The sequence below is a fragment of the Hippocampus bargibanti genome, linkage group LG05 (assembly GCF_051943395.1).
Source record: "Hippocampus bargibanti isolate YZ-2025 linkage group LG05, ASM5194339v1, whole genome shotgun sequence".
Classification (NCBI taxonomy): Eukaryota; Metazoa; Chordata; class Actinopteri; order Syngnathiformes; family Syngnathidae; genus Hippocampus; species Hippocampus bargibanti.
In genome coordinates, this window is record NC_142738.1 from 19,695,873 (window position 1) to 19,767,961 (window position 72,089).

Below are 72,089 nucleotides of genomic sequence, written 5' to 3' on the forward strand. Positions count from 1 at the left end.
GAAGGGCCTTTTAATTTCCTTCCTTGACAGAATGCAGTGGCAGCCTGAAGAAGGGTCAGGACACCAGTTGGCATGAATAGACACATTTTTGTGTCGTCTCCAACTTTCTCTGCTGTGCGCCTTCACGAACCATAACACCCCCCTGCCACCCCCAAGCTGGAAATACTCAGAAATAGCCATTCTTTTGTTACTGGAAGGCGGGCAGAGAGCTCCTTGTCTCTTCACTCATAGATGAACAGAAAACACTGATCCAATGTGTGCTTTGGGAACACAGAGTAGTTTTGGAGTGCATATAAAATTCTGACAATGACAATCCGGATGGCCACGGTCATTTGCGTGGGATTCATTTTTTCGTCTGTTTCATCACTAGGTGCATTCATCCATCCAAGATAGACTGAAGCAGAAGCCTTTAATAAAGTCAGCAGGCCTGAAAATATATGAATAAAATGACATCCACTGTCTTGGATGGATCAAATTGACTTATCCTGTAATAGCCCAAGGACAATGCGTGCATGCGCGCAAGCAGCGAGTGTGTATCAGAGTGGAGGATAACAGAGGGGAAAAATAAGATGAATATAGTGGAAAGACAAAGGTAGGAAAGAGAAGAAAATCAGAGAAATAAAACAATGTCTGCCCGAGGGGACAGCACTCAATGAAAAGCCGGAGCTGGACTTTGAATCTCATTTGTATTGGTGAAAGCATTGATAGGGAGCAGGGAGAAAAACAAAGCCATTAAAGAGAAAAGATTACACAAAGAAGAGTGACAAACCGGATCCTAACAAAGTTATAGGGCTGCTTGATGTGAAATATCAAAATTATGGGTCCAATCGCTCCAATTCTGCAATTGCCACAGAGGACAAACCAAGTCAACGACGCTCCTGCAAAGCCATAAAGAGTTGAATGGAGGCAAGAGTAATAGTTGGAATGGTTTCATATTTCAATCAATTAGATGAAAACAAATAAAAACACTATTTTATGCTGAGTCCAATCAATCTAATCTTCCCTCATTTTTTTTTCTTCCTGGTTTGGCAAGTGCGGCGTTGGAGCGTGATGACGGCGTCATGTTGAACCACAGTAACGACAGTCACGCTGGATGGCTGTACAAGGAGACACGTGTCTGTTCTCCGCTCTTCAAATGTCCAGCTTTAAACTCAAGCTACGTGTGAATAAAGAGGACAGGAAGTGGCAGTTTGGCAGCTCCAACCAGGAGTGTCACTCTCAATTGCGTCCCCTGCCAGCTCCAGACACATTGCACGGCTGAAGAGGTCACAGTTCTGACTATTTTTTTCTTCCCTTGCCTGTCTTTCCCCCATTCGCTCTTGTTTCATTTGTTTTCCAGGACATTCCATCTGGGCGCTACCTACGCCAAGCGTAGCAGTCAAGGAGAAGACAGAATGATGTACTGAAGACACGAAGCAAAGCGACCGCGGCACATTTTGCGAGCGCTGCCGTCCAACTCGAGGCTTGTCTCGTCACATTACCCTGACGGCCTGCATCAAAATCCCTGCCATGTCTTTGCTGAAGCAAAGAAGCACATGTCCTGTGTTTGTCTTTCCTTCTTGGGACGGAGCAGTCAAAATGTCCTTATCAAGGACAATGATGACAGTGTAGGGGAAAATCATGAGGTCTTGTGAGACACGAGTTGTCCTTTTTGCATGCAGTTAACTTTTGATGCTAAAATATATTTGCACCTCAAGATAAACTAGGAATCGTTTGGGTGTCAAACCATTTTTTAACGGCATGTGATTGCTATGGCTTCACTATTAGGCAACCTTTATTGAAAAAAAAAAATACCTTACCTTAAAAGCGACAAACGTCAAGATAATAACCACAGAAGGTCAAATGAATATGAAAGAGAAAATTACATTTACAGATCAATATCACAATAAAACTAACAAGATTATTGTTGAGTAAATGATCTTAATTTTAATAGTCACCAAAACAAGTGAACCTGTTTTTAGTCACATCGTCACGGTGGAGCATTGATTAGCACGCCTGTGTCACAGCTGAGAATTAAAATGTCGGCTCAAGGGCCTTCTGTGCGCATTGTGCATGTTCTCCGGTAACTGCATAAAATGCCTCTTTGGTTGATTGAAGACTCAAAATGGTCTATGTGTGTAAATGATTGGTTGTACTTGTCCAAGTTGATACCCCAATACATGCCCAAACTAAAATGGGATTGTCGGAGGTTAATCCAAGACCCTAGATTCTTTAAAGCCCCATCAGGTTGTACATTTTTTTGTTGTATCTGTATCGCACACTTATGGACACCTTAAATTGCTAAAGGACTAAATACATGAATGTTTTTAAGACCTAACAGTTCAAAGACAGATGAATTCACAATGCAATGAAGACCACTATGAATAGGAAATGGATTGTTTTTATGGACTATGGCAAATAATTGTCGGCTTGTTTTATTTTGTTCATTAAAAAAAAATGTTGGGAGAATGAGGCTCAATGGAAAATTAGGGATTCCAATAGGTGACGTAGGCGCTTGATCATGAGTTCGAGTCCTACTCCGTGCCACACTCTGTCCGTTGACTGCTGTGTGGTCCATTTCCTGCTCTCAAGTCAGCTGGGATACACTCCAGCTTCCTTATAAACCTGAACAAAATCAGACTGACAGAATATGAATGGATGGAATTGTAAAAGGGGAGCCCTGGAGCAAAGCTCCCAATTATTCTCTAGTTCTCCTTTGAATGTTTGATGCACTCACAAATGTCATCTGAAGAGAAATGTTTCTCACTGGCCAGATGTACTTTTCAAGCAGCGGAGAAGTCAAGTAGATTTTGATCTCGCTTCAAATCATTCACGAGCTTTGCTCTAATGGAACCTGATCGGGCCACTTTCAAACTTCAGCTGGGTGAAATTACATTTGATATTAATTGTGTCAGCCTTGTAATCGCGCCTTTATTGGTGTGATGAAGGCGTAGCATCAGGCATGGGCCATTCACATTTCCTCCAGGTTGTTGTTCATGGATGGACATTAGATAACCTCCCACAATAATGCAGCTTCCTCACATTGAACATGCCATGCACACGCATACTCTTCCAGTCATTGTGCTTTGGTGCTGATTTATTGAAGGTTAATTTAATCGCTCGTGTAATGCCAGACCAGAGGCGGATGAAAAGCCAAAGTAGTGAGGAAAACCGACAACAAATCAAAATGGGATTTCATGAAGGCGGCACCGGAGATCCATCAGAAACGCGGCCGAGTGCGGACGCGTGGTGCCAGGCGAGGTGCCAGGCAGTCCAGGCAACATCCTCAATGCCAGCTCCCCGAGGCTGTATGTCCTCGTCACAAGGACAAAAAGGTCATTAGGACCAAGCGCACTAAATCAAACACCTCCTCCTGCCCACCGTCATGGCCGACAAAGCAGGTTGATGTAGAGTTACTCGGAGGCCCAGAGCGGTGCCCGGTCAGACACATACTGCTTCCATTTTCATCATCGCATCCTCTTATTGGAAATGATTGCAAGATATAGGACCGTGTTATGACACCGATCCTGTTTTTGAGAGCACCCCAATGTCAGCTAGGCTTTACACAGTGTGACGGATTCCTTCTAAATGCATTTGAGCGTTTTGCACAAATACATTTTCATAGCTAAGTAAACAATGCAGGCCATTATGTAGAGCATTGTTTATGCATTTTACGCTCTGTGGCTCAGATGAGCAAGTGAGAGTGAGAGCAGTACAAGCAAAGACAGAAAAACAAAGAGAGACCGACAGGTTCACTTCTCCCAAAGACATCAGCACCACTAATGGCTCAGGCATGTTTTTCCATTCGGTCAGCATTTTTTCCCACGCACTAAACTGATAGCAAAAGGTACCACTTTATGTGACACAGGGCAAAATCTAATGGATTGATACACAGGTTTTGACATGCTATTTGAGCAAGGAGCTCCCTATAATTGGTCACGTCATTGTGCATTAAACTAACGATATATAGAGAGCTGCCCTGAGAAGAGCGTCTGGATCAAATCTGTCAGTTATCACAGCAAAATGATTTTGACAGCTATCTAGGGCCCTTGGTGAAGGCGCATTTGGAAATTGGCCCAACTCCAAGCCCCCTGCCCGACTCTGCCGCCTAATCTTCAGTCTTTCTTGTTTGCAAGATATTTGCATAGAATGCACTTTTTAATGATCAACACTATTACAAAACAACATCCATTTTCATCTAGCTTTTTCTTCTTTTCTCATCTGCGGGTAAAAATTTATGAAGTTCTGCATCGGTATATTGTTTTTGTATTTCAATATTACCACGTGAATTAGTATGAGAACCCTCACAACATGCACCCAACTCACCGAAGATGTCGGACCATATACTCAGAGTCTCACGACATGATCACATGACTACAGATGGACATGAATGATTATGCTTGCTGTCAGCAGGATATGCTTCATGCACGGTTTTACACCAGTTACACATAATTAAGCGCTCTTTTCATCATTAGCACAACAACAATAAAATACAATACAATACAATACACATTGAATTATGTAGCACTTTAACAACAGCTGAAGCTGTAACAAAAGCGCTTAACATGGACAACTATCAAGTACAGGAAATAAAGTAGTCACAAATACAGTATAGTAGAAATCATCAGGGATTAAAGCCAAGATCAAGTCGGAATCATGCTGAGTCGAATTCCAAAGAGTACAAGTGAGTTTTGAGATGGCTTTTAGAGATAGGCAGTGAGGGAGATTGCCAAATGTCCGGTGGCAGGTCATTCCAGAAAGGGGGACCAGCAATGGAAAAGGCTCGATCACCTGTTTAGTTTTGGGCACATCTAACAATGGCGAGTCAGTAGACCTGAGGCACCAGGAAGTTGTGTAGGGGTGGATGAGCTCAGAGAGGTAAGGAGGAGCGAGGTCATTAAAGATTTGAAAACAAATAAGATCTTGAAAATAACTCTAAAATGTATACGGAGCCAGTGAAGCCAGAGTAGGAGTTATGTGCTCCCTCTTACGAGTACCAGTCAAGAGGCGAACACCAGCATTATGGACAACATCATACAGTATTTATTTCAGTTTCAAACAGGTCCATTAAAATTGGACATACATGAGCCAAATTGGTTTTGTTCATTTTTAGGCTGCCTTTCAATTTTCACATTTGAATGCAAAATTTCCAAAATAAGTTCATTTTTTTCAAACTGCTTTTGGATTGGTCTTTATTAGTCTCACAGTGGAAACATTTTCAGTTCACAGCAACGAAGTGATGTAAGTAAGTCAGAGGAAAGGAAGAAGTAGAAAAACAAAATACAAGACCTTCTGTAAAGGCAGCCACTTTTGCGGCGCCATCTTGAAGTCAAAACAACAACAAAATAAGACAAAACATGCATTTGCATTCTCAGCAGTGTATTTCTTGCATGGCTGCAACTTTTGTGGAATGTATTGTGTTATACCACATTCACAAGGACTGCAATTTATGACCCACACTTGATTCCTTAACACTGACGAGGGCTGAAATGAACAAGAAAGCAAATACATACATATATATATATATATATATATATATATATACAGTAAAGTCTCGTTATATCGATATCGGTTATATCGATAGTCCCGCTTATTACGATACTATTTCTATGCACGCACAGAGAAAATTACATTCGCGCAGGGTCGGATATATCGATAGTCCCGGTTATATCGATATTTTTCGGACTCCCTAGAATATCGATATAACGAGACTTTACTGTATATATATATATATATATATATATATATATAAATATCCTGGTGTCCGAGGATGGTTGGGATAGGCTACAGCAACCCTTGCGACCCTTGATTGGAAAATTAAGGAATGAATAAATGATTATAAATCCTGTCAAATATTCACTATGGTCCTTCATATGGCAATGTGAATTGTATTGTAAAAATGAGGGATACTCTTCGATGTTTTTATATTGATTAAACAAATTAATTTGTTTTATTGAACGCTGACGTTAAACATATTCTATTCCATTCGATCATTCGGTCAGTGTTCCAAGAGCAAAAAATGGGGGAAAATATGTTGCTTCAATTCTACTGCGGAATGAAGGGTGCTGGACTCTCTTGCTTTCTGTTTAACGTTGCTTTTAAGCATTGCCTAATTGCGGCCACATTTCTTTTTTGGATAGAACATACCTTTGCGAGACAGTGGGGTGAAAGGTCCAAGGTGAAACTGGCGAAGTCTCTCCTCGGACTCCTTAGAGGCTGTCACAAGCCATTAGGTCTCCTTTGCCATAGAACCTGCAACACTTCTTTCTTACTTTTGTCATGACATGCAAGGTTTTTTTTTGATTCGTCACAGCACTCAGCCTTCGGGATTAATATCAATCTTTCATCTTAACACTTGACTATTTGTTCACCTTTACCTGTTGATATTTTAGGGCTTGGTTGAATCCTCCACTTTAAAAGAAGACAAGTAGCTTCGATTAATCGTGGTAAAATATCACTGTCGCGGAGCATCCTTGTGTTGGACGAAGAAGCTCATTTCAAAAGCATACTAAGAAAGCAGCAATAGATTTCACGGTGTCCCACAGACAGGCTATTACTTTGGCAGCCATTTTGTTTTTCTAAATACATAGCCTGTCCTCTTCAGCTGTCTGTCTGCGGGTGCTGTCAGCCACTCAGCTGTGATTGGTCTGATGGGCTTGATGCTCATCACTCTGTCAGGCTTGGTTCGCCTTTCATTAGGCCTGGCCCCTCCATCCGCCACACTCGCACAAATCACATTGACATCCAAACTCCTCACAACCGCGGAGCAATTTAACTGATATTCATTAGAGGGATGACAAGAGCTGATGGGAGATCTGTAGAGTGGGGGGACTTTCACTTCTCCTCTTATCCTATCCGCGTCCTGTCCGCCTCCTTCCTTCCCTCTCTGCCGCTGACTTTGTTTTAGGCGCATTGAGGCGCATCAGCGTCTGTAACAAGCCAGCCCTCAAGGATAGCAAAGACAAAACAACAATGGATAATGCATCTAATCTTCTCTTTATTATCGCATAAAGATACAGCAGAGAGGAGTCTCTGTTTCCCCATGCAAAACAACCTACAATGTCAAATTCACAGTTACAATGCTGTCATCTTGCAGCCTCGGTAATGCTCATTCAAGCAGAAGTCCAGTCATTTAGCCGTCTCCCTCCAGCCCCTCATTAACCCCGAAAGTGTCAACTATCTCATTAACGCCGCCAGCCATCTTCACCTCGTGCCCATCACTTACCCCAAAGCCTTCATCAACACATACAAGGCTGCAAAAAAGTCCATTATGTCAAACATAATTGAAGGCCTGCGCCGACACCGTAATCGCAGATAACACGGACGATATTCAATAAAGGCAACTTGGGCTTTTCATTTGTATTATCACTGGCTACTGGTCTGAGTACCATCTTTCAATTACCATTCTTTGTTAAGGGTTTTATTCTGCTTGTCAGACATGAGTCGTCGTCGCACAATGGTATCCCACAATGGTAGACCAATGTATCCTAAACGTTGTAGTGGCCGGGAGCAAGTCTGAGGCAGTAATGAGTTTGTGTGAGAAGACGGGGTCAGGACACAGTGTGTGTGTGTTAATTAATCTGTTCCCGGGTGGGAGGAACTGAAGCAAGATGATGAGATTTAAGAGAGTAAATGGGTGTGCTGCACTGGAGCTGTCCTCTGTTGAGTGAGCGAGAGGGGTTAGAAGCTGGCCAAATGGCCGTCGCCATAGTAACCAGATAACTTCCCAGGCTCGAGTCTGTCATGTCAGTCGGCCGTGACGAGCAAAAGAACACAGTGTCTCCAGCCACCTCTCGAGTCAGGTACTTGTGGCTGTGAAACATTCAAACTTTGTATCTGGCACTGAGCCTACATTTGGACTATTCTGATGGCATCCACACCTGCCACTAATACTGTTTGATCCAAAAGTGTGCTTTGAGGGAATAGCACCTGTCAGTGAAGTCTGCACCACTGTCAGCTTGTCTCAATGCGCATATACACCATCCCCTTTATTTTTTCCAAGGGACGGTCTTGGAGTACAGGTGTGTGCCAGATCTGCTGTCTGTGCCCCGGGCTCCTGATGGCATCCAAGCCCCTATGGTAATCAGCCCACTCCGCCTGCTGCAGCATCCTGCCTGCCTGCCTTCCTCCGTCCTCCTCCTCCTCCAGGGGCTCGTTTCGGAAACATCTGGTGGTTTACATGCAGCACGCAACACCTGCCAGACGCCTTGCAGGCAGTGGCACCACTTGCACCCCCAGAGACAGGTCCGCTGTGGCACCGGAGAATTCATTGAGAGTTTTAAGTATTAAAAGAATTGCCCATATAACTCTGCCATGGGTTGAAAATAGATTGATTTGATGTGTATGTGACTCCGCCTCTCAACTAAAGTCAGCTCTGATAGGCTCCGGCACACACTAACAAGGACAAAGATAAAGAAAATGGATGGATAGAATGTGATGGCTCCGTTAATATCACAATGAATGCAAACAGAACTAGTAAATATTTTTAAAAAGTGAAAGGAAACACATTTTATGCGGCATTAATTCAGTTTAATAATAGAAGCACAAGGCATTAACATAGTTGTTTTTTTTTCTTTATCAAATAACATTTATAAAACTAGTGTGCAAAACATTGTCCTTTTATTCTTCTTCAAGGCTCTGCACCAGTAGATAATCATAGTCCTTTTTAAATTAAGAAATATAACAAGTATGCATAATTTAAACAGCAAGTTATAAGCATATACACGATATGTACATTTTTACATAAAGAGACCTGGTTTTTGTCTCACACTCAATTATAAAGTACAGCGAATCTTTTACAATCAGCAAGGAACTCCAAAGATAGACATTGAACCACATTTAAACATACAATTCTGCTGTTTGGCTGATGATTTTTTTAAGAGCTTTTCGGGGTATTTGGTTAAGCAGTTACAAGAAAACCAATTAGCTGTGTCATTTTTAAACTTGGGGCAGGACAGTACTGTACAAATGTTAGGATCTGAACATGCAGTTTTTCACCAATCAACAGCAAAAAAAAAACCCCACAAATATCAAAATAAATAGTCAATGAAATTTCAAGTTACTGTAAATTGTTAACTTAGTCTTTACCTTTTGTCTTTCATATCAAAAAGAGCACAACATTTGACACGTGACACATTTACTAAATTTGGTAGAATTTTTTTGGACATTCAAATTTTCTATGAAATCACTTTAGTTTTTTTCTTCAAATACAGATATCCTTGAAAATCCCTAATACCCGAGAGATGCAAATTCATTGTGCTGACACTTTTCTAGACCAGTAGTAGTTCTTGCCATTTTAGTGCATTATACCACAATTTATATTTATGTTTTCAAAAAATTCAATGGAATTTCATCCAGGTTTTGACTGATGAGAGCACACTAGTGCTTTTCAAGTTCACACACATAGAGCAAGTGGTCCTCTGGAGACTTCCCGTGACTTTTGCTGAGGTGAAGTTTGATGGCATGCTTCGTGGCAAATTTACGGACACAGAGCTGGCAGCGGTACACAGAGTCATTACTACTGCAGTCATCTTGTGCAGACATGTATGACTCCAGGGGTGCTAGCTTCTCAGCTAGAGTATGGGAGTCCCTGACAGTCTGTTTTGGCGAGAACTTAGCCAAGTCCCTAATCCTAAAGCCGAGGTGCGCTTCCAGATGACCAACATATGCTGACGGGGTTCGGATCTGTGAGGCACAGTCACTACAGAAGAATACAGGCTGACCAGCGTCCAAGTTCTTGAGGAACTTTGTCCTTCCGGTTCTTCTTAGCTGGTACTTGACATTTGCCAGCCAATGGCTAATGGTTGTCATTGAGAGACCTGTGAAACGAGATATATGCATTCTTTCCTGTGGACTGAGATCATTGATGATGTATTTCCCCTCAGATGTCTGTCTTAGAGTGGAGGCGAACTGCGCCTGGAGTAGGAGGAGGTGCTGCGGATTCCAGCTGGAGTGTCGACCTTTGCGCTTGTGACCGTGCAGAGCTCCATCGTCATCATCGCATGTAGAGACCAAGCCCTCAACTTTATCGGTGACCCGTGACCGAGATGATGGTTTTGGGGTGGGATGGGATTGTGTCAGGTTTCTCAGCATGTCTGAGATATCGGATAAGGCGTTCTCATGCAGAGGACTACTGGATGTATAGGGAGAAACCACTGTTAGCTGTACAGGGGTGATCAGAGAGGAAGATGAGATAGAGGAGGCAGTGGATGAGGGTGTTAACGGAGCTGACGCTACAGATATTCCTTTCTCACTTTTCCCTTTTGTGAGATCCATAGGCTGGTCGTCACCGGACTGACAAAAACTACTATCAACCACTGTTTCAGGCTTCTTAGTCAGTAAGGGAGGGGCAGCCACAGCGGCCCTTTCAGCCATGCTCTGGCTGAACCGGGAGAGGAGACTCAACGGATCTTGTTTGGGCAAAGAGGGCTTGGCTGCTTTCCCCAAATGAATGCTCATTACTGACTGAAGAGCACTTAGAGGATTGACAAAGGGCTGCTCTGGAGGAGAATGACCAGTGATGATGGCGGTGCTGCATGCTAAGTCAGAGGCAAGCGGGGATTTGACTGCTACCTCTCTCGTGATTTCTGTTGCCGGGGAAGCTCGGTCGCTATGGATTCCCCTGTCACTATTGGCTGGGGTGAGTGCCCTCATTTCCCTAGGTGACTCAACCTGCCCACCATTATGCAATTCACCCACCTCACTTTTACAGGGGGAGAAATGTGTTTCCCTTTTGGGAGACAACCGCTTCACCCTTTGCTCCACTTTTGCTACTTTTTCAGTCACTTTTTTCACTAAATCTTCCATCGCCTGGAAGTTGTTGCTGGGAAAGGGGGAGGATTGGGTGAGAGGTGGGCTAATTAGAGGCTGGCTGCTGGTGAGGGGGGACAACACTCCATCCCCACCATTAAAAAATAATTTCATTGGGGAGTTCTTTTCAATGCTCCCCTGTTGCAGCTTGATGGTACTGGGGAACTGGTAAGCTGCGTGAATGCTTGGATAACCCCCCCAGCTTGGATTCCCACTCTGGGCCTTGTTGATAGCTGATGTCACAGTGTTTTCCAGCGATTTCAGAATATCCAAACCCCCTTTAGGACCCTCCTTCAGGTCTTCTTCAGTAAGGTAGTTATACTTCGAGATATCATATTTTTCCTCCTTTTCCGGATCCTCCTCCTTACTCACTGAAATGTGTTTGTCATTGCCAAGGTCCTCTTGCTTTGTACACTCCTCCTCAACCTCCTCCCTTTTGACCTCTTTGAGAGGAGGAGAGGTGGCCGGGGGGCTTGGGGTGGTTTGGAGAGGCGGAGGAGAGAAGCTGGAGGGTGCCAGTGGGATGGACTGAACTCTTGGCTCCATAAGTGTGGTCACTCTCCCAGGGTTAGGGGATGTGGCCTCAGGATGCGTTTTGGCTCGCTTTCCTACAGAGTTCGTCATCCTTAGAAAGTGCCCAGTAACCATCATGTGGGTCCTCAGTTCTTGCAATGTGTTGTGTGAGCTCCCACACTCCATACATTTGAGGATCTGGAATTTGTTGGATTCAAACTGGCAGGCATAGCTACTCCCGTTCTGTTGAGCATATCGGTTACTAGAAGTGATGTATGGGCTAGAGGAACGTTTCTGCGAGGATTCACTGAAGTCTGAGTGTGTCGTCTTAGCTTTTGGGGTTCCTTCTCTAGAACGTGGTGAGGCACTGTGCTCTATCCCAATAAGGCCCCTTTTTTTAGAAGATAACATTTTAGTGGCCACAGGGGCAATGGGCTCCTTCAGAGGCACTTTCTGGTAGTGTTTGGTCTTGATCATGTGGACACTAAGGTCCTGCAGAGATTCAAAGGAGTAGCCACAGTACATGCACTTCAAAACCTTCTGGGCATCCTCTTTGCCCTCCATTTCTAAAAGAGACCGTTTGCGAGGCTTGGACCAGCGTTTTGAACCATTTCCTGATTTATCCTGGTTGTCATCCCGGTAGTGGCCCGAATCGTTCATATGAACTGTCAGCTCAACCAGTGTGTCGTAAGCAGCACTGCAGCCCTTACAACGGAACTTGCTGGCCCCAGTAAAAATCGAACCAAACAACTTGGGATTTTGCCTGTGGAGCTGGACTGTGCTAAAAAGGCTCGGCTCAGACTGGGCAGTATGATGAATCTGGGAAGGAGTTTGCTGAAGCGTCTTTTCCACCGCCGACTGATGCCAATCATAGCTGCCACTGCTACAGCTACTACTGCTACTGGTGCTGTTGCTGCGAGTTGGCTTCTCTGTCGAAGCAGATGGTGGCACTTGTATCTGTTTTGTATTAAAGTTCAGTGGTGCCCACAGAGGACTGGTTAGGAAGCTGGAATAGATGGCCTTCATATGTTCCAAAGTGTCCATACTAACGGGTGGTGTCTTTGTGTCTCCATTCAAAGTCGCTGTGCCTGAGTTTCCTTCACTTTTTCCGGAAGGGCTCTCAAAGTCTGAGAGACAATCACTGATCTCGCTCACATGTGACTCGCTGTCCATCTCCTGCCCTGAAAGATCTGCAGCTCCGACTGATTCCTGGTCACATGCTTGCTTCTTGGCAGACCCGACACTTTTCTCCACAATCTCATCTTTCATGGGAAGGTCATCCTGAGGGGCTGCGGGCAGGTCGCCTGCTTCCGCCTCCTCATCCTGTGCAGGGTGCTTTGTCAGCTCCTCCGGAGAATAGGCTGTGGGGCAAATGGAGACAAAGAGAGAAAGAACAAGATGAGTAAAATTGCAAGGAGTCAACACGCTGTGTTAGAATAACTGAAAAAAAGTTTCTCTGCAATGTGTGCCCGAGGACTCCCCGGGATAAATGAGCCATCTGTGTGGGAGCCTTTAAAGCTGAGCTGAGAAATTACAGTCATCCCATTTCACCTCATCAACCGTTGAGGTGTTATTTTCCTCTAGGCGAGCCTGTATTTATATACTACCCCAGCCACATGGAACTTATGCCTCCCCTCTTTTCACTCCCTGTATTGGAGGAAAACAAAAAAAGAAATATCTTGGCAAAAACATAATGCACCATTTTATTTATCTCAGGGCGCAACAGCTTGAAATGAAAACTAAATCTGAAATTAATGAAGCCCAATCTTACTGTGGCATTCTCCTCTGGGGTAATAAATGAGTTGGATCAACCTCCATCTGTCAGTTAATATGTCTGACGCCTCATCATTTGCCCTTTTCTATGATCACATGCACTTATAGGTGATTGTAATAGCAAAAGCCAAAGAGTTCCAAATGAAGAATGTTTGAATTTTGTTGATGCAAGTTCAACATGTCAGATATGCATACTACAGTGAACTAAAGAGTTGGTTAGCTCTGTAATATGCTCAGTTGGTTGCATGCCACAAATCTTGACTATATTGTGCACATCATTAAATGAAGCAAGAATTCAAATATATTGAAGAGATTGAAAGAGACAGAAGGACATCAAGGCCGTCAAAATATAGTCTGGCATTCAAGAAATGCCTCTGCCTGTGTCTACTCGGATTTCAAACTGTGACATTGTATGCCACTAAGTACACGTTAACTAACTCGACTAACCCAACAGAACACCGGCATATTTCATAGACTTCATTAACCTAACATATTTTAGTCAAAAGAGTGAAAACCTATGACAAGTTGTGAATGTTGACAAAGACTTACAAAAACTATTAATGCTGAAAAAAACTGTGACTGCTACTTGTGACAACTATGTTAATCCACATCTGAACACACAAACACCATGACAAAATTCTGCCCCGGCCCCCCTCACGCTCACGTCCACTCTAAACAAAAATGTCATAGCAGAAATAACTCTCATTTCCAGTGCTAACAGCCAATCTCCAGACATCCATGCGGCTGGCGCTGCTCTGATTTAGGCCCGGGGGGCTAAGTCGGTAGGCAGCCCTACAGCGCTGGCCAACCTAATGGAGAACTGGCAGGTGCGGTCCACTCTGTGTCCTCCCAGAGATTTGGTTTGTCACTGGGTATCCATTACCTGCCATTCTGGGCTGATAGGCCTTGACAGTCCTGATCAAAAGATGTCGCCGGGCCCCAATCCGTTTGGCAGTTGGTGGCATGTCGTTTGCAAAAAGGGCAAAGCAGGGTGTAAATAAAATGACATGATCACTTCCCTAGCCCCTCATGTTCTGGACACAATTATGATAATGTGGAAGTGGAAGGGAGGGAGGGAGGGATGGAGAAAGGGGCAAGGAGTTAAATTGCTCATGCTTGCAAACACGCAAGGGAACACTGCTACCAGGCAATTGACTGCCCACACCCTCTTTCCTTTTACTTTAGGTTTTCATCCGCTTAAAGGAATTGCTGTCTGATTCGCATTTGAAAGAGGAAATCCAGTCAGGACGAGGTAGCCGCTGTAATGTGTTTGTATCCTCTCTAACTAGTCACAGATGTGAGCTTGTATGAGGCGAGGCTGCCACATCACTTGCCCAAGTTGTCAGGTCACTTGTCTCTTCCTAAAAAATAAACAATATATATGCGATGTATCTCAGCACAGTGTCTGACAGTTTCATGCATCAAACGCTGTAACCTATTTAAAGTTATGGTCCTACATTTTCAAGCGTTTTAAAGGCTCTCAGTGTGCTCAAAGTTTGTCGAATACATTTCTCTATTTTTAAAGGACTGCCGCCCTATTAATGTTCATTTGTCAATAGGCCTAAATTGCAGAGTGGGGGAGTGAAGTCCAAAAGGACGAGCTATAAAAACCTACAGAGTGTAGCTGTGCTCCTAGGCAATTTAAAATGCAAAACAAAAACCATTATGTCTGAGCGCTATCTGTTAATTTAATCCCCAATGACTGATAATCCATCACGTAGGGCGACAACCACATCCAATTATTCTCTCTGGCTTGACTGACAACAGAGGTGATTTATCAAGCTAATAAAAGGTGATGGGAGTATAGAGGCTCCCTTAGTATTAAAAAACGACAACAACAACAAAGATTATTAAACTATCTTCATCAAATGTAAACATATGGTCAAGAAGCGAGATGTGGTATTGCAAATATTATGGAACACAGGGGTCCATGACAAGGACCTCATTGGTCATCGGAGTCTGAGAGTTTTTTTTAATAAAACAAATACATAAAAAAAATTAAAGAAGCAAACTGTTTATCTCATCCATACAATATGGTAATCAAAAATAGCCCCATGAGATAAGTACAAAGCAAATGTCTCCATAGAGGTTCTTTAAAAAGTGGTAAAGGCCATATGATGAGCCCATGATTCCAAGAAAAGTAATGCTTGATTTAAAAGACGAGTTCAGTAGTTCAGCAACATAACTATTTTTTTTATCACTAGTAGTTTATCACTGGCATTCAAATTATCATGTGAAATTAATACTGTTGAGATTTTGTTAAGATGTTCACACTCACTGAAACAAAAAATGAACAAACACCAAATACAAATTCCTTTTACGTAAGCAGTGACGGCTTAGACGAAGGCTATAGTGACATCGGGAAGTGGCAGCTTGACAAGTCCATTGTCTGGAAAAAAAAGAAACTTTAAACTTAATCCAACAAAGAAATAGTTGACTTGAGTTATATAAAAAGTAGCAATTTATTAATTTATTGTGTACAAGTAAGGTAATGTGATTAAATATTTATTTGGTTTTACTGTTGTGATGGCCCTACGGGGTAAGACGCAACTCCAAAGTGGCCCGCGACAAAAATGTGTTTGGCACCTCTGTTTTAAGAGGCCTCCTTCATTGATGCGTTGTCGCTTCTGAATGTGAGTCGCAATTCACAATTCACCTTCTCATACACCACCCCAAATACACCTTGTCAAAAAAAATTGTCTGTCCGTTTGGACAGCACCCTCTCTGCCCAAACACAATTGAACATGCATATGAATGCAAGCGATGAGGAAAGGCAGTCTCCTCTTGGCATGCCGGAAGCATTCCTGTGGAATATCATTTACGTAAACATAAGGGCTGCTGACCAGGAGGGAGTGATGATCTGATAGAAACACTGCAGTGTTGCTCAGACTATCAGCAACAATACACATTGTAGGTGGGTTAAACCAGCAGGGAGCTTCTCGTGCTCTCCGTGTCTAATTTGATCCAATGGGTTCATCAGGTATGGCTGATAAGAACGCAATCACTCGATTTAACCATTTTTAGTATATTGAATTGCAATGAAAATGCAAATTAAGAACTATACATTATGTGAGGGTTACGAGTGACTATATAGCGAAACCCCTAAAGAAGGATTTTCTTCTCTTCGAACTCGTTACACCCCTGTCGTTAAATCCTCGTGCTTTTCTAAAAGCAGTCCCAAGGTGATCAACCGCCTTGTTATTGGAGGGGCCTTCACAGCTGGGAAAACCATCTGGGAGCCAGATCCCACCCAAGAGCAACGTAGTAAACAGGATGCATCATTAAAAAACCCTACCTGGAGCTTACTCAAACCGCAATGTCTTAAGTTAATACGTATAAATATTTCATCACCGGCTCTTGTTCAGAAACATTTGTTGCGCGTATATTTGCTGATGTATTAATAAATGTTATTAATAGCTTCAGATCACTTGAAATACACTGTAAAAATGTTTAGTCTTGTTTCAGAATTTAATTACAGCAATCACACAGTGAATTGCACGATGCAGAAATAGCAGCTGGCAGAGGGGAGAGGAAGTTATCCACATGGGTGGTCTCTACATACAGTAAAAATGACGAAAACTTTTAGGAAATGTTAAAGCGTTTCAAAAACTGAACATAATGAATAAAACATACTTAGGAACGATTGTAATCAATTTGGCCACTTTTTAATCTTGGGCAGTATTTTTATTCAGTCTACATTGCGACATAAATAATGTTTGGAACTTCAAGTTAAAGTGGAACGGAAGTTCCAGAGGGCTGCCAAAATGATGTTTGATGATTTGAAGGCAGGGCTCTGACCGCAGAAAGTTCAAGTCTGTCCCAACATGAAGAGAGTTTCTTACCATTAGTGCAATAGTCGAACCTTGCACCCTGAAAGGACAACCGACACCCCAGAGAAGTCGTGTCCATAATTTGTAAAATAACTTCAAATGACTTCTTTTCCTTTCGGCTTTTCCCCTCAGGGGTCGCCACAGCGAATCAATGTCCTCCATCTATCCCGGTTTTGTGCATCCTCTTCTCTCACACCATCTACCTTCATGTCCTCTTTGACCACATCCATAAACCTCCTCTTCGGTCTTCCTCTCGGTCTCCTGCCTGGCAGTTCAAGACTCAGCATCCTTCTCCCGATATAGTCACTCTCTCTCCTCTGGACATGTCCAAACCATCTCAGTCTGGCCTCTCTGACTTTCTCTCCAAAGCCTCTAATATGAGTTGTCCCTCTAATGTACTCATTCCTGATCCTATCCAACCTGGTCACTCCCAAAGAAAACCTCAACATCTTCAGCTCTGCTACCTCCAGCTCTGCTTCCTGTCTTTTCTTCAGTGGCACTGTCTCCAGTCCAAAAATCAGGGCTGGTCTGACCACGGTTTTATACACTTTTCCTTTCATCCTCGCTGAAACCCTTCTATCGCACATCACACCTGACATTTTTCTCCAACCGCTCCAGCCTGCCTGGACACACTTCTTCACCTCTTTTCCACACTCTCCATTGCTCTGGACAGTTGACCCCAAGTATAAAATCCTCCACTTTCTTTATCTCTTCTCCCTGTAGCATCACTCTTGCACTTGGATCCCTCTCATTCACACACATATATTCTGTCTTGCTGCGACTGATCTTCATTCCTCTCCTTTCCAGGGCATATCGCCACAGCTCTAGTTTCTCCGCCACCTGTTCCCTGTTCTCGCTACAGATCACAATGTCATCTGCAAACATCATGGTCCAAGGAGGTTCTTGTCTAATATCGTCTGTCAGCCTGTCCATCACCATAGCAAACAAGAAGGGGCTCAGAGCTGACCCCTGGTGGAGTCCCACCTCCACCTTGAATTCCTCAGTCATACCGACAGCACACCTCACAACTGTCTTACAGTCATGATACATGTCTTGTACCGCTCTAACATACTTTTCCGTCACTCCAGACTTCCTCATGCAATGCCACAGCTCTTCTCTGGGCACCCTGTCATACGCTTTCTCCAGATCTACAAAGACACAATGCAGTTCCTTCTGACCTTCTCTGTACTTCTCTATCAGCATTCTTAAAGCAAACATTGCATCTGTCGTACTCTTTTTTGGCATGAAGCCATACTGCTGCTCACAAATGTTCACTTCTGCTCTTAGTCTAGCTTCAACTACTCTTTCCCAGAGTTTCATTGTATGGCTCAACAACTTTATTCCTCTGTAATTAGTACAACTCTGCACATCTCCTTTGTTCTTAAAAATGGGCACGATCACACTTCGTCTCCATTCTTCAGGCATCTGTTCACCATCGAAGATCTTGTTGAATAACCCAGTCAGGAACACCACCGCCACCTCTCCAAGACACTTCCATACCTCGATTGGTAAATCATCAAGCCCAAGTGCCTTTCCCCCCTTCATCCTCTTCAGCGCCCTCCTCATTTCATCCTTGCTAATGCTTGCTACGTCTTGGTCCACAACAGTCACGTCTTCTACTCTTACCATCTTTGTCTCTCTGTCTCGCCAGCCTGTAAAGATCAGTCTCACCTTCCTTGCTGTCCAGCCGAGCATGAGTCATCATAGGCCTCTTGTTTGGCCTTTGCCACCTTTACTTTAACCGTGTGCTGCATCTCCTTGTACTGCTGTCTACTCTCGTCCGTCCTCTCAGTGTCCCACTTCTTCTTTGCTAACCTCTTTCTCTGTATACACTCCTGCACCTCCCCATTCCACCACCAAGTCTCCTTATCTACCTTTCTTCCACTCGATACAACAAGTACTTTCCGACCTGTGTCTCTGATTATGTTCGCTGTAGTTTGCCAGTCATCTGGAAGGACCTCTTGCCCACCCAGTGCTTGTCTTAACTTCTTCCTAAATGTCATGCAACACTCTTCCTCTTTCAACTTCCATCATTTTGTCCTCACTTCAGCCTTTGGTTTCTTCATCTTCCTCACTGCCAGCGTCAACCTACACACCACCAACCTATGCTGTCTGGCTACACCAGTCATGGGCAAACTACGGCCTGCGGGCCACATACGGCCCGTTAGGCTTTTCAATCCGGCCCGCCGAACTTGCCCAAATTATAGTACAGTGTCTAAAACTCATGACAAAAAGCTAGCGAACAACAGGGCAGATAACTGAAAAGTTGCCTGCCCCATTTTTCACAACTTGAAGCAAAATGAAACCAATCCCATTAAAAAAACATTGTCACAAAGTATAAAGTTTTTTTTTAAATCAAGAATGCACCAACTACAAATGCGACCTTGCTTAATTTACGGCAAATGCGCATAGCTGTAAATTTTGCTACAGTAGTCGATTGCCATTGTGGTGCACAATGCAACGTTTGCATTGCTTCCTACGAGCCACTAAGCCCCTTTCATAAGTCTCACGTACACTTTGCAGTCACGGTTTAATGTAAATTTACGTTTTGTAGCGTCACATATGTTGTTAGCTTCTTTTGAATCTTTCTTCTAGTCTTAGGTTCTGTGCATCTATTTTGGAAAATGACATGCAATTGCACGACTTTGTAACGCTTGCGAAAGTCCGGAAGAAAGAAGCAGGCTTCTGATTGGCTGCCAAGCCGAGTATGCAAATTTCAACTGCAGGTAGTCTATGTTTGTGTGCTCGGCGACGGTACACGTGTATTGTTAGCGCGTGAAGGCGAGAGCGTCAGTGAGGAGTTTGTTGAGCGCGCGGTCAGGACAAACCATCTATGATTTGGCGGAATTTAACACAAGTAGGTATTATTGAGCTTGAATATTTCGTTGTGTAATAATATGTTTTGAATGTTGAAAGTGATTCCATTTTTCAATAAATGTTGATTTCTTTAACTTTGCCCCTTCGATGGAAACTTAAAAACAGACGCAATCTTGATAAATCACAGTGCATATGTTATTTTAATCTATTTCCATTTCCTCCTCCAAGTATCTGCGAAATAGTATGTAAACGCCATATTCCTTGAGACAAATTTACCTGATCACATTTGAAAGACAGTTAATAAATTGGGGTCTTACTGTGCTATGAGGTTTGTACACACTACATTTAAAGGACAGCCGGCACCATTTTTTTGTGTTTCCCACTGACATCAGAAAAACGTTTTATAGCATCTAAAATACCCAAAACAGGCAGGCTGATATTTTTAATTAAATGAAAAACACCAATAAAAATGACTTCAAAATGAATTCGGAAATGGCCAGTTTCAGAAGGTCCCACCCCCTTGTTCGTGACGTCACGCCAAGACGTCTTGCCTTGCTCGAGAATCAAAACAATGGCTTCAGATTCGGAGAAGATGTTTTCTTGTTCTTGTTCTTCTGAAGAGGAAAGCATAAATGTTTGCAATTGATTCTAGGAGTCCTCCCATATCAATTCGAGCCGTCAAGGACAGAAATGTAGCACCCAGAAAAAGCAGAAGATTGCGCCCAAGCTCCGTTGGAAATGGGCTGATTTGTCAGCTGGGAATTTGTGTCAGCGAATATCAAATAGTTGTCTTGGTGCAACACACAACGATTCACCATGGCGTTATTTATGTGTTTTCCTTCTAATTTCACCATCAACACGGATCAACACGAAGTTTTCAGACCAAACAAAGTACCCAAAATGCATTGTATGTCGCTTTCTCGGTCAGGGTCGGTCCAAACGTGACGTCACATGGGGATCGTCATCAACTCGAAAACAAGACTTCATGAATATTCAGCGCAAGTCTTAAACCGTAAACTATATCTATATGCTGTGGAATCTTTGTAAAATACGCTCAGTCGAAGTCATTTGAAGTGATTTTATAAATTATGGACATAACTTGTTCGGAGTATTTACGGCCCAAACACTCCCTCCAAATGCTCCTGGCCCGGCCCCTCTGTCAAATTTTAGAACCCAATGCGGCCCGCGAGTCAAAAAGTTTGCCCACCCCTGGGCTACACTCTCACCAACCACTACTTTGCAGTCACTGATTTCCTTTAGATGGCACAGTTGACACAAAATGTAGTCTACCTGTGTACTTCTGCCTCCACTCTTATAGGTCACCTTATGTTCCTGTCTCTTCTGAAAGAAAGTATTCACAATAGCCATTTGCATTCTCTTAGCAAAGTCAACCACCATCTGTCCTTCAGCGTTCCTCAATCTGGAGTCCAAACCTACCCATCACCTCGTCATCATCTTTGTTTCCTGCGCCAACATGTCCATTGAGGTCTCCACCAATTACAACCCTCTCACTTCTCGGGATGTTATGTATGACTTTATCAAAGTCCAACCAAAATTCCTCCTTCTCCGCCAGCTCACATCCTACTTGTGGGGCATACCCACAAACAACACTGAACATCACACCTTCAATTTCTAGCTTCAGACTCATCATTCTATCTGATACTCTTTTCACTTCTAAGACATTCCTAACAAACTCCTCTTTCTGTCTTCACCATGATAGAACAACTTAAACCCTGACCCTAAGCTTCTAGCCTTGCTCCCTTTCCACCTGGTCTCCTGGACACGCAGTATGTCTACCTTCCTTCTCTGCATCATGTCAACCAGCCCTCTAGCTTTACCTGTCATTGTTCCTACATTCAAAGTTCCTACTCTTAGTTCTATATTCTTGGCGTTCCACCTCTCTTTTCCTCCGGGCACACCTCCCTCCTCTCCTTCTTCGACCAACAGTAGTCCATTTTCCACTGGCACCCTGAAGGTCAACAGTACCAATGGCGGCCGTTCTTAACCCGGGCCTCGACCGATCCGGTATGGGATTCATAGGTTTGATTCGCATATTTGTTTTGGCAAAATTTTTTACGTCGGATGACACAACCCTCTGTATTTATCGTGGCTTGGGACCGGCACAATAAGACACTGGCTTGTGCCCCCTTGTGGCTACATTAACTTCAAATGACTTCTACTGAGCGCATTTTACAGATTCCACCGCATATAGCTATAGTTTACATTTTAAAACTCACACTGAATATTCATGAAGTCTTGTTTTCGAGTTGATGACGACGCCGGAGTGACGTCGCTGAGGGAATGCCCCTGACCGAGAAAGCGATACACAAGGCATTGATCACAAAATTAGAAGGAAAACTACATAAAGTATGTGATGGTGAATCATTGTGTGGCAGCCAATTACGGTAACACGCATAAAGAAGGTGTAAGTTTACACAAATTTCCAGCGGACAACCTGCCATTTCCAATGGACCAGAGCTGAAGGACAAGGAGGAGCTAACCGGAGTTAGCGGTGGATAAGTCCTCTCGAGGCAGATCATCCTTCTCGTAAATTATTTTTTTGAACGTATATAAGTAAAATGGAGCTCATCCAAGCCAAAGATGATTACATTCTTCAGAACGGGGACCGAGCTTGGGGACGCTTCGATGACAGTCAAACCTGGTACATATAAAGCCCCTCAGTGTGATATTCACAACACAAGCACCGGATGTTACAGTATTATTCCGACAGTCAGTTTTTTCTTTGAATTGAACACGAATGCTTTTCTTCACCCCATGATTAAAATCTAAATAATTGGACTTTCTGAATTTCTCCAGTTTTGAGCTCATGATCGGCAGTTTTGGACAACTTTAAGTCATTTTTATTGGTGTTTTGTCTTTGACTAAAAATATCAGCCTTAGTGTTTTGGTGTCAGTTGTCCTTTAAATGCATACCAAGTGGCCAGAGGAAAGAGACCCGAAATGCAACAGGACAGGAAGTCACCACAGTAATAATCAAACAAAGAACAATTTGAAAACTCTAACTTCTTAGATCAATTTCCACCGGTAGCTTTAAACCTTTTAATAAGGTTAGAATATTATGGTACTGTTAGTTGTAACAGTTGTAAAACGTACTGACGGACAAGATCTTTGTTGCGCACATTTCAAAAGTAGCCACAGATATCACTGAAAGAAAACAGCGAAAATCATAACTTTGACAGAACATATTCACTTGAGCAGATAAAACGTGACTTCAAAAAGAGTGGAGTGGCTGAAAAACTAATCTGTCTGTCTGTCTGTCTGTCTGTCTGTCTGTCTGTCTGTCTGTCTGTCTGTCTGTCTGTCTGTCTGTCTGTCTGTCTGTCTGTCTGTCTGTCTGTCTGTCTGTCTGTCTGTCTGTCTGTCTGTCTGTCTGTCTGTCTGTCTGTCTGTCTGTCTGTCTGTCTGTCTGTCTGTCTGTCTGTCCGTCCGTCCGTCCGTCCGTCCGTCCGTCCGTCCGTCCGTCCGTCCGTCCGTCCGTCCGTCCGTCCGTCCGTCCGTCCGTCCGTCCGTCCGTCCGTCCGTCCGTCCGTCCGTCCGTCCGTCCGTCCGTCCGTCCGTCCGTCCGTCCCTCCCTCCCTCCCTCCCTCCCTCCCTCCCTCCCTCCCTCCCTCCCTCCCTCCCTCCCTCCCTCTCTCTCTCTCTCTCTCTCTCTCTCTCTCTCTCTCTCTCTCTCTCTCTCTATATATATATATATATATATATATATATATATATACAGTAAAGTCTCGTTATATCGATATCGGTTATATCGATAGCACCGCTTATTACTATACTATTTTCATTTCCCGTGCACATTTCTAGTCTTTTTATGTATAATTAGTTCCGAAAGGAAAAGAAGAAGAAGAGTTCCGTTTAGTACGATACCCGGTTATTACGATAATCCGGTTATTACGGTGCTCCTTTTCATCCCCCGCCGGCCATTTTGCTGTTTATATCGATACATCGGTCGCGCTATTGGTCGACTTGGTCACGTGTCTTGGTTATGTGACACGCCATCGGTCGAGCCATTGGTCGACTTGGTCACGTGACTTGGTCACGTGACACGCCATCGGTCGCGCCATTGGTCTTCAAAGACACGTGACCAGCTCCCGCGAGCAGACGCCATTTTCATTTTCAGACGGCAGCTCGTGTGTATCAGACGGCAGTTCGTGTGTCTTCAACAATGGCGAAACGAAAGTCGCCGACATTGCATCGTATGTTGCAGTCGACAAAGACACTGCGACATTCCCAAGCTCATCAGATGCGGATATCGCATCAGAGGTCAAAGCCAAGTATGCCACAGGAGATTCCCGTGATGATGATGATGATGATGACGATGAAGAAGAACCGACTGAATGCACACCTATTGCAACATCAACAAAACCGTTGCAAGGTGCTGCGGACATGCAATATTTCTTTGAATCCGTAGAAAATGCATCCGGTTTTTTAGAAACGTTAAACAAGATGGAAGTGTTTATATTAAAATATAAAAATGGGAAGTGGAAAAAGATTGATGACTTTTTTAAATAGCATACATAATTGCAGTGTTATGTACATGTACTGTTATATGAATGCAAGCGTTGCAACAATGTTTGTTGTTTTGTCTGCTGAAGCGTGATGATTTTGAAAATGACTGTACATTCCATACTGTGCATTAAAGGACAACCAACATCACTTTTTGTGTTTCTTGACTGACATCAGAAAAAGGTTTTATAGCATCTACAATACCCAAAACACGCAGTATGATAAATGCAAAACACCAATAAAAATGACTTCACGTCACGCCAAGACGTCTTGCATTGCTGGAGAATCCAAACAATGGCTTCAGATTCGGAGAATATGCTTTCTTGTTACACATCCATTCATGGATATGATTCAAATACAGATGGATATGATTCAAATACAGAAGAGAAAGAGTAAAGCATACATGTTTGCAATCGATTAAAGATTTACTGTACTATATACTGTATCCTATGGAGCCTGGGGGCCCACTACTGGCGGCTTTCGGATGCAACACGGTTCTCAGACAAAAACATAATGTACAGTAAGATGCAAGCACAATTAAAAAAAACTAGTGATTGGCCGAGACTGTTGATAGTTCACAGCTTTCATTACTACTGGTCGGTCTTTTTAATAACAAAACGTAGCCGTTATCACATCCAGATCCAAACAAGAGCTGTTGTTTGGATCTGCGCGCCGGCATTCTATTCGGGCACTCTCTCGAACTGTCACATAATCAGCTTCCGTGTTTATCCTGTCGACGCGAGCACATTAAAAAAGAACTAGCAGCATAGCTTATATACAGTACTGTTGTTTGACACCAATTAAACCATGGATTTAATAGAAGAATTGTGATATATGTAATGATATGAGCAAATTGTATTTGCATGTTCTACTAGTGATGCCTGGCTTTAGATCAAAGGAGCATGTGCGCTTCTGCAAGTCAGTCTGATGAGAGCCTACGAGAGCCACACATGTCAATTGCCTTCTCCCTCCAACCAACACAGCTGTCCTAATAAAGAACCTCAACTCTATCCAGAAGTTGTATCATTTACCGAACCCGCTTACACAAAGCAACACATGGTGTCAGAATTGGTCTGGAAGACAAGAGGACGATAAAAGGACTTGGAACGGAAGATTCCATGGAGGAAAGACATTGAGCACAACCCACGGCAGGAAACGGCAGAAATTGTAGCTTTACGTCCACCCACAGCTCTGCAGCTAACAGGTAACGTGGCTGAAAACTGGAAGAGATTTAAGCAACGTTTTGAACTGTATTTGTCTGCAATTGGAGCTGATGAAAGCCATTCAAAGATGAAAGCATCCATGTTTTTGCACGTTGTGGGAGAGGAAGCTCTAGAGGTCTACAATAACTTCACATTTGATGCTGAGGATGACAAGATGAAGCTTACAAAAATAATGGAAAAGTTTGAAGCTTACTGCATTCCGAAACGCAACGTGACGTTTGAAAGGCACAGATTCTTCACATGTGTACAGACAGTTGGAGAAACTATTGACCAATATGCAAATGAGCTGAGAAACAGATCAAAGACATGTGAGTTCGGTGGATTAACAGAATCACTGATCAAAGACAGAATAGTGTGTGGCATTACAGACAATAAACTGAGAGAAAGGCTACTCCGAGAATCAGATCGGGACCTGGAAAAAGCCTTAGCACTGTGTAGAGCCGCTGAGACTGTTAAGTCACAGGCTAAAGAGTTGCTAAATGATGCTAACTGCAACGTGGATGCAGTGGAAAGAAATGCACACAGATTCAACAAAAACAAGACTGCTGAGATGAAAGCAAGAGTGAGACAACCCAACAAAAATAGGATATTCAAACAAAAATGTTGTACTCGTTGTGGTACGCAACATCCCCCAAAGCAATGTCCAGCATATGGGAAAATATGTAAAAACTGCGACAAAGCAAATCACTATGCTCGTTGCTGCAGGAACCAAGAAATCAAAGGCAAGGTAGATGCAGTAGATGATCATTATAATGTGGAGGAACTTTATGTGAATGCTGTGAAAGATGAAAGAGAAGAAAGAGATTGGATCACTACGCTGAAAGTGAACAACATTCATCTAATATTCAAATTGGATACTGGAGCCAATGTGAATGTCATTTCAGAGACTGATTTCATGAAGATCAGGCCGAGACCAAAAATACATATGGCAAACATGAAAGTAACAGCTTATGCGGGTGCAGTCATACCAATGAGAGGAAAATGCATTGTGAATGTGACACATAAAGGCCAATTACATAAGCTATCTTTCATCATAGTTCCAAGGGATGTGCAGGGTCTACTAGGATTGTCGGCATGTGAGAGACTACACCTAGTGAAGAGAGTTTTTGTCGTGGATAGACAAAAAGAGACAGTATATGATCAACTGATGGAGCAGTACAAAGACTTGTTTCAAGGGTTAGGCTGCCTACCAGGAGAACACACAATCAGAGTGGACAAGAGTGTGCCACCAGTGATACATCCATGCAGGAAAGTCCCATTTGCTCTTCAAAAGCAGCTAAAATCAGAATTGGACAACATGGAGAGCAGGCATGTGATAAAGAAAATTGATGAGCCGACTGACTGGGTGAGTTCCCTCGTTGTCGTAGAGAAAAAGAACGGAAAACTCAGAATATGCCTGGATCCCAGAGATCTAAACAGAGCCATCAAGAGAGAACACTTCAAGCTACCTACTCGTGAAGAGATTATGGCACAGTTTTCAAAGGCAAAGTATTTCAGCAAGCTAGATGCTTCTTCAGGATTTTGGCAAATGAAGCTGGATGAGCCAAGTTCCAAACTATGTACTTTCAACACTCCGTTTGGAAGATACAGATTCCTAAGACTACCTTTTGGAATTGCTTCAGCTCCTGAAGTTTATCACAAAACAATCAACATGATATATGAGCACTCGGAAGGAGTTGATACCTCGATGGATGACGTCATCATTTGGGGTGCCACCAGAGCTCAACATGACGAGAGACTGAAAGCTGTGCTAGAAGCAACAAGAAAAGCAAATCTGAAGCTGAATAAAGAGAAATGTCAGCTAGGTGCAACAGAATTGACATTTGTGGGAGATATCTTAAGCAGTGAAGGTATCAGACCAGACCCACGAAAAGTGTCTGCTATAGAAAACATGCCAAGGCCACAATGCAAAAAAGATGTGCAACGGTTTAATGGGATAATCACTTTCATGGGAAAAGTCATACCCAACCTGTCAGAAAAGATGGCCCCACTGAGACAACTAACTGAGAAGAAGATAGAATGGCAATGGAATCATGAGCATGAAAAGGCATGGAATGAACTGAGGAAGCTGCTCACAGAGGAACCAGTACTGAAATTCTATGATCCAGAAAAACCAATCAAAATATCATCGGATGCATCACAGAGTGGGCTTGGTGCAGTACTTCTACAAAAACATGAAGGCTGGCAACCCGTAGCATATGCATCACGTTCGATGACGGATCCGGAAACACGTTATGCACAGATTGAAAAAGAACTGCTCAGCATTACGTATACCTGTGAGAGATTCCATCAATTTGTGTCAGGACAGGAAATCAGCGTGGAGACTGATCACAAGCCCTTAATAGCATTGTTTCAAAAGCCACTAAATGACTGTCCACTCCGTATACAGCGAAAGATGATCAGGCTGCAACGTTACTCACTGAAGGTTGCATACACCCCTGGAAAACTGATGTATACAGCTGACACGCTATCCAGAGCTGTTGACCCGAAAGAGCACTCAGAGGCTAAACTGGATGAAGAAGTCGAAGCTTACGTACACATGATCACAAGTGCATTGCCAGTTGCAGATGCAAAGATGGAGATTAGACGGATGGAAACAAACAAAGATGAGACACTGAAACAATTGAAACAAATGTGGATGGCCCGAAGTGAAACAAAATTGTTCACCAGACGCAGCAGAATATTGGAACTACAGGATGGAGTTATCTGTAGTGGATGACATCATATACAAAGGCAGTAAGATTGTCATTCCAAAGATTTTGATAAGTGAAATGCTCAAAAAGATTCATGAAGGGCATCTTGGAATTGAAAAGTGCAAGAAAAAAGCACGACAACTGATGTTCTGGCCTAGAATGAATCAAGACATCACAGATCAAGTGTCGAGATGTACAATTTGCGTCAAATATCAAGCAAATCAACCGGCAGAACCACTACACCCACACCAAGCACCAGAAAGACCATACCAGAAGGTGGGTGCTGACCTGTTTTCGTGTCAAGGTAAAGATTATCTTTTGGTCACAGATGACTACTCCTTGTATCCAGAGGTTTGCAGACTGCAAGCTATAACAGCATAAGCAGTGATAACATGCATGAAGGCCATATTTGCTAGAAACGGGATTGCAAACCAAGTGTTTTCTGATAACGGTCCACAATTCGCCAATGAGAAGTTCAGAAAATTTGCAAAGAAGTGGGACTTTAAACACATAACCTCAAGTCCACATTTTCCACAATCCAATGGCTTGGTGGAAAGTTCTGTCAAGACTGTGAAAAGGCTGATGTACAAGGCAACAGACAGTGGAACGGATTTCTACCAGAGCTTGCTGGTGTATCGCACAACGCCGCTCGAGTGTGGTATGTCCCCGGCCCAACTACTCATGGGACGTGTGCTGAGATCCAACTTACCCATCCCGGAAAACCGGCTAAAGACAAAGGAAGGGGAGAAAGTGAGGAAGATCAAAGAACAACAGAAACAAAAACAAAAGTTCTACCATGACAGAGGAACGCGGAACCTACCTGAACTACACACCGGTGACCAAGTCCGGTACAAAGACAAAACGGACATATGGTCACAGAAAGGGACTGTTCTGCGTCAGGTCCAACCAAGGTCATACAACATTCAGACAGAGGAAGGTGCTGTTTTAAGAAGAACCCGCCGAGATCTTCTCAAAGAACCAACAATAGCAAGTCAACGAACAGAGACTGTTGTCACACCTCTAAATCCAGGACATGCTATCCGAAAATCCTCAAGGAAAGTGAAACCACCTGAGAGACTGATTGAAACCATTTAACATGTTTTTCTAAGTGATCATGGTGAAAAAAAATGATGTGAATGTTTCATGTGAATGTTTCATTTATTGTTGCAAAAGTTAGAAATACTTTATTCAAGTTTAAGTTTGCTAATTACTGACATAATTAAATTCATTACATTTGTTAAAAGTAAAGAATTCAATTAAGAAAGGGAGATGTAATGATATGAGCAAATTGTATTTGCATGTTCTACTAGTGATGCCTGGCTTTAGATCAAAGGAGCATGTGCGCTTCTGCAAGTCAGTCTGATGAGAGCCTACGAGAACCACACATGTCAATTGCCTTCTCCCTCCAACCAACACAGCCGTCCTAATAAAGAACCTCAACTCTATCCAGAAGTTGTATCATTTACCGAACCCGCTTACACAAAGCAACACAATATCCACGATTGGCTGTAGGCGACTATCTAACAAGCAAATCCTTCATTGCAAAAGAGTTTGACGTGCGGCATCAACATAAGTTATGTAAACGTTGCAGTTTTGGTTTTTCATCCATGTACAGTATTTAATTGTGTTGCATCCAGATATCTTTATTGCTTGCAACAATCACTGTTTTTCATATGATTGTACATGCTGGCGTTTGTGGCATCGTGTGAATAGAACTTGAGGATTTAGCATTGGTTGGTTGCATTTATGAAAGGAAATAGTCATTAAAAAAGTGTAAAGACGTTATTCTTTTATGCACAACTTTATTTTTCACTTCACTACTGTTAGATACGCAATCCATGAACCCAATGATAAAATTACATGCCATAACAAAGATCCCCCATTTACGCATCCCCCCCCCTCTTTAATGCAGTTCGGCACAGGATCTGATATATCGATAGTCCGGTTATACCGACATTTTTTCCGACTCCCGGGAATATCGATATAATGAGACTTTACTATATATATATATATATATATATATATATATATATATATATATATATATATATATATATATATATATATATATATATATATATATATATATCACAGCGGCAGATATACAAGAAAGAGTCTCAGGTATGAAAAACTGGACCGCACCAGGCCCGGATATGGTCCACACCTACTGGCTAAAAAAACTCACAGCTCTCCATGAGCGCCTAGCAGCACAAATGAACCAGTTGCTGATGGATGGGACTCACCCAGGATGGCTAAACGAAGGGCGAACAATGCTGATCATGAAGGATTCCTCAAAGGGTGCAGTTCCTTCCAACTATCGGCCAATAACCTGTCTTTCCACAACATGGAAGCTCATGTCAGGCATCATTGCGGCTAAGATAAGTGGATCAATACATGAGCAAAGCACAGAAAGGCATTGGTAGAGATACTAGAGGTGCCAAACATCAGCTGCTGGTTGACAGAACAGTCGCACAAGACTGCAGGTCCCGACATACCAACCTGTGCACAGCCTGGATTGATTACAAGAAAGCATATCACTCGATGCCACACACATGGATCACTGAATGCTTGGAGTTGTATAAGGTCAACAGGACCCTGGGAGCCTTCGTTGCAAACTCGATGAGGATGTGGAAAACCACACTTGAAGCCAATGGCAAGCCACTAACGCAAGTGTCCATCAAATGTGGCATATACCAAGGTGATGCACTCTCCCCACTGCTGTTCTGCATAGGACTGAACCCCCTCAGCCAGATAATCGCCAAGACAGGCTATGGATACCGCCTCAGAAATGGAGCTACGATCAGTCACCTCCTCTACATGGATGACATAAAGCTAATTGCTAAGAGTGAAAGGGACATAGACTCCCTGATCCACACAACCAAGATCTACAGCAGTGATATCGGAATGTCATTGGGGCTGGAGAAATGTAGTCGGATGTGGCATCGGAGAGTGCATCACCTTGGTATATGCCACAGAGGCACTCATCCTGGCTGCTCAAGAGCAGGCCCTGAACACCAGAGCCATAGAGGCAGGGATATACCACACCAGACAAGACCCAAGGTGTAGGTTGTGCAAAGAGGCACCTGAGACAATCCAACACATAACTGCAGGGTGTAAGATGCTGGCAGGGAAAGCTTACATGGAGCGCCATAACCAGGTGGCTGGCATAGTCTACCGAAACATCTGTGCGGAGTATGGACTGGAAACCCCAAGGTCAAAATGAGGAACACTTCCCAAGGTGGTAGAGAATGACCGAGCAAAGATCCTGTGGGACTTCCAGATACAGACTGACAAGATGGTAATGGCCAACCAACCAGATATCGTGGTCATAGATAAAGGGGAAAGGAAAGCCGTTGTTGTGGATGTAGCGGTCCCGAGTGATGGAAACATCAGAAAGAAGGAACATGAGAAAATCGAGAAATACCAAGGGCTCAGAGAGGAGCTGGAGAGAGACTGGAAGGTAAAGGTGACAGTCGTGCCTGTGGTGGTCGGAGCACTCGGGGCAGTGACCCCCAAACTCGACGAGTGGTTGCAACAGATCCCGGGAACAACATCGGATATCTCGGTCCAGAAAAGCGCAGTGCTGGGAACAGCACGGATACTGCGCAGAACCCTCAAGCTTCCTGGCCTCTGGTAGAGGACCCAAGCTAAAATGGTGGACAGACACCACCCATGAGGGGTGAGACGAGGATTTTTTTTTAATATATATATACACACACACACACACACACACACACACACACACACACACACACACACACACACACACACACACACACACACACACACACACACACACACACACGTCAATCCCATCCAATGAGTTTTTTTACAGATACTTTTGCTTTTTTGGGACCGAAAAAGACACCACAGGCTTGTGGTCAGCCGAAGAAGACATAAAACAAAATTACAGTCGAGTAGAAGAAGGAGATCATTGAGAAACACGAACGAGGTGTGTGTTTGTCTGATTTAGCCGCTTAGCGGATATGCTAAGTCCATTTCAATGTTTATCATTGTGTTCAGCTGATCGAAAAGGATTGGCATGATGTCACCCTTCGACCCTTGAAAGCAGCATGGGAGAATTTGTGGCCCGCATGCATCCTTGAGAGGGACTTTGAAGGATTTGATCCTCATGACTGTTGTTTTGGACGACATTGTTTCCATTGGACAGAACATGGGACGTGAAGTGGATGCAGATGACATCGAGGAGCTTGTTGCCGACCATAATAAGGTCCCCAACACACAGGATTTGATTTGCTAAGTGGAATTTTAGGCTTTTATTGGACAGTTCCATCCAGAAAAGACTGTGGCTATGAGAATCATCAACATGATGAATGATAATGTGATGCCTCAGTTTCGTAAGACCTTACAAGTCAGAAAGCAACAGGTGTCAATTAAGAGCTACCAACGATCATCACAATAAAGTGACTTTATTATGCAGTGCAGTGTATTTCTTTCATTACAATACAATAGCACATTTATTATACATAGAATTGATGAAGTTATGTTGTGTGTAGTTTTAAGGCTTATTTAGTTAAAAATTATATTTTATGGAGACCTGGAACGAATTATTCTCATTTTAATGGTTTCCTATGGGAAACTTTTTTTGGGGGATACACACTTTTCGCCTTACACACTGTCTGGGAACCAATTAAGTTCGCAAGCCAAGGTCTCACTGTATACACACACACACACACACACACACACACATATATATATATATTTCAGAAAAAACTGACTGTAAAGTGCCCTTGAGAGTTTTGAAAGATGCTTCGAAATGAAATGTATTATTATTATGTAATACATAAATACACACACGCAAACTCAGATGACTATTTTTCAATGAGGATTTTGTCATTTGTATTCACAAGGACATTCAAACAATAGAATTGGGGATGATGATTCTTGAATCAAGTCAATGTGTTTGTGAGCACGAATGGTTGTTTGTTTCTGCGTGCCCTGCAATTGGCTGGGATATGCTCCAGCACAGTGACGTGCGGTGAGGTTCATGGCTGGTGAGGCACTGACGTCATCATAGTCAGATTTACAAACATATGAACTCTACAGAGTAGTTTATTCACCATTTGATTCATCGATGAGAAGGTTTCTTCAGTCGTCATCTGTACAAAAGTGAAGGTTTCGGACGTTTCGCCTCCTATCCAAGAGGCTTCGTCAGCGAACTAAAGTCTGACTGGTCGTATCGGCCCCATTTATATATCCCTAATGTCCAGACATGGTGGCGCCGGACACAGCTATGATAGGTCCCTACTCTCAGGTTGGGGGGGGGGGGGGGGGGGCAGGGGACCCCTCCCTGTGGCCCCACTGATTGTTCCTACATTCCTGACTAACGACTGGCCTATTACCCCCACTCCCCCCGGTATCACCTCATCAGCATAACGACCCTCATCAGCATTGCGAAAGTTGCCTAACCTGTTTTGCCTAAGCAGGCTATTGTATGAACGATCCAAATTGAACCTCACCCCACCAGACCGGTTTAATGAAGGATTTTGTTGTTTTATAAGAATCGCTTCTTTTACCCCCCTTTCAAACCATCTATGTTCTTTCGCTAAGATTTTAACCTCATTGTCGTCAAATGAGTGGTTGCTAGCTTTTAGGTGCAAATGTACTGCCGATTGAGGCCCACTAGTATTATCCCTGCGATGTTGATAAAGTCTTTTTTTGAGAATTTGTTGAGTCTCCCCAATGTACTGCTCTTTACAATTTTCATTCTTACAATGTATGGAATAAACTACATTACTTTGTTTTTCATTTGGTAGCCTATCTTTTGGATGCACTAATTTTTGCCTTAACGTGTTTATCGGTTTGTATCGGTTTTCAAACCGATAAACACGTTAAGGCAAATCGGTTTGAATCGGTTTTCGGATCGTTCATACAATAGCCTGCTTAGGCAAAACAGGTTAGGCAACTTTCGCAATGCTGATGAGGTGATACCGGGGGGAGTGGGGGTAATAGGCCAGTCGTTAGTCAGGAATGTAGGAACAATCAGTAGGGCCCCAACCTGAGAGTAGGGACCTATCATAGCTGTGTCCGGCGCCACCATGTGTGGACATTAGGGATATATAAATGGGGCCGATACGACCAGTCAGACTTTAGTTCGCTGACGATGCCTCTTGGACAGGAGGCGAAACGTCCGAAACCTTCACTTTTGTACAGATGACGGCTGAAGAAACCTTCTCATCGATGGACCACTCCTGTACGACTGAGAGCTTACACAGACGTCACCATTTGATTGGCAACAGTTAATGTATTTTGTTTAAAATTTCATGTCAGCATTTTTTATATATACAAACTGTAGCATAGAAAAAAATAATTTAAAAAAACGTTTTTATCGTGTTACCTTTAGTCCATGCGCCGCTCCTTCTGAAGAAAGGCATCGATAACTTCTTTGTAGAAGCCTTCCTTATCTTTCTTCAGTTTTAAAAGTCTCTCTGTCTCAACGGAGATCACTGCCAGTGAAGAAAGTCGTCCTTGATCAGTCCTGTTCCGACTGTATGTTTTCAGTGCTGAGAATGACAATCTCGTCTACTTCTCCAGCAACAAATGGGGCTGCACCGATCTCCTTTTTAATGTCATTTCTAATGACATCATCAACTGCTTCAATTAAATCGTTCTGTATTCTGTTTCACAGGCTAGAAAATATAGTGGATGTCCCAAAATGACTCGCTAGCCTGTCATCTTTCTGAGCGAAAGCATGTAATAGTTCAACATAGTTGCCACGATGAGCAGAGCTCTTACTTTCATCATTTCCACGAAATTCCAGCTGTTGTTTGGCAAGGAAGCAGGTGGCATTGATGAGATCTTTTAAAATCTCCCGGTTCTCCTTTACCTTAGCATTGTGGATGCTGATGTTGAGTCTTCGCTCATTTTTGATGAGGCTCCGTTGTAAATTTTTAAGGTCACAATATCCCATTTGAGTCCAGACATTGTCACAAATTGAGAACAGAAGGCAGGAAAAGCAGAAAAGGCGGTTTCTTGCTGGACATCGACACAGCCAGCCTTTTCGTGTGTACCAGTCCGCCTGAAAAGAGCGATTATTGTGTCCCGTTGTCTGAAGCAAACCTTTTAGCTCCGGTGTTGGTCTTCCTTTAATTATTACCTCCTGCTTCGATTGAAAGTCCAGTTTAGAAAATTCTTTCAATTTAGATATGTAATCCTTCATTCTGAAAGTGAGGCCAAGCAACATGAAAAAATGACTGCAGGGTTGCACTTTACTTGCTAACTGTTTACTGTAGCTTTCTGTCTCTAATTCTATTATTCTGCAGACGTGGAGTAAGAAGTATCTCTGGAATCACAAGCGCCCCCTGCCTGTCATGAGGCGGGAAAACTGTGTGCCTCACCTACGCACAGCGTTTTGATAAAAATAAAACAAAATAAACACTGGAGTACAGTGTTTATAATGTACAATGACTCTACATTATATACACCAGCTAAACCGTAGAAATTTAGTTCATATACTAAACGTGTTTGAACGCTTTAATAGCGATATGCAGAAGGACAGCAATGCGGTCTCACTGCAGAGCAAGCCAGCACAGTAAGCCTAGTGATTGCGCAATCCATAGTGAGGATCAGCCGGCTGGTGCCTCACTGCTCGTCTCTACTTAGTATTTGAACGGTAAATGTGAAAATTCAGCGATTTAGAAATAAATCCTAAAACGGTGAAGTTAAATGGACAAGAACTTTAAAGTACAAATCACTAAATACATATAACTGTTTAATTTATTTTTTCATTTGATATTTCCATGACAGCTTTCCATGATGACAGGTGAGGCACTGCCTCCCCTGCCTCCACTGACTGCACGTCACTGCTCCAGCACCAACCACCCCCCCCCCCCCCACACACACACACCCGCAGCCCTAGTTAGGATAAGTTATCTTGGAAGGTGAATGAATGAATTAACGAACGAACGAACGAACAAATGAATTTTCCAAAACTGAAATACAGGTCAGGTCACCAAGACCTTTCGTGAGTTCAGCCATTTTTAGGCCCCACTTTTGTTCGTTTGTTTCTTCAGTCACTCGTGTGCTGTGACATTATGATAACACAATCAATCATATTTTACTGTGATCATGAAGCCTTTGTTATTTGTTGTTTGTGTGCATGTGTTTTCTCTACCCCCTGATGGCATTGTGAATACATTGTGTCCGCTGATTGTAGTGAAGCAGGATGTGTGATTGTGTGATATGGGAGATGAGAGAAACAGAGATTATTTTGGCCTCAAGCAAAGCTTAGGGTTGAAAACTTGTTAATGTAATGTACTTCACAAAGGGGATTTAGTGGCAATGTATATAGTAGATTGGTGTGTCTATATCATCTCTCTCTCTCTCTCTCTCTCTCTCTCTCTCTCTCTCTCTCTCTCTCTCTCTCTCTCTCTCTCTCTCTCTGTGTATATATATATATATATATATATATCGGACTCCCTTGAATATCGATATAACGAGACTTTACTGTATATATATATATATATATATATATATATATATATATATATATATATATATATATATATATATATATACATGGATGGACGGGCGGTGGACCGACGGACAGACAGACAGACAGACAGACAGACAGACAGATAGATAGATAGATAGATAGATAGATAGATAGATAGATAGATAGATAGATAGAGAGAGAGAGAGAGAGAGAGAGAGAGAGAGAGAGAGAGAGAGAGAGAGAGAGAGAGAGAGAGAGAGAGACAGAGAGACAGAGCGACAGAGAGAAAGAAAGCAAAATGTGAGTAAACTGTCTATCTAAGTGGACACAAAACATGGAAAACATATTTCACTTGTGTAAAGTACGAATGGACATTTCAATGTGCCTTTTGAAATTGCTGTTAAAAATGTATTGATTTATTTATTTTACAGAATGTTCATAGGCCCCACGATGGTGTCTGCAGCATGATGGGTTTTGTCCCTACTCTTTGATGGAATTGATGAATAGATGTCTTTATGTGCGGCCTGTGAGTGTGGCTGGTGACCAGTCCTGGTAGTTGTCCTTCTTTTGCCCAAAGTTAAGTGGGAAATGTTCTATTTACCCCGGAGCTTAACAAAATAAGCAGTATAGAAAAGAAATGGCGAGGTAAATGATTGTATTGTTCCAACATATTTTCACTGCTAAACCTGAAACGGAAATGCAGTGAGGTATGGCTCGGCTCACTGAAAAGATCGGGCTCTTTTGGCTTCCAAATGGCTCCCAAATGGCTCCTCAGTTTTTTTGTTGCTTAAATTAACTACCAAAAATCATGTAAATCGATGAAAAGGTTTCTTCAGCCGTCATCTGTACTTCTTTGAAGGTGTCGGACGTTTCGCTTCTTATCCAAGATGCTTCTACAGCGAGCTAAAGTCTTTCTGGCAGTTTCATCAGCATAACTAAGCCTATGTTGCCTAAGCAGTCTGTTTAATGAAGGATTTTGCTGTTTTATGAAAATAGCTTCTTTTACTCCCCTTTCAAACCATCTACCATCTATTTTCTTTCGCTAAGATTTTAACCTCATTGTCGTCAAATGAGGGGTTGCTAAATTTTAGGTGCATATGTACTGCCGAGGCCCGGTAGTCGAGTGGTTAGCACACCGGCTTCACAGTGCAGAGGTCGCCGGTTCGCGTCCCGGTCCGGCCTCCCTGTGTGGAGTTCGCATGTTCTCCCCGGACCCGCGTGGGTTTTCTCCGGGTCCTCCGGTTTCCTCCCACACTCCAAAAACATGCATGGCAGGCAGATTGACCACTCCAAATTGTACCTATGTGTGAGTGTGAGAGTGACTGTTGTATGTCTTTGTGTGCCCTGCGATTGGCTGGCAACCAATTCAGGGTGTCCCCCGCCTCATGCCTGAAGACAGCTGAGATAGGCTCCAGCAACCCCCGCGACCCTAATGAGGAATAAGCGGTACGGAAAATGAGATGAGATGTACTACCGATTGAGGCCCACTAGTATTATCCCTGCGATGTTGATAGTCTTTTTTTGAGAATTTGTTTAGTCAATGTATTGCTCTTTCCAATTTTCATTCTTACAATGTATTGAATAAACTACATTACTTTGTTTTTCATTTGGAAGCCTATTTTTTGGATGCACTAATTTTTAAAGTGTTTCATCCTTATCCTTAAAGTGTTTATCGGTTTGAAATAAGTAGGAATTTTATGTTCCCAAAGGACTCTGTAGTTTTTCAGTAACTCCTGCAATGTAAGGTACTGCTACTCCTCTCCTTTTTGTATCTTCAGTGTGGTTCAATTTGGATCGTTCGTACAAAAGACTGCTTAGGCAACATAGGCTTAGTTATGCTGATGAGGTGATACCAGAGCAAATAGAGCAATCAGGCCAGTCGTCAGTCAGGACAATAGAGGCAATCAGTGAAGCTGCAGGGAGTAGTCCTCTGCCCCCCCCAACCTGAGAGCAGGGACCAATCATAGCAGAGTCCGGCACCGCCACATCTGAACAGTAAGGTGATACAGTAAAGTCTCGTTATATCGATATCGGTTATATCGATAGTACTGCTTATTACGATACTATTTCTATGAACGCAGGGAGAAAATTTACATGCCGCAGGATTGGATATATCGATTTACTCATGTAAAAAAAAACACTATAACAAATATTTTAATTTATATGACTTTATTTATTTGTGCACAGAGAGCATCCACTAACTTTCACGTTACCTGTGGGTACTCTTGTCTGATGCGTTAAGATCAGAGCATTATCATAAACGGTGAGTATAGTTTTTGGTTTTTTTGAATGTTGCTGTGCCGATGACCATTTTGTGTTTGGAAGCCTTTTACTGAGCGAGTTGCTTGTTCTGTAGCCACAAAGGGACATAAGTCTTCTTGTGCCTGTCGCAAGCCCGGATAAATACAGAGGGTTGTGTCAGGAAGGGCATACGACGTACGAGCTTGGCCAAAACAAACATGTGGATCCAACCTCTAAAGATGGCGGACACTGATTCGCTGTGGCGACCCCTTGAAGGGAAAAGCCGAAAGAAAAAGACAAGTGAGTTATAAATATATAATAATACTAATATAATATCTTGTTTTCTATCCTATCACCCCCCCCCCCCCACCTCATCCCCTTTCAAATTGCTGCTGTGGACTGCAAATGTCCTCATTGTGGGACGAATAAAGGTTTTCTGATTCTGATTCTGAAAGCAGACTGTATCATGACATGTGTTCACAGCCGGATTTCTTCATCTCCCTTTTGCCCAATTTCTGTAAACCAGAAAACAACGTTCATTCAACTAAAAAAAAAGCATACAGATTTTTTTTCTCTGTTTCAATGTAGCAAAAAGGTGTCATGTCTTCCATTTCACATTAATGGCAGGATGTACTGCACTCAGATCACACTGACTTTGATGCAGATGAAGGATGCCGCTCGGATTGGCTGGTGCACAAAGGTTCAAATTCCCCATTCCGCCCAGTCCTACATGTGAAAATTCAAGCAAAATACTAAGAGAAAGAAAACTCAAAACATGCGCAAACTGAGACTGTGCTTTGCAATCGACTTGCACTAGAAACGAAAATCTGACCCTCTGCGCAAAAGGAAAAAAAACACTTGGATGTTTACTCGGCATCCTGTTTGTACACTTGAATCCTAATTTGCAGATTCGTATCAGATGTCACCAGAACCGGCGTCTCGATGACAGCTACTGACTTAAACCACGTGGGAACACCGGTTGACAAATCTTGAAAGCCAATGTGTACGGAGTGCATGTACATTTTTGTTTTTCTACTTCTTTCTTTCCTTTCATAACTTTGCTGCAGTGAAATGTAAATTTCTCCACTGTGAGACTAATAAAGGTACATCCAATCAAATCCACATGAAATCATACTTGATATTCTTTTGACAATCACTGTGTCTTTTCATGGCATCCTGCAAATCTTGTCCGGTGATTCCACATAAAGCAAATAGAAAAGCACGTCTTTCTTTTGTTTCCAGAGTGTTTTTCCGTGAAGCACAACATGAACATTAAAAGCAGGCGGCCACTGCCATAGCTATCTCAAGATTGAGCCGTCAGCCGAAGCGCCGTCTTGTTCAAGAGGGAGTCCCACGATACTCTCCGTTCAAGCCCCGTTTAAAGAAAAATCTCTATGGTTCATAGAAAAGCTGAATGTGTCTTACAAACCAATCCACAACAAAGATGGCTCAACAATTAAATGAGTTAAAGCGATGAGTTGGAGCCAAACACACTTAAGTGACGGCTATATACACAAAATCAACCCCCCAAGGCTTGCTCTCGTCTCTTACTTGCATGTGCAAAACTAATGCCTGACTGTCCTCTGAACACTCCACACAGCTGGTAGAGTTGGGCTTCATTTCTACTTTTTAAATACTTAGATTCATTTGATCAAATGTATTTTATATTGATATTGATCATATCATTCAATTATCTCCCAGGCCTGACACACACGCACGCACGCACACACACACACACACACACACACACACACACACACACACACACACACACACACACACACACACACACACACACACACACACACACACACACACACACACACACACACACACACGCACACACACACACACACACACACACACACACACACACACACACACACACACACAAAGGATGACAAAAAGTCATCCTCATCATACCGATCACATTTTGACATCATGAGACCAAAGGGGCATTCACATGGAAACTTTTACTCCAGTGTAGCACCGAGGCTGCCCCGGTGGAGTGCTCACATCTACAAAGTTACACGAGTGTATTCTCTGTAAACAGCTTATACTGGAGCAATTTTAACCTTGCTCAGGAGGTAGTTTCAAAATGTACTCGGGAGTAAATGGTAGTTTGCGGAGCAGCACTGATATAAAAGGCACTCTCTGAACACTACCGGGGTCAACTCGCTTCGCTACAGTTGTAGACTTGCTTTGCGTGAGAACAGTCGATTACATATGGTATTTTGTGCTCTGTTGTACTTCCGCTGTCTTCCTTTCTCTCTCCATTATACTTTTACGGTGTCTGATGGACCACAGTGTTGATTTATCTGGAGACGAATAAACCATGCTTTTTCGATACGTCACAAACAAGACGGGGAATATGAAGTACGGAATGCTATGGCCTGCACTTTCTCCATTATCCAATAAATATATATATATATATATATTATTTTTTTGCTTACCTCTTCCATCATGGCTTCAGCCTCATATAAGAAGACAATCAATGACATATTGGTATATGTGAATGGAGTCAATCACAAGACCGCGGGCAAACTTAACCATTTCAGTAAAAATGAGTCAAACTCAACAAAAAATATGTTCAACATGCAGTTCAAATGAGTTGAAGTCGCACTAATTCTAGTCTTTTATCTAATACATAGAATAACTTCAATTAAATATTTTCAGCACCGGCTTACACAGCATCAGCTTCAACATGTCACTGTGAAAGTATGATGGTTTGTATGACTGCATGTTCAAGTGTTGGCCTTTTACTCTTATTGATGTGGATACATGAGAGTCTTAGGGGATTCGGGGAAGAAGTGATTTTTTTCTCCCTCAAGGTACAATCTTCAAGGAACCCAAACAGTGAATAATTGTACTCCAAGGTGAGTGTATCTCCTCTATGGCTAATAAGGTAGTAATAGCTTTCCAAACTCTAAGAATGTCATAGATAGAAAAAAATCAGTAACCCCAACGATACCACCCCAGGGACAAATTATATGATTATGACAGTTTCAGAGTGTATCTGAAAATGCATCATCTTCAATCCGAATAAATAGCAAATAGTTGAAAATAAATTAGAAGGATTTTGTTTCATCCTGGACGAAAAAGTGTGACTTCACATACATCTCAGCGTGTGTGAGTGACAGTGAGAGAGAAAGAGAGAGAGAGAGAGAGAGAGAGAGAGAGAGAGAGAGAGAGAGAGAGAGAGAGAGAGAGAGAGAGAGAGAGAGAGAGAGAGAGAGAAATGGGGAAGTGGGGAAGTTAAAAGAAAGCAGCATAGCCCTCCATTTCTCATTACGCAGCTGCTGCCATGAATGCCTAGCAACGAGGGGGTGATGGACAACACTTGGAGATGGACGGCCACCGTAAATCTCGAGAAACAGGAGAAGGTAAAAGAGCCACCAAAAAAATGTGGCAAATGTGAAGTTTTACATTGACAAAATATGTTATTCTTCTCAGTAAAAAAGAGTGTGGTTAGTATGATAGTTGGACACAGTTCAAAAGGCTCCACTTCTGGGGTTTAGAATTTTTGTACCTTCAAGGCACTCAGAGCACTTTATTTTAATGTCACTTCATTGATAACTGATTTTTTTGGACAAACAAAGAAAGAAGCACATCATTTAAATAAGGAATCTGTTCAAACCTCAATCTCTGTGGTCGGACTCTTTACCTTGATGAACGTGAGCACGGCCAGATGTGACTTTTCACAAACACTCTCGGTTCCTTATGATCCCTTTGAGGTTCTGATTTCTGTTTTCTGAGATTATACCTTTCATACAACAGGCCTCCATTGCTGGAAGTGTCGTTTCGGTATAAACATCCGCGGGCTATCTGATTATGGTCTACTGCTGCGGCACTGGTGTCTAGTAACACTCAGAGAGAGAGAGCACATCCATCAAACAGTGAGTGTCTGTCTAAGGCTTTCCACCCTGCTTCTTCTCATCCGGGCTCTCCAGTTACAGACATACACGACCAGCCTAAATAATATTCTTCATGATAAATGGCACTATAAGCCTGGTATCCATCATTAATCTGATTTTTAAAGAAACATCCATCTTTCAGAGAGCCTGTTAGGGCCACGGGAGAGCAAAGCAGCACAGGTTCATTTAAAGGTCAGGCTGCTGAGTGAGTGATACCTGTCAGCCCTGCTCATCAGGGAACAGCAAGCACACACACACGCACACACATACCACATTAAACACTGGCGCCATATGGTAACATACACACGCACACGCAGGGTCGTACAGAGCGCCTGTCTGAGAGATCTCTGTTTGGATACATTATGTGGACACAAAAACAAATCAAACACTTGTCGAGATGGTATGCTATTTGAGATGGTATGTTATTTGTTCTCTTCTTAAAGATGTCTTCAGTCATTGAGGAACATTCTGTCACTCGTCAAAACATTAACTTAGTGTAACTCAATCGTCTCTTCCTCCTTTGTCCAACTTCTTGAAGCTTTCAGGGAGGCTTCCCAGAAAAATCACTCAAACGTCAGCATCAAAAAGTAGCATTTCCTTGCACATCATTTTTCCTCTGACCGTTCAACTCTTTCCCTCTTCTTCCGTCTTTTGTCTGCCTGTTTTTCACTCTCGCAGCCTACCACAGCATACACATCCACCTCCCTCCCATGCGTGTCTGCTAAAGCCAGTTTGATAAATGACACATGTCACCATGTCAGAAGCAAAGGGTGGGTCAGTGATAAATGACTCTGTTGAAAAGGAAATCGGCTCTCTGGCATGGCCGGGCTATTCTCCTCCTGGATTGGGTTTCAGGCCCCCCAAAGAACAGCGGAGCTCAGTTTCCCCAAAAAGAGCACATCTCCCGCCAGGGTCTCTACCTCTGTGAGGACTCAGTGAGGCTGGGTTGGTGGAGCTTAGAGTGCTACAGTGCGTCCCAATTGTCGCTACAGTGCAGCTGCATCTATCACAAGAGCGGTGAGACTATTTTTACAAAGCGTGCTACTCAGTGCCAAGACAGCATTCCCTGGTGAAAACCTCATCTGAAATTCACCGAAAGCTGGAAGAAGGGATGGCTAATGTTTTTCTATTTGTGACCCTGTGCTTCTTTCTCATCTCAGAGCCCAACCCGATGGCCTGACATCTGTCAAGTGTGTGTTAAAAAGCATAGGAGGGCCACTTTAAGATCCCACTTTTCTTCTCTTTCTCATCAAATTCCTTGTGTGTTCTACATACTTGGCAATAAAGATGATTCTGATTCTGATTCTGATTCTGATCAACCGCTACACCAACACCTCCTCTTTGTCCTCCCCCGCTTTGCCTTTTCTCATCTTTTGCAATCACTTCCTGGCAGGGTGGCAATGTTATCATTAACCAGGCAGGATTTATGGATTCAAGGCCGATGGCAAAAACAAAAAGGCATCTGTCAATACCAGTGGGAAACATTCTGTCAGCCTTCCTCCTTCCACTAGTGCTCACGGCCTCATTAGGTATGCACTTATCAGACACATAGATCACAGACATGACTCAGCTTTGACGGAATCCAGCCAAAAGACTTTCATTAGCATGGAGGCCTGCAAGGCTTTGACATTGACTGAAACCTGTGAATATAAGGAGGTGCGTTATTGTTTAACAGTTGCTTGACCCCCGCTGCTGTAAGGCCACGCTTCTCACACATAAAACAGCAAGTATGCGGAGAGAAATGCAAACACTTCACCTCATTTTACTTTTCCAACGTAGACACGACATGTGTGCGCAATGTGGGCTCCAAGTATTTGTATTTTGTGTTGCTGACTTGGCACACGGAAAGAAGACACAAGTTGATCCAAGCAAGTGGGCTGTGGTTACAAATACCTCACTACCAGTCTATCCCTACCACACACACAGCATGAGCCAAGCCAACAAATCAGAAATCAGATGCCCAGTGATTTGAACGCACGCATGCCCTCATGAGTGATGGCTGCCAGTCTGGCACTTATAAATCTGCGCCTGCAGAAACAGGAGCCTGTTACAATGGAGAATGTTCCAAACTGGACCAGCTCCCCTGGCCCTCTTTCTGCCTCAAAAACAGTTGCACGAGTAAATAGAAAATCCAGGCCCGCTCTCTCTAATGGCAGCTTCCCTTTCCCTGCAGTCGGGTTACCGCAAAGACCCAGCAGCTGTGTAACTTTGCTCTATGTTGTAAAGCCATTGTTGGTGTTGAATTGGTAAATTTATTGCAACGGTTTTGGGCCATCATCGGCAACAAGGAGGGGTCCTCCTTCCACATACACATTTGCGCAGTTAGGTTACAAAGCTGTCACTCAGACCTGATGCAGGTACGCGGCCCATTTGTCACCCACAGGACAAAATTGAGTTACAGCACAACCAAAGGCGAGCAGCTCGGTGTAATATCAAGTTGATTACATCAAAGTGGTGGTAAACCTCATTCGGCCGAGGACCCCGAGCTTGTCAGCTTCAATCACAAGGCCTGTCAGGACTCCATCAGCCTCTCAGTTAATTGGAATGATGCTAATGAAGCAGGCAAGACAAGTTTTCGATTGTGGAGGGACTTACACAGAAGATGGCAAGAGAGTGTGTTTGTGTGGGCTTGCGTGCGCGCTTCAGAGACAATGAAGGAGCAAAGCAGGGTGTGCGGCTCTATGCGTGCGTGTGTGTGTGTGTATGGGGGAGGTAGATATTTCATGCAAGTCTCAAGGTTGCAGTGGGCCGACTCTCCCCCTAAGTCCCTAATCAAGGCCCATCATCTGTCATCCTTTTCTTTGCACTCTCTATCACCACGCTCTGTGCTACAATCAATTCATCATCACCCTTTGTGTGCCACTGAACAGTTGACAACTTTATAACTTGCAGCTGCACAGGCTGACTGACACGGTTGCAAGGGGAGTGTGAAAAAAATGAAGAAAATGGATGGATGAATGAATGCACAAAGAAGCTTGGTTTTGGCAAAAAAAAATGTTTTCTACAAACAGCAAACGATCTGTATTACAGCCTTTTTATTCCCTTTCATCAACAGACAAACAGCCATGTAGCGGGCAGGAGGAGAACGAGAAAGAAGGAGGAACAAAACAACCTTCTCACTGATCTGAAATCAGAAAGCTTTCAGTCATTCTTTATGTGCTCCCCGCGGCCACTCTGAGCCAGTGAGCATGTACATTAGGCTGGGGCATTTTGATGAAATAAAAGCCCGGGCCAGCTTATGGCTAAACAGAATGGGAGCACTCACTCAGCCTGTCTCTGATTGACCATTAAAACCATTGATGAATGGGCCTGTCAGGGTGGAGACAATTAAATCAAACATGAAACAAAGCCGTTGTGGCGGCCCGGTCTGACAGAGCAAACCCATTCCTCCCCTCCATTACATAGCACACAGCTCCTTTTACAACCCCTTACCCGCTCCTCCCACCTCCCTTGGCCACTGGGTGTGCGTGTGTGTGTGTGTGTGTGTGTGTGTGTGTGTGTGTGTGTGTGTGTGTGTGTGTGTGTGTGTGTGTGTGTGTGTGTGTGTGTGTGTGTGTGTGTGTGTGTGTGTGTGTGTGTGTGTGTGTTCAGATGGAAGAACATGTGCACACGGGACAGTGATGTTTTCAGTGTGTGTGTTTCAAGCAAGCCTGGGTACTTGTATAAGACACGTCTTTTGGGGGATTGTATGCATGCTAATGACTTTCAGAAACACTCTTCAGACCTAACAGTTTTCAACGCACAACTCTTCGACAAGAACAATGTCACTCTGCACAACTGTCTCTCTGTTTGGCATGGACAAACTCATTTGTGGGACATATACTGTAATTACAAAATCCGTCATTTGTGGAAATGATTGGTCATTAAATGTGTTGTGATTGAATTGTGGCAACACGGAAATGCATTGTTTGCCAACAACCCTCAGAGGTGCCACTTAACTAGTTTGTGTTCTGAAGAACAACATAAGCTCAATAAGCAATGGAAAGATGTGCTACATTCACGCAGAGATACACTACAAAATATATTTTTTTTCTCAGAAGAATTATTCAACACCATATTCAGATTTTGGCCAAATACAACAAACATAAATAATGGCCATTATTATTCTTATCATCTTTCGGGTCGCAGAGGAGCAGGAGATGATCCCAGCTGACTTTGGATAAGAGGCAGGAAAAACAACCATTCACATGGACACCCAGGGACAATTTATAGTGTACAATTAACCGAGTGTGCATATTTTTGGAATGCGGGAGAAAAAAAAAAGAGTCCACAGGGAACATGTAAACTCAACCCAGGAAGGCAAGAGTTTGGATTCAATATCCTAACCTCAGAATTGCGACGCAGAATTGCTACCCACTAGCCAATTCTGCTGCCCAAGACAAATGTTGATTAAAAAAGGAGGGTGGGTTTCCTATTTTCCACATACCTGATCAAAAAACTCAAATATTATTGACTTTTTCCAGGTTCCTGGCTGGCAAAAAAGACTCGCTACAGCGCCACCTGTTGTTTCAACAAGTACATACTTCGTTACGGGTTTAGAAGTACGTATATTTGGAATTATTAAGTATAAAAAAAATGCAAACATGCGCGGTTTGAAACGAAAAACAAGAAAGTGAGCACAGCCTCCACTTTTTTGTGTGAGTCACTTCACCATCAGCGATTGTGCATGAGGGGAGGCGAAAAAAGTACTCAATTCCTTTGAAAGTGGTTCAAATGTGACGTCAGGAGCCTGCAGCACATGGTTGGAAGTGATTTTCTGATGCAAATCGGGAGGGATCACATCAAAGCCGCGTGACAGCCAATCAATCAACCGTCAAATCGGACATGGCAACTGTCGATTATGGCTCATTCCAGCCCACGAAACTCCCATTGTGTGCTCCGAAATTGTTTATCTTGTTCAGAGAGAGAGAGAGGAAGAGAGTGTGCGTGTGTGTTTGTGTGTGTGTGTGTGTGTGTGTGTGTGTGTGTGTGTGTGTGTGTGTGTGTGTGTGTGTGTGTGTGTGTGTGTGTGTGTGTGTGTGTGTGTGTGTGTGTGTGTGTGTGTGTGTGTGTGTGTGTGAGAGCGAGGGGGGGGGGCACGGATGAGACTTCGTTTGTTTTTACTTGTGCAAAGAAGTTTCAGCAAGAGAAAGCGGTCGTCAACGTCCTACCAATGACTGCATATATCATTGTTAGCAAACAATGAACTGAATTAAACATAACACGATGAGATTTTTTTGACACGCGAGATAGTGGGACACGTACCTGGTGCGCGCTTGGGCGCCTCTTGTTTCCTCCGTGGCATTTGTGGCTGTATTTGTGGGGATTTCCGCCAAACTCCTCCTTTTTTCTTCGCACGCGAAATAGCCACTCGCCGTTTTCGGGAAGATCCACTTTCCGCTCAGAGAGAAAGCTTCACGCCTCGGCACAACATCGAGGAGTCCGCCGGAGAAGAAAAAGTCATCTTGATTATTTTTTTCTTGTAGTCGGAGCTGGCTCGTCACGTCAGTAACGTTGTCGGCGTGTTGTCGTGCTCGAGGGTGTCACGCAAGCATAGAGACGCGCACGCGCTCGGACACACACCACGCAGCTGGCGTCCAAGCAGCTCGGACGCCTGCTCTGATAACAAGAAAACTTGGGGGAAGAAGAGAAATGATCACGTCACTCAAAGTGGAGAATGGGCAAACCCACCGCCCCGTTAACTCTTTATTTGTCAGGCTGAGCTACGAGAGGGCGCCTCCCCCTCTCCCCCTCTCGCCCCTCTCATTTCCACAAGCATCCTCCTACCTGGACGCTTGAGTCACATCACACCTCCTTTTTATTTTCCCTCAATTTCATTGTTGTCGTTATTTTACAGAATACCCGTCGTTTTAATACAAATAATTTGGATGACAAGGTAAGGATACACTAAAAATATAAACATGGAATTACTGGGGCTGTGGATAATCATTATGACTCATGTGTGGTGACACATTTTAGCTTTGGAATTTGAATAGTCATGATATGAGTTTAGGGAGTGCAGTCGTCTTCATTTGTTCACTCATATCAAATGTCCTATCAAGACCCTTCCAAACATATTTGAGGACCAAGGTCAATTTCTTTTTTTTCTTTTGGGAGGACTGAAATTATTTGGGTTCAGATGAAAAAATTAGTCGCAGACAACATTTCAACATTACAACTTTTATTTTAATTGTATGTAGGCTTTGGAGAGAAAGTCAGAGAGGCCAGACTGAGATGGTTTGGACATGTCCAGAGAAGAGAGAGTGTCTATATCGGCAGAAGGATGCTGAGCCTTGAACTGCCAGGCAGGAGCCCGAGAGGAAGACCGAAGAGGAGCTTTATGGATGTGGTCAAAGAGGACATGAAGGTAGCTGGTGTGAGAGAAGAGGATGCACAAAACCGGGATAGATGGAGGACATCGATTTGCTGTGGCGACCCCTGAAGGGAAAAGCCGAAAGGAAAAGAAGATTTTAATTGTATGTACTTGCTGCTATGATCAACAATCCAGGACAAAACTTTTGTTTGAAGCCACACTATTTTGGGGTGAGCAAAATTATCGGAACGGACATCATTAAATTAGCGGTAAAATCTGTGTAAGCTCTCAGTCGTACAGGAGTGGTCCGTCATCTGTAGTTCTTTGAAGGTGTCAGACGTTTCGCTTCTTATCCAAGAAACTTCGTCAGCAAACTAAAGTCTTACTGGTTCAAAGAAGTACAGATGACGGCTGAAGAAACGTTTTCATCGTTAGCGGTAAAGTGATAACACATCAAGCTTGCGACCCACTGAATGCACCAGCTTGTTGCATTCTTTGTTTGGAAAGAGTTTCCCGGCCTTTACTGTCACCTCTTCAAGTTATTATTGAGACTGGAAATGTCTCCCTTCAATTTGTTCTTCAGGAGGGCGAAATGCATGTGCTTCCCAATAGCCTGATGTTTAACTTGTACAGTCTAACACAGGCATGGGCAAATTACAGCCCGCGGGCCACATACGGCCCGTTAGGCTTTTTAATCCGGCCCGCCGAATTTGCCCAAATTATAGTAAAAACAGTGCCTGAAACTCATGACAAAAAGTTGGCGGACAACAGGGCAGATAACTGAAAAGTTGCCTACCCCATTTTTCACAACTTGAAGCACAATGAGACAACTAATCACTTTAAAAAACATTGTCACAAAGTATAAAGTTTTTTTTTTAATCAAGAATGTACCTACTACAAATGCTACCTTGCTTAATTTACAGTAAATATGCATGGCTGTAGATTTTGCTGCAATAGTCGATTGTCATTGTGGTACACAATGCAACGTTTGCATTGCTTCCTACGAGCCACTAAGCCCCTTTCATAAGTCTCATGTAAACTTTACAGTCACGGTTTAATGTAAATTTACGTTTTGTAGCGTCACATATGTTGATAGCTTCTTTTGAATCTTTCTTCTGGGCTGAGGTTCTGTGCATCTATTTTGGAAAATGACATGCAATTGCACGACTTTATAACGCTTGCAGGCTTCTGATTGGCTTCCGTGCCGAGTATGCAAATTTCAACTGCAAGTAGTCTATGTCTTGTGCTCGGCGACGGTACACGTGTATTGTTTGCGCGTGAAGGCGAGGGCGTCAGTGAGGAGTTTGTTGAGCGCGCGGTCAGGACAAACCATCTATGATTTGGCCGAATTTAACACAAGTAGGTATTATTGAGCTTGAATATTTCGTTGTGTAATAATATGTTTTGAATGTTGAAAGTGATTCCATTTTTCAATAAATGTTGATTTCTTTAAATTTACCCCTTCAATGAAAACGTATTAAAAACAGACGCAATCTTGATAAATCACAGTGCATGTTATTTTCATCTATTTCCATTTCCACCTCCAAGTATCTGCGAAATAGGATGTAAACGCCATATTCCTTGAGACAAATTTATTAACTGATCAGGGATATTTTTCACATTTGAAAGACAGTTAATAAATTGGGTTGGAGTGTTCTTACTGTGCTATGAGGTTTGTACACACTACATTTAAAGGACAACCGGCACCATTTTTTTTGTTTCCCACTGACATCAGAAAAACGTTTTATAGCCTCTAAAATACCCAAAACAGGCAGGCTGATATTTTTAGTTAAATGAAAAACACCAATAAAAATGACTTCAAAATGAATCCGGAAATGACCAGTTTCAGAAGGTCCCGCCCACTTGTTCGTGACATCACGCCAAGACGTCTTGCCTTGCTCGAGAATCAAAACAATGGCTTCAGATTCGGAGAAGATGTTTTCTTGTTACGCATCCAGTTATGAATATGATTCAAATAGTTCTGAAGAGGAAAGCATAAATGTTTGCAATTGATTCAAGCAGTCCTCCCATATCAATTTGAGCCGTCAATGACAGCAATGTAGCACCCATAAAATGCAGAAGATTGCGCCCAAGCTCCGTTGGAAATGGGCTGATTTGTCAGCTGGGAATTTGTGTCAGCGAATATCAAATAGTTGTCTTGGTGCAACACACAACGATTCACCATGGCGTTATTTATGTTTTCCGTCTAATTTCGCCATCAACACGGATCAACACGAAGTTTTCAGACAAAACAAAGTACCCAAAATGCATTGTGTGTTGCTTTCTCGGTCAGGGGCGGTCCAAACGTGACGTCACATGGGGATCGTCATCAACTCGAAAACAAGACTTCATGAATATTCAGCGCAAGTCTTAAAACGTAAAATATAGCTATATGCTGTGGAATCTTTGTAAAATACGCTGAGTCGAAGTCTTTTGAAGTGATTTTATAAATTATGGACATAACTTGTCGGGAGGCGTCGGTTGTCCTTTAATGCTTTAGGTTTAGTATTTCCGGCCCAAACACTCCCTCCAAATGCTCCTGGCCCGGCCCCTCTGTCAAATTTTAGAACCCAATGCGGCCCGCGAGTCAAAAAGTTTGCCCACCCCTGGTGTAACACCATCTATTGGCCTCCTTGATGAAGTCCTGTGTTGCGTTGACGTTGTGTTTAGTTCATGAAGCATCTCCTGATAAGTGTTTCTGTAAATTGTGGGACAAAATTGTTTTGTCGACATTAGAATTCATTTCAAATTCATTTTGCGGCCACCATGGTGAGTTCCATCAAGACTTCCACGGGGAAATGTCTGCTCGCGTTATAATTGGTGGCCTGGTATCTGAGGCTTTTGCCTCAATGTTGGAGCCATAGAAGGCCGTGTCCTTGCACCCATCATCTTTAACATCGATCTGGCGGCCATAACCCTACTGTCTCAGCATAAGCTGCAGCTGACAGATTATCCATCAGATACCAGCAGGATGGCAGTGTGTTCAACCTCCGCAGGGTACTAGCTTTCATTAGTCTTGCAGTGGAGAAATGTACATTTAACAGTAGCAAAGTTATGAAAGGAAGAGGAAAGGAAGAAGTAGAAACACAACAATCAGGACCTGCTGTAAAGGCAGCCACTGTCGCGAAACCATCTTGAAGTGAAAACAACAACAAAAACAAAAATAACAAATAATGTGACACAACACATAAGACACAGACAGTCATTCAATCCTACGCACTTTTTTGTATGAAGCAGTTCTAGGTGAAAGAGGAGAGGATCAAAGCATCCTGTTCACCAGTGGATCAGGGACATCATGGTGGAATTGGCACGTCTACTACCAGCTTGAAAGCCAACACAAAGCTGTAGCACCCATTGACAAAAATAAATGCCTTACATCTCGTGTCCCACGTAAATCCGCTTCAGTTCCAAACTGTGACAGTTCCACATACTCATCGGTGCTCTGCGCTGATTTACTTTACTGGAGAGGAGAAAGTCCTGAATGACACACTGCACCTCCTCAACCGAAGAAGCATATTTAATTCCATTACATATTTGTTGTTTTTAATATGGGACTATTTTGTCTAGTATTAAAAAAAGATATTCTGTATCTGTTAGTTTGTTTGTTAAATTTTGCATTGACTTGAGTCTCTGTTATTTCAGTCGGTATTAGTTGTTGTTCGAACGTCAGCCTTTTGTCATTATTTCTTTTCTCACTGTGGTATTTCCAATGCCTTGGAGTACATCGGCGGGACGCACCGGACAATGGTCCCAGGAAGTCATCCAGGGGGATGAGGCAGGGGCATCCACAGACCTGTTGATGTGTCAATATAAAAAATTGTCAATCCCTCTGCTGACTCCAAATTTTAAGGGTGAATCATAATCATGTGTTCACCCCAGACATCCACTGTGTTTTGCACGGCATTGTTCGCACATCATGTACTCGATTTCTGTAAAATCCATTTACTTCGCTACCTGATGGGTCTGCTTAGAGAAACAAGATTTGGTGGTATTGCACTAAATGGAACTGTTTTCTGGCTCTATCAACAGTGTGCTACACAAAATACACAAATGTGTAAATTAAATTCCCCTAGAAGCATTCATTATCAATATCCCAACTTATTCAACCCTGGGCAATTGTGTTTAAAACGTCACTCATGTTGTAATAGCAACTGCTATTCCGATAAAGGATTAGTTTATTGTGTGTTTACAGTTGTCATGATGCTAAAAGAAATGTTAAATAATTTTGTGTGTTTCTGGATTTTCATAAGACATAAGATGGCGCCCCCCTGTGTGGCTGCCTCCGCAGCAGCTCTCTCCCTTTCTTGTCTACTTTTTCACTTCTTTACTTCATCTATTGGCCTCCTTGATGAAGTCCTGTGTTGCGTTGACGTTGTGTTTAGTTCATGAAGCATCTCCTGATAAGTGTTTCTGTAAATTGTGGGACAAAATTGTTTTGTCGACATTAGAATTCATTTCAAATTCATTTTGCGGCCACCATGGTGAGTTCCATCAAGACTTCCACGGGGAAATGTCTGCTCGCGTTATAATTGGTGGCCTGGTATCTGAGGCTTTTGCCTCAATGTTGGAGCCATAGAAGGCCGTGTCCTTGCACCCATCATCTTTAACATCGATCTGGCGGCCATAACCCTACTGTCTCAGCATAAGCTGCAGCTGACAGATTATCCATCAGATACCAGCAGGATGGCAGTGTGTTCAACCTCCGCAGGGTACTAGCTTTCATTAGTCTTGCAGTGGAGAAATGTACATTTAACAGTAGCAAAGTTATGAAAGGAAGAGGAAAGGAAGAAGTAGAAACACAACAATCAGGACCTGCTGTAAAGGCAGCCACTGTCGCGAAACCATCTTGAAGTGAAAACAACAACAAAAACAAAAATAACAAATAATGTGACACAACACATAAGACACAGACAGTCATTCAATCCTACGCACTTTTTTGTATGAAGCAGTTCTAGGTGAAAGAGGAGAGGATCAAAGCATCCTGTTCACCAGTGGATCAGGGACATCATGGTGGAATTGGCACGTCTACTACCAGCTTGAAAGCCAACACAAAGCTGTAGCACCCATTGACAAAAATAAATGCCTTACATCTCCTGTCCCACGTAAATCCGCTTCAGTTCCAAACTGTGACAGTTCCACATACTCATCGGTGCGATGCGCTGATTTACTTTACTGGAGAGGAGAAAGTCCTGAATGACACACTGCACCTCCTCAACCGAAGAAGCATATTTAATTCCATTACATATTTGTTGTTTTTAATATGGGACTATTTTGTCTAGTATTAAAAAAAGATATTCTGTATCTGTTAGTTTGTTTGTTAAATTTTGCATTGACTTGAGTCTCTGTTATTTCAGTCGGTATTAGTTGTTGTTCGAACGTCAGCCTTTTGTCATTGTTTCTTTTCTCACTGTGGTATTTCCAATGCCTTGGAGTACATCGGCGGGACGCACCGGACAATGGTCCCAGGAAGTCATCCAGGGGGATGAGGCAGGGGCATCCACAGACCTGTTGATGTGTCAATATAAAAAATTGTCAATCCCTCTGCTGACTCCAAATTTTAAGGGTGAATCATAATCATGTGTTCACCCCAGACATCCACTGTGTTTTGCACGGCATTGTTCGCACATCATGTACTCGATTTCTGTAAAATCCATTTACTTCGCTACCTGATGGGTCTGCTTAGAGAAACAAGATTTGGTGGTATTGCACTAAATGGAACTGTTTTCTGGCTCTATCAACAGTGTGCTACACAAAATACACAAATGTGTAAATTAAATTCCCCCAGAAGCATTCATTATCAATATCCCAACTTATTCAACCCTGGGCAATTGTGTTTAAAACGTCACTCATGTTGTAATAGCAACTGCTATTCCGATAAAGGATTAGTTTATTGTGTGTTTACAGTTGTCATGATGCTAAAAGAAATGTTAAATAATTTTGTGTTTTTCTGGATTTTCATAAGACATAAGATGGCGCCCCCCTGTGTGGCTGCCTCCGCAGCAGCTCTCTCCCTTTCTTGTCTACTTTTTCACTTCTTTACTTTCCCGTTTTTGTTTTGCCTAATCTCGTTCCATAAACCTACGAAGAGGAGATGGGCATCTTTTCTTTTGCTCATCGCCGTTATTTTTTACTTTTTCATCGCTCCTGTGAACGGGGAATCCACGCGCACGCGGAATCCCATTGTTTACAGTCGAGACCAGCTACTAGCGTGGCGGGCTAATAGCGGACTAGCGGCCGCCGCACCAGACATCCCCGATGAATTGAAGAGGAGGAAACGAGGATGTCGGGCCGGGAAAGATCGCCGCAAAAGAACGAGGAAATACCGACACGTTCTCCCGTCCGTCATCATGGGGAACGTGAGATCGCTCCCAAATAAAATGGACGAGCTGGCGGCGCTAACGCGACATCAGAGGGTGTACCGGGAAGCCAGCTTGCTACTCGTCACGGAGACATGGCTTTCGGCAATCACTCCGGACGCCCACGCAGAGTTGGAGGGCTTCCAACTCGTACGAGCGGACAGAAATGAAGGCAGCGGTAAGCAGAAAGGAGGGGGGATTGCTGTATTTGTGAATGACAAATGGTGCAATCCTGGGCACATCACGGTGAAGGAAAAACTTTGCACTCGGGACATCGAGCTGCTAGCCGTTAGCCTCCGGCCGCGTTACCTGCCACGGGAATTCTCACACGTCATAGCCGTGACGACGTACATTCCCCCTACGGCAAATGGCGGCGCTGCGTCCGATGCCCTCATATCTGTTGTAAACAAGCTGCAAACCCAGTCCCCCAACGCCTTGTTTATCATCTCAGGGGACTTCAATCACATTTCCCTGAAATTCTCCCTCCCAACATTCACACAGTATGTAACTTGTGCCACCAGAGACAATAACATATTGGACCTATTTTATTCAAACGCCAAGGATGCATACAAACCCTCCCCCCTCCCCCCTCTCGGAAGAGCAGACCACAATATGGTTTATCTCCAGCCTGTGTACAAACCCCTTGTCCAGAGGCAACCAGCTGTGACCCGCACGATCAAAAGATGGTCCACAGAAGCTGAAGAAGCTCTGCGGGACTGTTTTGATTCAACCAGGTGGGAGCTCTTTACTGAGATTCATGGGGAAGACATTGACTCACTCACCAACACCATCACAGACTACATTAACTTTTGTGAACAAAACACCGTACCCACCAGGACTGTGCGGTGTTTTGCCAACAACAAACCATGGATTAATCCCGACATAAAAGTCCTCCTGAAGGAGAAGAAAAGGGCTTTTGTGTCGGGCAACAGAGAGGAACTGAAGGCCGTGCAGATCCAACTGAGGAGGAAGATCAGAGAGGGGAAGAAGGCCTACAGGATGAAAATGGAGGAGCAGCTGCAAGCCAGCAATGTCGCTGGTGTCTGGAAGGGCCTGAAAAACATCTCAGGCCACAAAAGCCCAGTGACATTGAACGAAAAAGACAAGGACTGGGCAGATGAACTCAACCGCTTTTTCAATCGGTTTGACAAGACGCCAGCCGCCCCCGGCCCACCGTCAACTTCACCTGTAGCTGCACCTGCACCAACTCTCACTGTGGCCTTACCCTCCCTGCCCCCTCTCACGACCAGCTCTCCACAACCAACATCTGCCCTCCCAACCGTTGCCACACCCTCAGCCGCCACTCTGCCTCCTGGTTCCTGCCTGTCTGTCACAACTGCGCAGGTGAGGAACCAACTGAGGAGGATGCAGGTGAGGAAGGCAGCAGGTCCGGATGACATCAGTTCCCGACTCCTCAAGACCTGCTCCGACCAGCTGTGTGACATTGTCCAGCACTTGTTCAACCTGAGCCTGAAGCTGGGCAGAGTTCCACAGCTGTGGAAAACGTCATGCCTGGTCCCAGTGCCCAAGATTGCCAACCCCAAAGAGCTCAACAGCTACAGACCGGTGGCGCTGACGTCTCACCTGATGAAGACGCTGGAGAGACTCGTCCTCGCCCACCTGCGACCGCTGGCAAGCTCATCGCTGGACCCGCTGCAGTTTGCCTACCAGCCCAGCATCGGTGTGGAGGATGCCATCATCTACCTCCTCCATACGGCGTTGCTGCACCTGGAGAATGCTGGGAGCACGGTGAGGATCACATTCTTCGATTTCTCCAGTGCCTTCAACACCATCCAGCCAAGTCTACTGGGGGACAAACTGCAGCATGCCGGAGTCGACCATCACCTCACATCCTGGATTACAGACTACCTCACAAACAGGCCACAGTACGTGAGGGTAAAGAACTGTGAGTCGGACAGGCTTCTCTGCAGCACCGGAGCGCCGCAGGGAACAGTCCTGGCTCCATTCCTCTTCACCCTCTACACCTCGGACTTCAATTACAACACCCCAACCTGCCACCTTCAGAAGTTCTCTGACGACTCAGCTATTGTCGGCCTCATTACAGAGGGAGACGATAGGGAGTACAGGGGACTGACAAAGGACTTTGTGGACTGGTGCCAGCAGAATCACCTCCAGATCAACACCGGCAAAACCAAGGAGCTGGTGGTGGATTTCTGCAGGAAACAATCGTCACCTGCACCATTGAACATCCAGGGTTCGGACATTGAGAGGGTGACCTCCTACAAGTACCTGGGTGTTACTCTAAACAATAAACTGGACTGGACAACAAACACGGATGCCCTAATCAAAAAGGGACAGAGTCGCCTCTTCCTCCTCAGGAAACTGAGGTCTTTTGGAGTTCAGGGGTCACTCCTAAAGACTTTCTATGACTCTGTGGTGGCATCAGCCATCCACTATGGCATTGTCTGCTGGTCAGGCAGCATCACCACCCGGGACAGAAAAAGACTGGAGCGCTTTGTCAAGCGGGCCAGTTCTGTCGTGGGCTGCTCGCTGGACTCTCTAGAGGAGGTGGGCAACAGACGGACGCTAGCTAAACTAAAAGCTATGACGGACAGCCCCTCCCACCCCCTCCTGCCCATCCTGACAGCTCTGGGTAGCTCCTTTAGCCAGAGACTATTACACCCGCGCTGCAAGAAGGAGAGGTACCGCCGCTCGTTCCTACCGACTGCTGTCAGGCTTCACAATTCCCAATGATCACATGTGAAAAAAAAAAAAAACGAAAAAAAAAAACTGGACACCTGTAAATATGGGTTGTTGCAATATATCTAAATGCATTTCTTGATTCTGCACTATGTACAGTCTTGTTTATAGAACGGTTTTTGCACATCTACATTTGCACAGTATACAGTTGACATTTTTATTTTGTTATGCTTAGAATATCTTGTTTTATCCTTTCACTCCCACCCCAACCCCATCCCTCTTCAATTGCTGCTGTGGACTGCAAATTTCCCCATTGCGGGACGAATAAAGGTATTCTGATTCTGATTCTGATTCTGATTAATATTGTTGCATATGGGATCAAGTAAGCTACTGGCAAAGTGGCAGGGCCCATACGCTGTGACTAGGAGAATAGGACCTGTCACATATGACTTTCTCTGCCCTGACAACAAATGTTATTGCTGATTATTTGACAAGAATGTCTGAACTCTGAGGAGAGGGGGTGAATGATGTCATGATGCTAAAAGAAATGTTAAATAATTTTGTGTGTTCTGGATTTTGGATGGGAGAAAGGTGCACATTTCTCCCCATCCAAAACAGTAGAGTTGGGCGACCACTAATTGATTTAGACTGACTGAGAAGGTGATTGCAACCACCTGGGAATGGCCAATTGCCGCTGGGACCTGATTGGCCAGAAGCTCAGGTGAAGCACCTTTAAAGCCAGCCTGAGCCAGTCTCTTGGAGGAGGAAGAAGAGGGACAAAGGACAAGCTGGAGAGCGGTGTTACCTGTGGTCTGTTGAAAGCTGATATCAACTTCAAATAAAGAAAACTCACGATACCCTTCCTGCATCTAGCTGAGTGAACTTTTATCCTCTTTCCACCTGCTTGCTGTATCGGCGCACGACAACAGTAAAGTCAGGAAATAAAAAGTTTCCCTCTTTCTGTGCAAAAAAAAATGTCACAATGCATACTCACTGAGGTGCAAACATGGCTGATGTCTTTTCCCTGTAACTTAGCTGTTAAATGGTGGCTTTCATCATGGTAAAAGCATCAACTCTCCCAAATATCCATGGTACAGGGAGATCAAGGTCAGATCAAGGAAGCAATGTCAAGTCTTCTCTTTATGATTGAAGTAATGAGAGTTTTTCATCACTTCTGCCTTTTTTCCCCTGGAGATAACGACATGGTTCTTTGTTTGAGCCCATGTAGTTTCTCACTGACACCTATCAGAATAAAAAAAAAAACATTGAACCAAAAATACACTATGCAGCGGACACATTACATGGTAACCACCACATTAGATGCAGGAATTGCTGCGTCTCACTTATGTGTGACCCCCCACCCCCACCCCACCCCCTCCACACACACACAAACTGAGTAATACAAGAATTAGGGGCGTTTCTGACCACGATCTGGCCCTGCCCCAGCTTCTCTCGGAGCAGTTGGATCGCTGTCACTTTAACAACATAAAGTTACAACCCAAATGGGATGTCAGGGGTTAGCGGGGTTTCTAAAGGGAACTATGTGAATATATTTCCTCCTATGGACATGCCCCTATCATGACCTCCCCCGGGAACAAGAAGTAACCATAGTGATTGGCATTTTTACAGCCAAATTAAAAAATCTTGGAGCCGGCTGAAGGCAGGAGGAGAAAGCCGCCCATCCAAAATTACTGAGCCATCATCATGACAGAAAATAGCGGGGACCTGGTGTCATCCAGGGACTGTATCGATTAACCCATAGTTTATGGCCTCTGCACAGCATCTTTACCGGTTTACACCGTATCTGAAAGTTAGCGCAATGGCATTAGTCTTGCTTTTCCCGGTGCATTAAAGAACATATCAAGCAAGATCAAGAAAAACAGCTTTAGTTTGTGAACACTGCCTGGAGCAAAGCAACAAAAAATGCTCAACACTGAGCATTTCAACAGTATAAAATAAGACTGAAAAGCTATTTGTCCGTTCAAACTTGAAAATGTTTAATAAGCATCCCACTTGATTATTCTTTTTGTCATTCCTGTGCTGTCGGGGGAATATGTGCATGGTAGTTGGGTATTATCACGATAATACTGAGTACTAATCAGTCAGATTTCACCCAAACACACACACATAAACACACGCACGCATGCAGACACACGCGCGCACACACACACATACGGACACACGCACACACACACATACTCGCACACACGCACACGCACACATACAAACACACACACACACACATACGCGCACATACACATGAACACACTGGGACAATTATTACATGCAAATGACATGCATGTTAAAAATGACATTTATTTAAAAAAAATTACCCTAAGTGTGACATTTTGGTGGTAAAAAAAGTATTAAAAATAAAAAAGTATTAATGCATCATCATGCCTTGTACATGTGCCAGTGATGGGTGTCATCACCGCGGTTGGAAGGGGTTGGGGGTTAGGCTGGGAAAGGTTTCTTGAAACTTCTGAAAATCATTCAAATATAAAATATTGACACCCACCCAGAAGAAAAACGAGCAATGAAACGAACTTTGGCGCTCTCCTGATCCTGTTCTGTTAGCTGTTCCTTTGGTTGCAAGGCCCAGACATCGCCAACTGTTAGCATTCTGAAGTTTCATATTTAAATGTAAGCACGCTGTTGTTTCCAGGATTCTTGTCAATAGTGATCATCCAAGAAGAGAAGTATACACCACGCTTCTCTACTACCTGTGTGTTGTTTAAAGGACAACCGACGCCCCCGGACAAGTTGTGTCCATAATTTGTAAAATGAAATGACTTCTACTGAGCGTATTTTACAAAGATTGCACCGCATATAGCTATATTTTACGTTTTAAGACTCGCACTGAATATTCAGGAAGTCTTGCTTTTGAGTTGGTGACAAGTCTTGACGTCACGACACGGAAGGAACGCCCCTGACCGAGAAAGGACACACAATGCATTTTGCGGTACTTTGTTTGGTCTGAAAACTTCGTATTGATCCGTGTTGACGGCGAAATTAGAAGGAAAACACATAAATAACGCAATGGTGAATCATTGTGTGTTGCACGAAGACAACTATTTGATATTCGCTGACACAAATTCCAAGCAGACAAATAAGCCAATTTCCAACGGAGCTCTGGCGCCATCGTCTGCATTTTCTCGGGGTGCTACACATCAGTCTTGATGCCTCAAAATGACCCGGAAGAACGTCTTTAATTGATTGCAAACATTTATGCTTTCCTTTTCAGAACTATTTGAATCATATTCATAACTGGATGTGTAACAAGAAAGCATCTTCTCCGAATCTGAAGCCATTGTTTTGATTCTTGTGCAAGGCAAGACGTCTTGGCGTGACGTCACGAACTGGGAGCGGGACTTTCTGAAAATGCCCAATTCGCAGCTCAATTATTTGCAGATTTAGCACACTTTAAGTCATTCTTATTGGTGTTTTGCATTTGACAAAAAATATCAGCAGCAGTTTTGGGTATTTTAGATGCTATAAAACGTTTTTCTGAAACAAAAAAATGGTGTCGGTTGTCCTTTCAATGTTTGTAATTTTCCATAACATTGTTGCTATTTTTATTAGCTTGTCTGCCTGTTGACGTTGATCCAAATCTCCAATCAAAGGCTATTTACCGCACACTCTCCTGCCTAAGGTCTCTGTGTAATTCTCCGTCACGAGTTTGTCCACATTGACTAAAAATGTGGTGTGCAAACTAGTCAAAATATTTACACTTAAAAACAACGGTGTTGCCAACTCCTCGCTAAGGAAAGTAGCAATAGACTGTCCTAATAGTTGTTCCAAGTCGTTAAATTATGTCATCACCCACTTTGCATAATTATTTAGTGCAAAATATGAGCAGAAAAAAAACAAAATATGTTTAGAATCACAAAAGAATTTTTTCTTTTCTTGTTTCTTTAATTGTTCAGTTTCAACCCTCCTCCTTCATCCTGGCATGAGGTCAAAAGTGACAATATAGAGACACTCAGGCGGACTAACGTAGCTTTATTGCTTATTTATTTATTTCCAAATATATTAATTAATGTATTTGTTGAAAAAAAAAAAAACATGTTTTAATTTAGGCAGCCTGGCAGTCATGTGGTTATCACATCAACTTGACAGTGCAGAGCGTGTGTGTTCAATCCCTGCTCTGGTTTGCATGTACTTAGAGGGCCCGTATAGGTTTTCTCCAAGTCCTTCGGTTTCCTTCCACATTCCAAAAACATGCAAGGCCGGCTGAACACTCCAAAATGACCCTCGATGTGATTGTGCGTGTGAGTGGTTGCTCATCTCTATGTGTGCCCTGCGATTGGCTAGCAACTGGTTCAGGGTGTTCCCCACCTACTGCCCTAAACAGTTGGAATATGCACTATACAGTGCCATGACCATAGTGAGGAATAAGCCGTTTGGAAAATGACTGAATGTTTGAATTTATTTATTTATTTATTTATTTATTTATTTATTTATTTATTTATTTGTATGTTGGGGATTGTTTGGTCACTATGAAACCTCAACATATCCCCCATATTATTTGTATACAATCTAAATTAACAATCTAACGAAAAAGAGACAACAGGCAAAACATCTCAATCACAGTTTATACTATACTATACTATACTATATTTATGGTAACAATTAGTAGGCCCTCATTCAGTTTCTTTTTTTCTTTTTTTTTTGCTTGTTTTTCAGACCCTTTTCCCCCTTTAGTGCTGCGGGAGGACTGGTCTGTCTCTGAGTACTATGTGGGAGAGGCAGAGGGAAGCACCCACTGCTACAATAAGCACGATACATGCTTGCACATCGGAGTTTCCAATATCACTAGAAAAAGCCGCTCAATTGTCCCATGTTGCTTTTTATTTAATTTTATTTTTAAAGAGTCATGAGAGGTGCCCGAAAACTCACTAAATATAGTGAGAAAGGCGCAAATACTGGGCTGACTCTTAGTACTCTGTGGGACAGGCCGAGGTAAGCACCCACTCCTACAATAAGCACAATACATGCTTGCACATCAGAGTTTCCAATAACACTAGAAAAAGCCGCTAAATTGTCCCATGTTGCTTTTGATTTAATTATATTTTTAAAGAGTCATTAGAGGTGCCTGAAAACTCGCTAAATATAGCGAGAAAGGTGCAAATTTAGCAACACTAGATAGTAACATTTGCAATGAAAAGGCAAAGTTGTCTGAAAAACATTTGACTACAGTCTGTTTTAAAACAGCTGCAAATTAGATGTCGTGTTGACTGGTTACTGGGTAACTTTCTCTTTATGTTCACCTTGTTGGATGATTTGTGTATTCATGGAGAATGTTGATGTGTGGGTGTGGGTACTTAATGCATGGCTCCGGCGAGAAGAATGATTGCTTCTCTCCTGCCTTGTAGGTGCAACAGGGAACCGGGGCTATGTCTTTGGGCAGCTGTATGGATGACTTAAGGAGGTCTCCATCATTCATAAAGCGCACTCTTACATGTAGAATTGATCTTGCAAAGAAGCAGGGTGGCAAGAGCACTTCATCAGTCTTTCCTAACCACAAATCATTCAGAGGTGTCCCCCACATCCCCCAGGGCAAGAATTGACACCATTGTCAGTGCAGTGGTCCCCTCACACAACAGAAGGGGCAGGGCAAGAACTCTCACTCATGTTGGGGGACAAAATGACTGCTGAATGAAAAAAGAGCACACCGCTGGCACAAATATTATTGGTGTTTTTCTTGTGATATTAATGCCAATAAAATAAGGATATACAAAATATACGGCAGTGACGGTAGAGCTAAACCAGGATGAACAACGGACGACAGTTAGGCGTCAAAGTCAGATGTCCTGAGATGAGCAATGAGGAATTTAGCAACATTTTTCAACATATTTTTTTGATGCATGCAACTCATGTGACCTCAGTTGACCCATCTTGTTGCAGTAAATCACTTTACAATGGTGACAATTGATCAACCATAAATAATCTTCCGAGAAAATACCGAATCCAAACAAGGTGGTGGTCGGAAATGAGTTCTGTTTCATGGGTTCCACTTGAGTAGCTTTTTGTCTTTGTTTGGAGCAACTACATGTCTACTTAACGTTTACCTGCCTCTTGTGAATAATGCACCTGCACGGCAGACAGTTAAGTCAAACAGGTTTAACAAAGTATGCATAATGCAAGCTACTTTTACTCCTAGTGTTTAATAAATGTCTCTCTATCTATTAATATCCCAAGTAATTCATTTATAAAAATCGACGACAAATGGCACAGACTAATACCCACACTGCAAAGTGAATCGGAGAGATGAAGCGCTTGCCTTTGGCTTCGGCTTTGTGTCGTTCCACTCATCTTACATTAAGACGCAAGTGTCTCCTGATCCTGCACCGTTTGGACTTCAGTCATTGATCTTCATTCTAAAATAATCTCTGATCGTTTCTCATTGTGAGCCTGCAGAGGAACCTTTTCCATGTCCCAATTTATTAGCTTCACTCTGAAAATAGAATGTCTCAGGGAAAGGTGGACATGAGGTGGAGGTACGCAGCGAGCACCTTTAAAATATGCCCTACAATCTACCTTAAACACTCATGATATTCTTTGAGCTTTTGACGAGCTGCATATTTCATGAACTCCACCATAAGGCATTACTTAGCCACTGCTATGTCGTTTTACTCTCCTGTTGGTTTTCACCGTTGCCCCTTATCAAACTACACAATGCACTGTTGTGCTCATGTCTCCATTAAGGAATTTTAACATTCACAGGCTGAAGGGGTTGGACAGTGAAAAGGTGTCTTTAACATTTCACAAGGCTTCTCCGGAGACAGTCAGCACGCAACTCTTTCTCCATGGAGACCGCAGGCGATAAAATGCAAGACAAAGGACAGTTGTTTTCATTTTTTGGGGAAAAAAAAATCTAATGAGGTTCTGCATTTAGTACGGCGGGAACGCGACTCTACACCATTTCAATTAGCACACCTCTGATTGTAGTGGCTGAAGCAAGACAATTGATCACGTCTCTCTCCTTTTTCTTGCCCAAAGACCCTCTTAAAATATTCAGGTAGATTATGAATGGTTACACCATGATCTATTTATATCCACTTTATTGACAGGAGTACATTTATATGGTGTCAAGGTGAGGGGTTTAATTTAAGACTACCGCAGACCTGCTCAGTAGTCTTATATATATATATATATATATATATATATATATATATATATATATATATATATATATATATATATATATATATATATATATATATATATATATATATATATATATATATATATATATATATATTATATATATATATATATTTTTTTTTTTATATATATACACACACGATGCCGATGACCGTGTTCACCGGAAACTTGCGTTACATGGGATCTTACCTATAGATTTGTGATTGCGGACAGTTCTCAACATCTGAGCGCATAATAATCGTCAACGACCTTGTGAGTGAAATTCTTCATCTAGGTCTTGCACATCACTTCTGTGATATTCTGCCTGACTGTCAGCATGTCTTTGATAGGCTGATCTCTTTCTTTGCCCTTCCCGCTCAGACGGCTGACATAAAAGGAAGGATGTTTATGATGGACGGGCAGCAGTTTTTTTTTTAAGTGAGGCGTCACGTGGCGCTGGATGGGAGGCATCCGAATCAGGACGACAGTGATGTGACGAGACAAACAGGAACATCCTTCTCGTCATGTCAAGATGTCAAGCAGCAGGAGTCTTAGCAGAAAAGACACTATCATCAGTCTTCTAAGTGAAGCAAGGATTGCAGAGATCATGGCTGATGCTGACTTCTCTTTCTTTTTTTTGTTTTTGATGGTGTGCAGTCCTCTCAAGGTGATCACGAACTGGCAGTCAAGGAAATCAGAATGAAATTTGCAACGTGTCAAACATCAACTCAAATCTGGGGCCTTGCTAAATTTGAGTATCTCGGATCATTTATCAGGGTTGTTGTCACCTTGACACAGCCACCAATCCCCAATAATTCAATTCCATTTTCTTTTGATCATTCTTATGCTTAATGAAACCATCATCTGACCTCTTACCAATTGGAAGTCTTTAAACTTTCCACTGAACATATTCATCTATGAAAATGCATGTACTAGTTTGTCACATTAAAAACAACAATGTTGCGTCAAAGCACTTTTGTGTTTGTGCTCATAACACATCTCAAGCAAAGTGTAAACATTGTTGTACTAAATTCATCCTGTCAGGTCAGGTATTTGAACACTGACAATACACTGTCTGTAAGTAAGGAATCTGCTTAACAAAAGTGTAAACAGACAGCTCAATTAAAACACGTGACCGGCAGGTTAGCAATATAAGTGCTTCCTGGTAGGGCGCAGCCTCTTCCTACAGCAAACAACCATAGATGCTGTGATTTGCTTAGCTATGCAGCACATCCTTTTTTCTTCTACCTATTATTGCATTAATACTGTTCTTATTCTTAATATTCCACACTTTTTACAAAGCTTTTTTGGCTTCCAGCTTTGGAAAAAAGTTACCCAGAGCTTCATGCAGTGCAGTCACAGTTATTTGATGTTGGCCAGTGTTATGTGTAACCATGGCGACGGCAGTTCACAACAATGTAAGGGAAATTTCTCATTAAGAATTCATGGAATTTAGGCTCACTAAATCTGATTCATTTGATATTTCTCACAGAGGTCCAGCTCAGTATGCCACTACCTTTTACAGTGAAATTTTACCTCATGGAATAACTGCGATTAAAACCCTCAAATAACCAAATGTTTTTTTTCTTCTGTTATGTCCTTGCAGTATTCTGTTGCTTGGATGAGCGCTACTGTTAAATACAAACTTCCCATATAAAGCCTCCTCTAATATAAAATCATCTGTAATTGATAAGATTAATAAACATTTTTTAATCCAAATAACGGGCCTCTGGGGTATCAATGCGATACAATAATTAAATTAACTCTTTCCTCCCTAGCAGGCATTTTGCATTTCTTCCCCCACAGCCTACAGAGCCTGCAGCCTAGCTTTGTAGTGTGCTCCCTGAGTGGCTTCAGCAGGAAATTCATAACTAACATGTCTGTTCAAAAAAATGTTATAACTTCTTTATTTGTTGTTCAATCTTTATGAAACTTTCAGTACACTTTCATAACATACAATAGAATAAGATAACGTTTTTTTGTGAAATTGATTGAAGTTTTAGAAAATTATTGCAATGTTAATGAAGATTTTTTTTCCAAAACCTTAAAATTACAACAAAATACAATCACAACAAGTCACATATGCATGAAATAAACATAGAATGCATTTAAAATAATTCAGAATGTTGTTATTTTTGGTATGGTTTAAAACATGGAATGCATAGGTTTACCTTGCATTGCTCACAACCTGTTCTTGGCTCAAGACAAATTTTCTTCTTTGCACACTCTTTACATGTTCTTTTTTTATCCAATTCTACTGGCCACAAAGGGACATAAGTTTTCTTGTGCCGGTCCCAAGCCCGGATAAATACAGAGGGTTGTGTCAGGAAGGGCATCCGACGTAAAAGCTTGGCCAAAACAAACATGCGTATCATACTTCTGAAGACGGAGGTTACTGATTCGCTGTGGCGACTCCTTGAAGGGAAAAGCCGAAAGGAAAAGAAGAAGACTGGCCAATGAAGGAGGGCAACAGTGTCATTCTCCTTCATGCATTCACTTTTTCTTTTCCTTCTGTAATTGCCAAACAACTGATGAGCTAAGTTTGTCCTGAATTCTAACTGAGTCCTGTTTCGGAGGCGACGTGTTCTGGTTTTCACTTGATAGTTTGGAGAGAGTTTCATCAGTACAAATCCATTGCAAATACAAATATCCACTAGAAACCAGAAATGATGGACGGGCAGCAGTTTTTTTTTTAAGTGAGGCGTCACGTGGCGCTGGATGGGAGGCATCCGAATCAGGACGACAGTGATGTGACGAGACAAACAGGAACATCCTTCTCGTCATGTCAAGATGTCAAGCAGCAGGAGTCTTAGCAGAAAAGACACTATCATCAGTCTTCTAAGTGAAGCAAGGATTGCAGAGATCATGGCTGATGCTGACTTCTCTTTCTTTTTTTTGTTTTTGATGGTGTGCAGTCCTCTCAAGGTGATCACGAACTGGCAGTCAAGGAAATCAGAATGAAATTTGCAACGTGTCAAACATCAACTCAAATCTGGGGCCTTGCTAAATTTGAGTATCTCGGATCATTTATCAGGGTTGTTGTCACCTTGACACAGCCACCAATCCCCAATAATTCAATTCCATTTTCTTTTGATCATTCTTATGCTTAATGAAACCATCATCTGACCTCTTACCAATTGGAAGTCTTTAAACTTTCCACTGAACATATTCATCTATGAAAATGCATGTACTAGTTTGTCACATTAAAAACAACAATGTTGCGTCAAAGCACTTTTGTGTTTGTGCTCATAACACATCTCAAGCAAAGTGTAAACATTGTTGTACTAAATTCATCCTGTCAGGTCAGGTATTTGAACACTGACAATACACTGTCTGTAAGTAAGGAATCTGCTTAACAAAAGTGTAAACAGACAGCTCAATTAAAACACGTGACCGGCAGGTTAGCAATATAAGTGCTTCCTGGTAGGGCGCAGCCTCTTCCTACAGCAAACAACCATAGATGCTGTGATTTGCTTAGCTATGCAGCACATCCTTTTTTCTTCTACCTATTATTGCATTAATACTGTTCTTATTCTTAATATTCCACACTTTTTACAAAGCTTTTTTGGCTTCCAGCTTTGGAAAAAAGTTACCCAGAGCTTCATGCAGTGCAGTCACAGTTATTTGATGTTGGCCAGTGTTATGTGTAACCATGGCGACGGCAGTTCACAACAATGTAAGGGAAATTTCTCATTAAGAATTCATGGGATTTAGGCTCACTAAATCTGATTCATTTGATATTTCTCACAGAGGTCCAGCTCAGTATGCCACTACCTTTTACAGTGAAATTTTACCTCATGGAATAACTGCGATTAAAACCCTCAAATAACCAAATGTTTTTTTTTTCTGTTATGTCCTAGCAGTATTCTGTTGCTTGGATGAGCGCTACTGTTAAATACAAACTTCCCATATAAAGCCTCCTCTAATATAAAATCATCTGTAATTGATAAGATTAATAAACATTTTTTAATCCAAATAACGGGCCTCTGGGGTATCAATGCGATACAATAATTAAATTAACTCTTTCCTCCCTAGCAGGCATTTTGCATTTCTTCCCCCACAGCCTACAGAGCCTGCAGCCTAGCTTTGTAGTGTGCTCCCTGAGTGGCTTCAGCAGGAAATTCATAACTAACATGTGTGTTCAAAAAATGTTATAACTTCTTTATTTGTTGTTCAATCTTTATGAAACTTTCAGTACACTTTCATAACATACAATAGAATAAGATAACGTTTTTTTGTGAAATTGATTGAAGTTTTAGAAAATTATTGCAATGTTAATGAAGATTTTTTTTTCCAAAACCTTAAAATTACAACAAAATACAATCACAACAAGTCACATATGCATGAAATAAACATAGAATGCATTTAAAATAATTCAGAATGTTGTTATTTTTGGTATGGTTTAAAACATGGAATGCATAGGTTTACCTTGCATTGCTCACAACCTGTTCTTGGCTCAAGACAAATTTTCTTCTTTGCACACTCTTTACATGTTCTTTTTTTATCCAATTCTACTGGCCACAAAGGGACATAAGTTTTCTTGTGCCGGTCCCAAGCCCGGATAAATACAGAGGGTTGTGTCAGGAAGGGCATCCGACGTAAAAGCTTGGCCAAAACAAACATGCGTATCATACTTCTGAAGACGGAGGTTACTGATTCGCTGTGGCGACTCCTTGAAGGGAAAAGCCGAAAGGAAAAGAAGAAGACTGGCCAATGAAGGAGGGCAACAGTGTCATTCTCCTTCATGCATTCACTTTTTCTTTTCCTTCTGTAATTGCCAAACAACTGATGAGCTAAGTTTGTCCTGAATTCTAACTGAGTCCTGTTTCGGAGGCGACGTGTTCTGGTTTTCACTTGATGGTTTGGAGAGAGTTTCATCAGTACAAATCCATTGCAAATACAAATATCCACTAGAAACCAGAACAGGTATTTCCACCATTTGACTGATTTCCTGGAGATAGCGTATGAAGCACGTAGTTGATCAGCCCGAAAGTATTTGAATGGTGTAGAGGTTCATCAATGCAACAGCACGACTGTGTCAGATGCCAAAATGACTTCATCAACATGGTCATCCATTTCATTCTCATCAGGATCAGGAAAGATATACAGTACATGGGTATTTTAGAAAAAAAAAAACATATGGACCTCTGTTTCAATAATCATATTGAGAATGCAAAGCTATGAGGTACAGATATTAGTGGAAACCGCACCTTTCACTTACAATTACTCGCATCGGGTACCATGTCAGGATCAACAATATCATCATGAAAATAGCGTTAGCGTTACAATGTTCCGAATTCGGGATACTCTTTATTTTTAATATTTCTCGGCAAATAAACAAGTTAGCGTTAGTTTATGCATTTCAGTATCAAGGTAAACATCTTCTGAATAGCTCATAAGATAGTTACAACATATACTTACGTGGTATTTCATCCATGACGAAAAATAGAAGGCGCTTTGAAGATGGAGGAGAGCAAGTTGTGTTGCGCATGAAGGAGATGATGTCACTGACGGTCTTAAAGGCAAAGATGCATATAATCTGTTTTAAAGGGACATGTAACTTGTGCCGTATCAGTTTCAATCGGCACTTGTACTGCTACCTTTCATTTTCTCGATCTAGAAGCACAATCGTCCGTAAAGGGTTAACGTCTATTCACGGCCCGCCTGTAGTCGGCATCCGGCATTATTTGCAATCGCTTCAGCCCGACTGGAGGTGTGACTCGGCATGCACGGAAGTAAAAACACAACGACTGTAGTCGTTTGCCGGAAGGAATGAGTTAAAAATAAAATCTTCAAAAATACAGCCATGATTTTCTACTTGACTATGAATAAACATTTGGTGTCTCTTTTGAATTTGAGTCTTGGGAAAAAAAAACTAATTTGCATGAATTTACACCAATTAAAAATGTCACTGCTGTCTCCCTGGCCTCACTGCCTCATCTCCTGGCTGCTATTAGCCTTTGACCATACAGTGCTCATACTGACGTCTATAATAATATAAAGACAGACATAATTTAAGCAATTGATTTGTCAGAGAGTGGCCCGGTAGTCGGGTGTTTAGTAAACCGGCTTCACAGTGCAGAGGTCACCGGTTTGCGTCCCGGTCCGGCCTCCCTGTGTGGACTTTGCATGTTCTCCCCGGGCCCGCGTGGGTTTTCTCCGGGTCCTCCGGTTTCCTCCCACACTCCAAAAACATGCATAGCAGGCAGATTGACCATTCCAAATTGTCCCTAGGTGTGAGTGTGAGAGTGACTGAGTACATCTTTGTGTGCCCTGTGATTATCATGATCTGGTTGGCGACCAACGGGGGTCGCTGTCGGCTCCGCCTACACCTGCACAGGTGCTGGTCGTCCTGATCAGATTGGCGATCAGCCGGTAGCGACGTCAGCCCTGCCTGCAGCCTCGCAGGTGCTGCTCGTTTAATCATTGACACTTAAAAGGACACCCGGCACGACCATCCGGTGCCGTTTCATTGTTTGTTTGCTGCTTGTTTGCTGCATGCATTGTGTACGTGTTAGTTTAACCTTGGCGGACTTTTACTTTTGGTCTTCTTTTGATACTTTGTATTTTTTCCATTCAGATGATTTTGATGTTTTACATTTTGTTCCTGCTGACTTTATTTTAATACAATTTCTCAAACAACCTCCTGCTCCCTCCTGCCTGCTTTTTGGGATCCGCACCCGCCATCACCACCTCGCAAACCGTGACAGAATGAACCGGCCAACCATCGGATCCCGCAGGTACATCGGAGCCGTCTCATTTCCACCCTGTGCCTGGCAATGCTACGTCCACGTTAGCGCAAGCCTCGTCGAGTTTGAATTGCGTCACTCGACGAGCCGCAACGTCCACGCAAACGTCCGGCC

At 42.9% G+C, this 72,089-nt stretch overlaps 1 protein-coding gene across 1 annotated transcript; it reads right to left on the reverse strand.

Annotated features, from left to right (window-relative positions):
- Positions 1–8,498: 8,498 nt before the first annotated feature.
- tshz3a (teashirt zinc finger homeobox 3a) lies at positions 8,499–48,575 on the reverse strand. The gene is made up of 2 exons (XM_088997189.1): positions 48,016–48,575; positions 8,499–12,662 (listed from the first exon to the last, which is right to left on the reverse strand). The coding sequence occupies exons 1-2, from the start codon at positions 48,053–48,055 to the stop codon at positions 9,358–9,360; spliced, it is 3,345 nt and encodes a 1,114-aa protein (XP_088853315.1). The 5' UTR covers positions 48,056–48,575; the 3' UTR covers positions 8,499–9,357.
- Positions 48,576–72,089: the final 23,514 nt, after the last annotated feature.

Coding starts and splice junctions, on each gene's coding strand:
- tshz3a (XM_088997189.1), bottom strand. CDS start 48,055: ATGCCACGGAGGAAACAAGAGGCGCCCAAGCGCGCACCAG. Junction 12,663..48,015: donor GGCGCCCAAGCGCGCACCAG/GTACGTGTCCCA, acceptor TTTGCCCCACAG/CCTATTCTCCGGAGGAGCTG.